Raw genomic sequence first — 72,089 nt, forward strand, 5'->3', positions numbered from 1 at the left:
TAAGAAGGGGCAGCATGGCTGGGCCCCTCAGCATTTGCTGCATCCCCACAAGCTATCATGTGGCAATTATCAGGGGTGACACAAAGAAGCAGAAGTGACAGGTGGAAGAACCAGAGCTCAGTGGAAGAGCATCTTGTTTATTCCCTGGCATCTGCAGGTAGAATGGTGGGGGGAATCCACTACCTGAAACCTTGGAGAGTCACAGACCGTCAGTGACGACTATGCTGAGATTAGTGGACCAATGACTTAACAAAGTGGAATTCCTGTTTCCTGTGCTTCCAGACTTTCTGTTCTCCCATCCTGCAAACAACAAATAAAATGCTACCATCTTCCCAGTCTCATAAAGTTTAGAAAGACAATGAAAATCTCAGTGGTCTAGTATCTGGTTTGCATGCAGAAGGTCCCAGTTCAATTTCTGACATCTCCACTTAAGGCTGGGAGAGAAGCCTGTCTGAAACCCCAGACAGCTTCTGCTGTTGGTGTAAAGGTAAAGGTAAAGTACCCCTGACCATTAGGTTCAAATCGCGGAGGATGCAGGAGAAGTCCACCACGGGACTTTAGGCTCCATCAGGTCTTTATATTTTTTCCATGCAGCAAAGAGTGACTTTCTTATTATATGGTTGGTAAAATTTTTATGAATTTTTGTTTTTCCATATATTAGGTAGGCGTGCCATCCCCAACGGTTGTCAAAACCTTCTAGGTCCAGGAGGTCCGGATCCTGCAACGTGCACCAATCTTTTAGCCAGGTGAAACAGGCTGCCTCGTAGTAAAGTTTTAGGTCAGGTAGGGAAAAGCCTCCTCTCTCTTTTATGTCTATTAAGATCAGGTGTTTAATCCTAGGCTTCTTCCCTTCCCACAGGAATTTGGAAATTTCTCTTTGCCATATCTTGAGACAACCTGCTTCACCCAGTATTGGAATCATTTGAAATAAAAAGATTAATTTTGGAAGCACATTCATCTTTATAATGGAAATCCTACCCAGAAATGTTAATTTTAGTTTACTCCAGGTTACCAAGTTTTTTTCTAATCTCTAACCAGGTTTTGGTGTAATTATCCTGAAATAAGTTTATGTTCTTGGGGGTGATCCAGATACCCAAGTATTTCACTTTTGAAGAGATTTTCAATATTCCAATATTTTTTTCTAAGTCGTCCTTTTCTTCTGTGGTTACATTTTTAACAAGCATTTTTGTTTTTGTTATATTCAGCTTAAAGCTTGCCACTTCTCCAAATTCTTTAATCAATTCCAGCACTCTTTTCAGACTTTCTTTAGGGTTTTCAGTCATAACAAGTAAATCGTCCGCAAAAGCTTTAATTTTATATGTTTTGTTTCCCAGAGTGATGCCTTTAACAAGCTGATCTTTTCTTATTTGATTGTTCAAGACTTCCATCACCAAGATAAATATCAGTGGTGACAGTGGGCAGCCCTGTCTGGTTCCCTTGTTTATTTTGCACTCCTCAGTAATTCTTCCGCTGATGATCAATTTTGCATATTGTTCCAAATAGATGGCATTTATTCCTTTACAAATATTTTCTCCCAGTCCGATTTCTTCCATTAATTTTTTCATAAACTTCCAGGACACATTGTCAAAAGCCTTTTCAGAATCCACCAACATAATAGCTGCTGGTTTATCAATTTTAATGTCCAAATATTCTAATACATTAATCACACATCTAATATTGGATTGCATAAATCGTCTGGGAAGAAATCCGGCTTGGTCTTTATGAATTATCTCTTTCAGCACCATTTTTAATCTATTTGCAAGAATGTCTGCAAATATCTTGTAATCGTTATTTAGCAGTACAATAGGTCTGTAATTGGCCATGTTTGAGGCATCTGTTCCCTGTTTGTGGATAAGAGTAATAAAGCTGTCCTTCCAGGTTTTCAGTAGCTTTCCATTTGCCAGAATATTATTCATTAGGTCTTTCATGGGAAGAAATAATGCTTGTTCTAACTTTTTATAGTAATTAGCTGGGAGACCATCTGGGCCCAGTGTCTTTCCTAATTTTGATCTCTGTATAGCTTGTTGCACCTCCATAGCTGTTATTGGTGAATTCAAGATTTCAGTTTTTTCCTTAGGTATTATTGGTAGTTTATTTTTGCCCAAATAATCAATTATTTTTTCTAGAGTCTCTGGACCTTCTTTATATAGTTTTCCGAAAAAACTAGCAAAGTTTTTACTAATTCCTTTCGGTTCTTGAATCCATTTGTCTTCAATTTTAATTTTATTGATAATTCTATCTTCCTTTTTCTTCTTTAATTGCCAGGCCAGAAGTTTGACAGGTTTATTTGCAAACTCAAAATTTCTATGTCTCAACCATTTTATCTTCCATTCTATCTCTTTATTTATTATCATGGAGAATTGCGTCTGTAAATTTTTTATACTTTGCTTAAATAATAATAATAATAATAATAATAATAATAATAATAATAATAATAATAATAATAATAATAATATCTTTATTGTCATTGCCCCCTTCGGGGACAACGAAATTACTTGACTGCTCCATAAAAACACTAATTAAACAATACAGTATAATACAGCAAGGGAGATTAGATGACTTTCAAAGTCCGAGCTTCCCATTCAGGGCCGAGATCGCTCTGGAGAAGAAGCTGTTCTTAAGACGGCTCGTTCTTGTCTTCATCGTCCTGTATCTCCGTCCCGATGGCAAGAGCTCAAAGAGACAGTGACCAGGATGCGATGGATCTTTTACTATGTCCAGTGCCTTCCTATGGCACCTTGTGGCATAAATCTGCTCTAAGGTGGAGAGTGGGCAGCCAACAATGCTCTCTGCTGCCTTAACAACCCTGCACAACCCCATCCTGTCCTGGGTAGTACAGCTTCTGTACCACACACATAAGCCATAAGTGAGCACGCTCTCAATGGCACAGTGATAGAAGGCAAGCAGCAGTTTCTGTGGAAGATGGTTTTTCCTTAGTATTCTCAAAAAGTACAGTCTCTGCTGCGCCTTCTTCACAAGCCCCCTTGTGTTGACACTCCAGGACAGATCCTCTTGTAATTCAATGCCCAAAAATCTGAACGTTGTTACCCTCTCCACACAGACCCCATCAATCAAAAGTGGCTGGACGTTGCTCTTCTGTCTCCTGAAGTCCACCACAAGCTCCTTTGTCTTCCTTGTATTTATAAGCAAGTTGTTAGCTCTGCACCACTCTGTCAGTTCATCATCTGGTTTTTGGAAAAGGATCCTTTCCTTTTTTCTAATTTCCTCCCAGATCTCCATTTTCTTCTTCTCCTTTATTTTCCTTTGGAATGCGTTTTGTTGGATAAAGAAGCCTCTTATGACGGCTTTACCCGCGTCCCAAACCGTCTCTAGATCTACTCCTTGATTTAAGTTAAACTTAAAATATTCTTCTAAGATTTGCTTGGTCTTCTGTACAGTTTTTTCATCGTTTAGCATACTCTCATTAAGTTGCCACCTTTTAACCTTTTCTTCTTTTCCTTTAAAGTTAACCCAGACTGTGCTGTGGTCTGAAATTGTCGTTGGATGGGTTTCTGCTTTTGTAATATTATTTAATAAATCCTTTGTTGTCCAGATTGCGTTGATTCGTCCCGCCGATTTGTGTGGCTCTGAATAATGTGTAAATTCTTTCTCTGTTGGATTCTTAAACCTCCAAGCGTCAAACAAATTCAAGAGTTCTATTAATTGGAAAAATGTAGTTGGGAGTTTGTTCTGCCTCTTTTCTTTCTTCTTTATTGTTCTGTCCATGTTTGGATTTACTACTCCATTAAAATCTCCTAATAATATAATTCCCCCCTAAATATTCTATGACTTTTTCTTCTAGGAATTGATAGAATCCAGATTTTCTTTCATTTGGTGCATAAATTCCAATAACTATCACTTTTTCATTATTGATCTTAACCTCTATAATCACTGTTCGACCTTTTTCATCATTGTAAAGCAGTTTTGGCTCCAGCTGAGGTTTTACATAGATTACCACCCCTCTCTTTTTTTCTTTACTTGATGCAATAAACTCAAGCCCCAATCTTTTATTTATTAATACTCTTTTATGTTTTTCCGCCACATGGGTTTCTTGCAGACAGATTAGATCATATTTTTGCTGTTGTGTGCTCATCTCACTTTATAGGCCGAGGGAGCTGGCATTTGTCCGCAGACAGCTTCTGGATCATGTGGCCAGCATGACCAAGCCGCTTCTAGCAAACCAGAGCAGCACACAGAAACACCATTTACCTTCCCTGCCGGACCAGTACCTATTTATCTACTTGCACTTTGACGTGCTTTAGAACTGCTAGGTTGGCAGGAGCAGAGACCGAGCAACGGGAGCTCACCCTGTCGTGGGGATTCGAACCGCTGACCTTCTGATTGGCAAGTCCTAGGCTCTGTGGTTTAACCCACAGCGCCACCCGCGTCCCTTTTGCTGTTGGTGTAGGTGATGCCAAATCAAGCGGATCAGTTGTGTGACCTAATGCCAGGCAGTTTCCCATCCTAGGCTCCAGCCTCTGAGAAACAATGGAGTGTTTCAGACTCTGTTGCTATTTCAGTTTCTTAGATGTTTTCTAAGATGTTAAAAATTCTAGAGCTGACTGTTTTTAATTCTTGTGCATCTCTTACATGGTTTCTACATTAGACTGCCAAACACAAAAGAATTAAAAATAAAGGCATGCACCAATCAATCTCAGAGCAACAACACTCGCCCCAATATAAAATGTCTATCATAACCAGCAGCAAACTATTAAAATTCCCAGAAGAAAATTTCTAGAAGTTGGTGCAGGTTTGGTTCACTACAGGAAGCATTCCACAAATTAGAGAGGAGGGGCCACAACTGAAAAGGCTGTCTCTTATGTAAAGACCCTTCAATCTTCTCTGGTCTTGAATTAAAATTCATTAATTTGGATCCAGTCTGAATTGGCTTATTTTAAGCTCTTCCATCCCTACCCTAATCCCCAAATTCTTACATAAACCAGTTGTAGTTAAGCAGCTGACATTTAGCGAATGGGACAGTTGTGTTGGGACATCTTCTTTCTTTCTTTCTTTCTTTCTTTCTTTCTTTCTTTCTTTCTTTCTTTCTTTCTGCAAATATATATGCACCTAGAAAATGTGTACTTGGAAGAAGCCACTCAGTGCCACACCAATAAACATTTTCTTCCGAAAAATCAGAAGGTCTCACTGATTAGCTCCCAAAGTATCTTGTCACAACAGAAGAGAGTCCCCGTAGCATAACTTTAATATTTGTTTTCCATTCAAGGGGACTGGGCTAGATGGTCTCTGAGATTCCTTCCAATTCTTTGATTCTATGACTCAGTTCTTAATAAACACATAATGGGATTCTGTAAACTGTAGTGTGCGTGCATTAGAGCTGTGATGGGCCCTTTCCCCGAGATCTCATTTGTGGGTCCAATCTGTAAATCTAGATTTAACTGGGATTTTACAGATCTCTAGAAACTCCATCAAGTTGCATTGTGGAATGAAAATGGATATAATATCCTTGTTTTTTGAGATGGGACATGGCATTTGGGGACATGGCAGTCCTAATGCGTGGGATTAACTCTGACAAATTTTAGGGTTTTTCACACTGGGACAAACTTTGATAGACAGAGTGGTTGGTTGAGAGAGTTGGTTAAAGTGGGTTGGAATAGAGGTTGGAGAGGTCTGGAGATAGGTAGGGAGACAGATTCAGGTAGAAAGAGTGAATGTGAGAAAGAGTTGGTTTTTTGGGGGGGGACAACTTCCACTCTGAGTTTATTGTGAAGGACAGAGTGTGGTGTCCTGTAGGAAGAATAGACCAGATTTTTACTGGGAGGCAGAGGTTGAGCCAGGACAAGTAGGAGCTGGAAAGGAACAGCCTACTTGGACTCAAATCTAGTCTGGAAGGGAGAGATTCTTCTAAGGAAAAGAAAAAGCTCCCAAACTCAGTGAAGGGAGGGGGTGTGGAGAGCCCTTTGGTCTATTGCTTAAGGTACCTCAGGAGCAGGATTGTTAGAGGGGGTGGATAACGGAAAGAAAGTATCACCATATAAAGGAACCAAACCTATAATGCATAAACAACTGAGGATGAATTAAAGTGTAATTGTACTTTATGCCTGAAGTAACCTAAGTTTAATCTATTTGTGTTAGGTACTATCTTGCCTTAAATAAATCTTTATTGTTTATTTAAAGAAAATCCGTATGAGACTCCAACTTATTAAATATCCTGTCAAAAAGGTCCCCCGCAGGATACTCTGGGCTAGAATTTTAAGAGGAAAGGAAAAGAAACCTTTGGGTAAAGGGTTGTTCAGTGAGGTGGGGGCGATTTATCTAAGTGAGAGCAGGCCAGACGGTGTGAGAAGAAAAAGTGTCATTGTGCTCATCTCACCTGGTAGCCCCTATAGAAGGGATTAACTCTGCCAAATACCGAATAGGTAACTTCAGACATTTTCATCCAAGCCACTTTAAAATGTGTTTAGAACGGATTATGTACTTATTTGTTTTTGACCATCATTCTGAAACAGTTTCAAGAGAAGGACAAAACCAATAGTTGGGTAGGAGAGCGGGGGGGGGGGGTCCACACCTGGCAACCAATACACCCCTTTGGTTTCAGATAGTACATGGGTAGACCAGTCCAAAAAGCTCAGGATGTCAGGAAAAAGCAGCAATGCGAAAGCCAGCTGCAAGTTGCTGGAATGCAAAACAGGATGTTGATGTTTGGAACTGTACTATTGGAACAAAGGGGCAGTCTATTCACTGTACTGAGCACCGGATGTTAGCTCAGAGTGTCATCTGACCTGTACTGGAAGTACAGGCGTGGAGTTTATCTCTCTCTACTGCTGGAGACTGGAGAGTGCAGACCTGTTTCTCTGTACTGCTGGAATGGCAGAAATAAAGACATGTAAATATATTTCTGTCTGTCTCTTTTCCCCTCCCTGAGGGAAGCAGGGAGGAGGGAGGAGAGGTATGTCCCTCTCACACTGATAGGGATCGCCGAAAGAGACCTCGCCTGTATCCTGCCGGGAGACGCAGACGGGGAGGTCAACAGGATCTCAGCCAAGTGCCTGGAGAAAGGCCAGTTACCTCTGACTAAGGCTAAAGATCCGACCCATATTTTCATGACCCTCTAGTGACTATGGTGGCTCATTTACCAGAAGTAATGTATTTAGTGACCAAACTAAGCCTTCTAGAGCACAATATGCACAATGAGGCTTTAAACCTGCCTTCTGCACAAGTTCTAGCCTGTCAACAGCCTGTCCTTAAATTGTGTTGCCCAGAATTGGCACAGTATTGCAGGTGCGGTCTGACCAAGGCAAAATAGATTGGTACTATTACTTCCCTTGATCTGGGCAAACCTGCAAAAGAGGTGACCTCCTGTAAGGTCAATTTGACATCTGCATCTAGGATTTGTGGGTTGCATTTTTGGTGCAATCAATAATTTCAATGAATCTAACCTGTTCTAACCTAGAACAGACTGGTAATAATGGTGAGTTCTGGCAGGAAAATGCATTGTAATATCAGCACAAAGTTTGCTATACATGTTGTAAATAAACATGGAATGCCTCATGGTTTCCATAACTTCAGAAATGGAAAGATTTTTTTTCTAACTTCACAAATTCTCCACAGCAGGGGGTCCACATCTCACAACCACACATGCCCACATCCATTTTCCAGCAACATATCACATATTTATTTGAAACATTATTCTTTCCTTCAAAATATCCACCCCACACAGGTATTTTCTGGTGGCCAAATAACAGCAGATTAATGTCGTTGTTTGGGAAATATTAGTTGCTGGAATCCGCAGACAATTCTCTTCTGCTTACGTCTTTAAGCATTCTGAAGAAAGAAAATGGATTTATTTTGTGAGTCTTTTGTTTGTCTACAAAGACAAGAGAGATAATATTATTTGAGATAGGCTCCCAAAGTAACAAACATTTGCTTCACATAAATGCCACTGACCTGGAATTTATTAATTGTAATCATTTAAGACAGTAGTATTCCATCATTCATATGAAAATTATAACTGAGTAAACCTGACTCCAACTAATACTTAGCATCAAGCTGGAACTTGAAAACACATGTAACAAATTGAGGAAGAAAACAGTAAACTGTAGAACCATGAATCTACCTGAGAGCTGAGCTACAAAAAAAGGGGGCGGGTTAAAACAATGTCTATCCCTCTATAAGTAACAACAAACCCAGAGGGTAATGTTTGAGTGGTAGAACTCCACCACTCAGAAAGACTTCTCTCTGGTTACTGTGTGCCATACGGGGGAATTTTGCAATGACATTCAGAAAATAACATCTAAAAATGGCTCTGATATGGATGCAAGCGACTCTTTAGGTAGCAGGGTCCCAATCCATGAAGGGCTTTCAAGATCATAATGACTACTTTGGAATGTGCCTGGAAATGGACCAAAAGCCAGTGGTCCATTGACTGCCGAGGTCATCTCCTGAGGTCATCACCACTCCTCCATGGGCGACGTGCCACGCCACCAGGAAGCACAACACGTCCCGTGGTGCGGTGTGCCACACCCCCAGGACGTGTGCAATGCCCCCTGGGACATGCGCCAGCCACGCCCCCACCTGCTTTCCGTCCCCGGTGCCGGGGCATGCAGCTTTGCCACTGTGTGGAAGGTGGGGGTTATTGCTTTGAAGAGGGGGGTTATTGCTTCATCATGCATTTTGTGTTCTCATTTTGCATTTGTATGTTGCGAACCACCCTGTGATGTTCGGATGGAAGGTGGTATACAAATTTTTAAAAATGAATGAAATAGATAAAAGTAAACGGCTTAGAGACTATGAATCATTAAGCCCTATATGAAACCTGCTAAATAAATCTATTAAATTTATCCATTGATTAAATGTTATGCAGTTGTTTGAGTTCTGTATTTCCCACTATTATTTTTATTTTTTACATATAGTAGAATTGAGGAAAACCTATGTATGCCGCTTTGACCCATGTGGGTGAAATGTGTTATATGAGCACAAATGAATAAATAAAAATGTTACCATGCACGTTTGAATGTCAGGACAGCAAAATCCTCTCCACTGTAAATTGAAGAGTGGCTTCTAAGAGCATTTCTTCAAATTTTAGCATGGGGGGAAAGAGATATGAAAATTGAGGGACATGTTTGAGCTCCTGGATTGGAAAAAGAAAAAGGAAGTATCTTACGGTAGACAACATAAGATGCCTTCTTCACATATCCCCATGGATGGGACGGGAGGAGAGTCTGGAGTAAGGAAACAATCTGGTGCAGAAATGCACTCCCCCCCATCCTTCACGCAGGACTCAGCACTCTCTATTGCCTCTCCTGTTGTTGTCAAGGCATATCCTAGAGAAAGAGAACATGGTTTGGTTAAGGTATCCCTCCATTCTCCCCCAAAGTTCATGGTTCACTTGTTTCCACTTCTTTGGAATGGCATGGAATATTCTTTGCCCTGGCAGGTGCATTCTGTGACCCATGTGAGCCGTGACATTACAGGAGCAGGGGCATCAGGTGTTCAGTGAAGTTGCATGGCAATTGGCCAAGTATCAGTTCTTTATCCCATTCAGCCTTTGCTGGTGGGGTGGGATCTATTGGCATATTGTGCAGATGCCTGATGATCGTCTTCCAAAGCAACTACTCTATTCCGAACTTAAAAATGGAAAGCGTAATGCTGGTGGTCAACAAAAGAGGTTTATAGACTGTCTCAAGGCAAAACTTTAAAAAAATGTAGTATAAACAGTATAAACACTGACAACTGGGAAACACTGGCCTGCGAGTGCTCCAGTTGGAGAACAGCCTTTCCCAAAGGTGTCATGGGCTTTGAAGACACTCAAACTCAGGAAGCATGGGAGAAACGTGCTAAGAGGAACGCACGCTTGGCAAATCCACACCGTGATCAACTCCCACCTGGAAAACAATGTCCCCACTGTGGAAGAACATGTCGATCCAGAATTGGCCTTCACTGTCACTTACGGACTCATTGTTAAAACCGTGTTTATGGAAGACAATTTTATCAACTACAAGTGATCGCAGAAGAAGAAGAAGAAGAAGAAGAAGAAGAAGAAGAAGAAGAAGAAGAAGAAGAAGAAGAAGAAGAAGAAGATTGGGGTTGGTAAATGCCAAGCCTCTTTCATGGGAGTCACCCAGAGTTGAACCTGGGTGTGGTGCAAGCCAAGCCTCCTGAGTTCAGCTGGATGACCAGGGTGAGGATTCTAAGCAGGCAAAGACACCAACCTGATCTCAGGGCATTCGATGACTAATCCTCCCCTCAGGACTCTTATGTTCTTGATTCCCATTTTCAGCATCATTCTGTCTTTCTTTATGCCTGGAGATTTCTAATTTTGAAGAATGCCTTACCTGGGCAAGCTAACAGCATCCATGAAAGGGCAACAATGATAAGGATGTCTGCTTGCATTGCTGAAGTTTGACCATGAATCTCAAGTCAAGAGGCAGGCAAGAGAGGGAGACCAAGAGTGCTCTTGATTCCCGTGTCCTCCAAAAGGCTGTGTGCTCACTTATTTATAGGTCTCCCAAAGACACTTACACATCAGTGTCTGCTCAGCCCGCCAGGGCTTCGGGATAGAGGCAGCTCTGCGCAAGCCGTGGGAGGGCTCCCGCAGCTTGCGCAGAGCTCCCCGAAGCCCAGGCGTGACTGCTCAGCCAGCCCGGGCTTTGGGATAGGGGCAGCTCTGCACAAGCCGTGGGAGGGCCCCGCGGCTTGAGCAGAGGTACCCGAAGCCCGGGCGCGACTGCTCAGCGCACCCAGGCTTCAGGCTGCAGGCAGCTCTCCGCAAGCTGTGGGAGCTCAGCGGGAACTCCCGCGGGCTCCCAAGGCTTGCGGATAGCTTCCTGAAGCCTGGAGAGCAAGCCTGCATTCACCCCATAGGACGCACACACATTTCCCCTTCATTTTTGGAGGGGAGAAAGTGCATCCTATAGTGCGAAAAATACGTTAATAATGTATAGATCAAGGGAAACAAGAATGAAGAATGAAGTGTTGCGAGTAGGTGCAGAAGGAGAGAAAGAGAGAGGTCTAGAAAGAGAGGAGAGGGAGCATCATAGATCAAGCCATATGGCTTTCATGTTAGCCTTGAAGGAAAAGTCTTTAGCAGAAGTGGAGGAGAAAGCCATGCTAGTTAACGAATCCCAATTTTCACATTATGTCTGAACATTCTGATTTTGATCTATGCCTTACCTGGAGAAGCTAAGAGCATCCCTGAAAGAGCAATGATGTAAAAGATGCTGATCTGCATTGCTGAAGTTTGACTGGGAATGCCAAGTTGGAAACCAAAGAAGGGAGACCAAGAGTGCTCTTGATTTCCTGTGTCATCCAAAAGATTGCACGCTCACGTATTTATAGGTCTGCAAACGGCACTTACATGTCAGCCCTAGGATTTGGTGTCCTAAAAATACTGGATGCGATAGCAGGAAGTCCTGTATTATTACTCCTAAAAGAATAGATATGGTAGCAGGAAGTCCAGTGCTCCTCATGAAGTCACAGTGTACCAAAAAGAAGTAAAGTACATTCAGCTGAAGACATCTTCAGGGTCCACTGGGCTGGAAATATGGTTTATTTTTTTCCATTTTTTCCAATTAAATGGTCTGCATTAGGTTCCCTGTCTCCAACTGTTATACTCCAATGATAAAGTAATGACATAGCAGTACTTGCTAGTTGGAAAATAAGCATTTTAGATCATTTTCTCTTGAAGAGTGTTCTGTTCTGTTTTGTTTTTTAAAGAGTAAGGCCACATTTAATTAAAATGCACCAGGGTTGGAATCCTTAATCCTAAATTTTGCTCCACCTGGGCAAAATTTGCAGATTAACTTGGTATTCTAATAGGTTTAGATGGTTTCCTGGCAGTCCCCAGGTTTCAGGCAGCATTGTTGTCAGATGTGGTAAGAAAATAAGAACATAAAGAGATTCTCGCTACATCAGACCAAAGGGTCATCACACCCAGAATCCTGTTCTGATGGTGGGCAGCCCAATGCCTATGGAAAGTCCACTAGAGGACAGACCACAACCATGTTTTTTCCAAAAATGCAATATTCAGGAGCTCTAATTATTCTTTCCCAATGCACACCAAAGAAGAGTCAAAACATTACCTTTGGAAATTATTATTTTATTATTATTGTAAATTATTATTTTATTATTATTGGAAATTATTATTATTATTATTGAATAAATAAAGCCAACTGGAGGTTCTGCAAGACACCAACTCAACCGTGGTCCAAGCATCCAGAGTTCATACTGATGTATCCGCCAGAACCAGGTGGGGGCATTGTTAGAATTCCAACTGTACAGCATTTTACTAAATGTTATCATATTCCTTAAAAAAGAAAGAAGAAAATCTCTTCAAGAGAAAATGATCTAAAGTGCTCACTGTCCTAATTTGCATGCACTGCTCAGTCATTTGTTTTGGCAATGGACTATAGCGGTTGGAGACCGGGAACAAAATGCAGACAATTTGAGGGGGGAAAGCTTTGAAAACAATAAAAACCATGTTTCCAGCCCACTGAACCACTGAATATGGAATATGTCCTCACCTTAATGTAGCTTACTTCTTTCTGGTACACTGTGACTTCATGAGGAGCACTGGACCCAGACTTCCTGCTATAAAATCCATTCTTTTATGGGGCTGATGTGTAAGTGACTTCTTTACTGTCCATATTTTTAGTTAATAGTTTCATCTTAGTTTTATTGAGTTTAAAACCTGCTAGTTGCCCATATTCTTTTATCTTGTCCAGTGCTTCTGCTGCCCTGGACATTGGTTGTTCTAAAGTCAATACCACATCATCAGCAAAAGCCTTAAACTTATACTCTTTAGAGCCAATCCCAATACCTTTTATTTCTTTTTTTGCTTCTATTTTCTTCAACAAGACCTCCAATATTGTTATAAATTATAATGGCGATAGCAACACCCCTGCCTGGTCCCTTTCGTTATCTCTATTTTTTCCGTAAGATTATTATTAATTATCAATTTGGCATGTTGATCAGAATATATAGCCTTAACTCCATTTAAGAACTTCATTCCCATATCCATAATTTCCAAATTTCTTTTCATAAAATACCAAGACACATTATCAAATGCCTTTTCGGCGTCCAAAAACATTAATACCGCTTGTTTATCCCTCCGGGAATCCAGATATTCAATTATATCGATTATATTTCTAACATTATCCTTCAGCTGTCTACCAGGTAGAAATCGAGTTTGATTCTTTTCAATCTCCTCTCCCAATACTTCTTTAAGCCTATTGGTAAAATACTAGCAAATAATTTATAGCCATTATTTAGGAGCGAGATTGGTCTATAATTTTTAACGGGTTAAATCTGTGTCTTGTTTAGGTATTAACATGATATGGGCCTCTCTCCAAGTCTACAGAATTTTATTTCCCCCTAAGATATTATTCATCACTTCCATTAAAGGGGCTAACAGTTGCACCGAACATTTCTTATAGTATTTGGCTGTCAAGCCATCTGGTCCTGGTGCCTTTCCAATTATTGCTTGTTTTATTGCTGTTATATTGGTATTGAGCTGGGGTTTTTTCTCGTTGGGAATTTCCTGCAGCCTATTCATTTCCAGAAATTCTTCAATTTTTTCCTCATCTTCTTTTTCTTTTTTATATAATTGTTTATAAAACTTTGAAAGTTCTTCCTTATTACACCTGGATTTTCTACTGTTTTCCCTTCCACTATAAGTTTTGTTATCGTATTCTGCTTTTGTCTCTTCCTTAGCTGCCAGGCTAACAGTTTACCTGGTTTATTTGCAAACTCAAAGCTCGTTTGATTTAATAATTTAATTTTCCATTCAATCTCTTGGTTTTTCAGTATCGAGAATTGTATTTGTAGCATTTTTATATTGTGTTTAGCTTGACTGTCTTTAGGATTACTTGCTAGTTTCTTTTCATTGCATATTATTTGTTTTACTATCTCTTCCTTTTTTCTCTCTCTTAATCTTTTTTGAATTGAGTTCTGTTGTATCCAAAATCCTCTTATTACTGCCTTTGAGCCATCCTATACTGTATTTATATCCACTCCTTTATTCAAGTTAAGCTCAAAATAATCCTTCAATGTCTTTTGTGCCTTTTCCAATATTACTTGATTATCCAATATTCCTTCATTCTCCACCTAAATATAGTTTCTTCTCTTCCTTTAATTTCCATTGTTAATGCATTGTGGTCTGAAACAGTTTTAGGAAGAATTTCTGTTTTTGTTACTCTCGTTGCCAACTCTCTAGAAATCCAGATGTAATCAAGCCGTCCAGCACTCTGATTTGATTCTGAGAAGTAACTGAATTGTTTCTCTAGTGGATGTTTTAATCTCCAAATGTCTATCAAGTCATTATTTTCCACCAGTGTAAAAAACGTTTTGGGCAGTTTCCCTTGATTTGTTACCTTTTCCCTTTCCATTCTATCCACCTCTAGGGAAACTACCCCATTAAAATCTCCCATTAATATTATTCTTTGGTCCATAAATGCAAACAATTTCTCCTCTAATTCTTTATAAAAACCCACTTTTTATCATTTGGTGCGTAAATTCCCACTTTGATCAATTTTTCGCCTTGTGCTACCATTTCAACTGCTATTATCCTTCCTTTTTCATCTTTGAAAATCTGGCTGGATTCATATTTTTTCCTTTATGTACATAGCCAACCCTCTTTTCTTACTGTCATCTGCTGAGATATACTCTTTCCCTAATATTTTATTTTTCAGAATTATTTCGGGGTTTTTTGCAACATGTGTTTCTTGTATACACATTATGTCCAGATTCTCTTTTAATAATATGTGTTCAATTTTATACCGCTTCACTTTATTATTTAAACCATTCACATTCCATGATATCATTTTCAAACCCATTGTTATCAGCAATTAAATACCAAGTCTTTATTCCTTAAAATTCTTTCTCTTCTTCTTCCAGTGGTGTGTCTTCTTCCTTCTTCCCCAACTCTTTACCATATCTTCTCATGAATTTCCCTATCTCCTGAGTAGATTTAATCTTATATCCTTGTAAAAAAAGGAAATCCCCTCCGGAAATTCCCACTTGTACCAAATTTCATTCTTTCTCAGGATTAGGGTAATGTCTTTATATTCTTCTCTATGTTTCAGAAATCTTTTGGCTGTTTCCTTATAAATTATAATGATTTTTTCATTTATACACAGCTTCCTTTCTCTGTTTGTTCTTAAAATCAAATCTTTCATTTCTCTTGAATTCAAAAAGACAAGGCAATCACCTGGAAGTTTTTTTTACCTCTTTCTATCTTGTATTTAATCCTGAAAGCCTTATCAATTGTCTTTCCAACTTCTTCATCCAGTCCAAGCCAATTTGCTATTCCCATTATTAATCTTTCCTTTATGTTCTCTCCTTCCTGTTCTATTATGCCTCTGAAGCAGACAACTTGCAGGCATGTGCATGTGACATTGCAGGTCCGTGTTGTGGTGGGCAGCGACAGTGGCCCCTCTTCTTCCTCCTCTCTGCAGCCAGCAAGGCACCCTTTTCTGTGGGGAGGGGCTCAGACTTGGAGGCACTCTGCATCTGAGCCCCCGCTGAAGAGGTTGCCTCATTCAGTGGCTGCAGAGGGTGGAGCTGAACTGCTTCTATCTCGGAGGCAGCACAGCTGCCACCTGACAGCTTTTCTCACTGACTTTGTGCATGCTCATGCACCCACTACCCCCTTGAGTTGGCTCCTATGAGAAAGAGATAGTAGTCAGCTCAACTGCAAAGCAGGTAAAACTTTTGCTACCATCTTCCTGCATTGCTTTGCTACTGCTCACCCATGAAGCTTCCTGACCATCCCTAGGGGACTCTGGACTCACCCAATACGATGTGCAAGCACTGATCTTTGCACCAGGCTACTGGATGGGGTGGAGAGGTTACAGGTGAAAAAATGTCGGTTTGATGGGAATAATTTTTGGACTGGGGAGGTTGATATTTTTGCTTATTTTTACTTATTTGTTAATTAATGGGTGTTATTATTGCTTTCTTTTTTTGAATATGTTTTCATAATATGAAATATATGATGAAATATATTATGATATATGAAATATTAAAGTATTATATGATTCCCCAAACTTTTCCCCGCTAGGGCAGTATGTATTGTATATATTTTCTGATGTTGTAAATCGCTTGGAGACCTTCGGGTGACAGGTGACTACCAAGTTTAATAAATGAAATGAAAATGAAATAATCAGAGAGGATTATTAATCCTGTATTTTAAATTGTGACAAACACAATGACATTGCAGTGATGAGTGGGTACAGAAAAAGGGCCTGCTGGATGAAGCCAATGGCCCCTCTAGTCCAGTTTCCTGTTATGGAAGTTTGATCATGCTGAAGGGCTTTTGTGTTAAGAATTCATAAAACATTTGTTATTAGCTTGCAACACTTTCCAGCTTCCTTTGTTAGTACAAGGAAGCATACGTGGCACCAGCATTGGAATAGTGATCTGTCGGGAGTTTGTGAAGCCTAAGATAGAAAAAAGATGGAGTACTGAGAAGCTTAGAATCTCATATGCATTCACTCCAGCCATGGTGAAGGCATGGAGAAGATGTAAGCAGCAGTTTGTCATGTTCCTGGAAGCCGCTGAGGCTGTGGAGAAGGCTAAAGAAGAGTAAGTAGATCCTTTGCCCTTTCAGGTGCATCCTGTGATGATGAAGTGTAGCAAATAATAGGAACGGGGCACCAGGTGTTGAATGAAAATAAGGCCCAATCTTTATTGCAAGCAGGAGGGAAGGCAGAGTTGGCGTGGCAATAAGGGCAGGATCAGAGCCTCAGCTGGCATACACCCTGCCCTGGACACAGAATCATCTTGCACCTCCATAGACAGCTGGGTGTCCAAAATAACCCCAAGGGAGGGGATTAATTTTTGCCAGGCTTTTCTGGTTCACTTCTGAACCTAGCAGCAAAAGTCTCATAGCATACATCATTCTTCAAATAAACAAGGTGTACCAAGGCTAAATACTGTACAGGGCTAAGGAGAGATAATGGTTAGGGTTGCCATACATCTGGACATATATGGAATATCTAGACATTTCCAGAATACTGCAGTTGGAAGCAGTGTCTGGATGAAAATCGCAAAAATGTCTTGGAAAATCCAGATGCATGCCAGCCTATGGCAACCAGTGTCAGCAGTGTCATTCTGGTGATTTTAGGTGGGGGGGGGTTAATAAAAAAGCTCAAAAACTTTCACTGTTAGAAATATGGCAACCCTAATCATGGTTTCCATAACTTCAGAAATGGAAATATTTTTTTCTAACTTCGCAAATTGTCGATAGCAGGAGATTTCACAAGCACACATGCCCACATCCATTTTCCAGCAAAATATCATGTATTTATTTGAAACATTATTCTTTCCTTCCCTTCAAAATATCCACCCCACGCAGGTATTTTCTGGTTTGCCAAATAGCAGCAGACCAATGTCATTGTTTGGGAAATATTAGTTGCTGTAATCCGCAGACAATTCTCTTCTGTTTACTCTTCAACCATTCTGAAGAAAGAAAATGGATTTATTTTGTGAGTCTTTTTATCTGTTGAGAGAGACAGGAGACATAATATTCTTTGAGATAAACTCCCTATGGGGAAAAACACACCCTTGCATTTCACAAAAATGCCACTGACCTGGAAATTATTAATTTTAATCATTTAAGGCAGTAGTATTCCATCATTCATATTATACATGAGTAAACCTGACTGGATATTCAACTAATACTCAGCATCAAACTTGAATTTCAAAACACATGTAACAAATTGAGGAACAAAACAAAACTGTAGAACCATGAATCCACCTGAGAGCTGAGCTACAAAATCAAAATGGAGAAACAGAACAATGTCTATCTAGTACTCAACATACCCAAGGGTAATGCTTGATAGGTGGGACTCCACCACTCCGAAAGTCTTCTCTTTGGTTGCTAAGTGCTGCACCTCACTTGGCATGAACATTTAGAGAAGAACATCTAAAAAGGAGGCACTCAGCCATGAGTTTTGTAAATGTCAACAGTATTTATCATTTCAGATGCTTGGCAGGCATATCCTAGAGAAAGAGAACATGGTTTGATTAAGGCATCCCTCTATTTTGGCCCAATGTTCACTTGTTTCCACTTCTTTGGAATGGCGTGGCACATACTTTGTCCTGGTAGGTGCATTCTGGGACTTGCGTGAGCAGTGACATTACAGGAGAAGGGGCAACAGGAGTACAATGAAGTTGCATGGCAATCAGGCAAGTAGCAGTTCCTCATCCCACTCAGCCCCTGCTGGTGGGGTGGGATCTATTGGGGTTGGGAAATGCCAAGCCCCTTCCATTGGAGTTGACCAGAGTTGAACCCTGGTGTGGTGCAAGCCAAGCCTCCAGGGTTCCACGGGATGACCAGGGTGAGCATTCCAACCAGGCAGAGACCCCAACCTGAGCTTAGAGCTCCCAATAGCTTATCCTCCTCTCAAGACTCTTATGGGGGCCCCCTTAGCTATGCTCATCCTGCCCAATGCCATTTCCACCTCGATACAAATGAACTTACAAGGAGCTTGCAAATGTAAGCCATAATTTCACTGAGGGAAAGGCAGAAAGCCCACAACCCAGGGCCAATCAAAGAAGAGAGAGAAATTTCTTTTCTGGTCCTGTCAACCAGTGATGCAAGTAGTTCAGTCATGGCTCTAAACTGAGGGTGGGTTGGTGGGAAGCTCAGAAGACAAAATGGCCCTCAGCCTACTGGGAGAAGCCTTTTATAGCCTCTGCTCCCAGCCACCCCTCTCTCAAGACCCACAAGAGACATTTCCTTCTCTGGGCACTTCCTCCCTCCCTCCTTCACCATTCTCTGAGCCGCACACTGTCGGGGAAGGTCATCCCATGAAGAATATACCTGGAACAAGGCTTAACCTTCCAACAACAACAACAAGGCAACTCAGTCCAAACTACAAGAAAGAAGATTCCACCTAAAAATTAGGAAGAACTTCCTGACAGTAAGAGCTGTTCGACAGTGGAATTTGCTGCCAAGGAGTGTGGTGGAGTCTCCTTCTTTGGAGGTCTTTAAGCAGAGGCTTGACAACCATATGTCAGGAGTGCTCTGATGGTGTTTCCTGCTTGGCAGGGGGTTGGACTCGATGGCCCTTGTGGTCTCTTCCAACTCTATAATTCTATGATTCTATGATTCAGTACATCTTGTACATTCAAATGTTCAAATGCAGAATTTTTAAGACAGATGACAATTACTATCTCTGCACTGAGGCTTTGGGAAGGCACTGTGAGTAAAGTGAGCTCCTGAGACAGATAGGACTGGAGAGAAAATAATGTGGGACACAAATCTAATGCAAACTGCCTGATTTTGCACTTCCTGAGTCAGTGATTGAATGCAACACGGAAATCCTAGGCAGTTCACATGTCTCCAATTCTTGCAATTCCGTTTTCCAGTAGAAGTGGGGGGCATCAAATTGTGAACTACTGAAACTCACCTGGGAACCTCAAGGTGAAGGATGAATAACAAATCCTCATCAACATAGTTAGGGGGAAACAAACACAAGAATGCAGATCTTAGGAAATAGCTATGCATGGAACTTTTTTTAAAAAAATCAGAATTTGGGTAACCAGAACATAAGATTGAAAAATGGAGAGAAACCAAACAGTGATAGATTAATTCATCCCAAAGATGATGCCAAAGAATTCTTCTGCTTCCACTTCCTCTGCCCTAAAGATGGACTGTTCTTTAATTCCTTTATTCTTTCTTTCCTCCCCTCTTACAGAATTTATCCTATGCATCTTGTTTTGATACATGTTGGCCAACACAAGCCACTTTGCATTTCATATGATATTAAAAGCTGGGTGTCGATCAATGTGAGAGGAGCATATAATAGGTTACTGCCTCTCAGGTTCAAATGCATCTGCAATCACCCTTATAAACCCATGGAAGACTACAAGATAAAGAGATGGACTGAGAAGGATAGGCTGATAGGGCAGATAGAGCAGTCTGAGGAGCATTGGCGTCTCAATTTTCAACAGCACCCTTTCTGTTATCAAAATTGGGCACCCCAGCCTTGCGCATTCTATTCTAAATCATAGTTGTGGAATCATTGTGACGTCCCCATGGGTCAGTGTCCAGTGCAACTAAAATGCAACTCCATAGGAGGACAGCAACATTATCAATGGATCAAGTGAAAGAAGAATGAAGGAGAGTAGTGTTGGGACAAGTGTCAGATGGGAGAGGTATAAAAAAGAGGATGAGAGAGAGCAGTATAGATCAGAGCATATGGTTTTCATTTGAATCTTGAAGGAAATGTCTTCAGAATTGGTGGAGAAGGCCATGCTAGTTCCTGATCCCCAGTTTCTTTATGCCTGGACATGCCTGATTTTGCTGAATGCCTTATCTGGAGAAGCTAAGAACAGCCACGATAGGACAACAAGGCTGAGGATTTCTGCTTGCATTGCTGATGTTTGGCTGGGAATCTCAAGCCAAGAAGCAAGAGAGGGAGATCAAGAGTGCTCTTGACCTCCCATGTCCTCCAAAAGACTGTGTGCTCACATATATATAGGTCTTCAGGAGAGACTTACACATCAGCCCCATAACATAATATTTCTAAAGGAATGGATTTTATAGCAGGAAGTCTGGGTCCAGTGCTCCTCATGAAGTCACAGTGTACCACAAAGAAGTAAACTACATTAAGGTGAGGACATATTCCATATTCAGTGGTTCGGTGGGCTGGAAACATGGTTTTTATTGTTTTCAAAGCTTTCACCCCTCAGATTGTCTGCATTTTGTTCCCTGTCTCCAACTGCTTTAGTTCATTGCCACAACAACTGAGCAGTGCTTGCAAATTAGGACAGTGAGTACTTTAGGCCTTTTTGTCTTGAAATGACAAGTGGCAATCTACTTAACCCCAATTATATTTTATTAAGTTTCAGCATTTTTAACATATATAGTCAAAACACAATTTCATCTTTTCTCTTATTTTTGTCAACTTCCCACATCTTCTTCAATGGAGTTGTTGTTTCTCTCCTTCTGCTGCACCCTATCAAATCATAACCACAATATTATAATCTAATTACTTCCTTTTGCTCAAATCCTGTTTACAAGTTCCCTAAATTATAATATATATTAAAATAGCCCCGAAGAGGCATCCATTCTTCAACAAAACACTCATCATTAGATTCTCTTAATTTTATTGTTCATTTTGCCAGTTGTGCATACTCCATTATCTTACTTGTCCATTCTGTTTTGGATAGAACTTCTTCTTCCTTCCATTTCTGCACATATAAGATACCGGCTGTTGCTGTTTCATACATAAACAACATTTTAGGGGATTACCTCAAGCGGCACTCTCGTAAGGGTAGCAGATTTGCCTCTGGGTGCTGCCCTCAACATCCAGCCTACTGTGTCCTTGGTCACAAAAGTGACACCTCAGTATCCTTGGGACCATTTCTTCATGAATGAAGGAAATCTTTACCACTCCCCCTCTCCCCATTCCTTCTCCAGTTTCTCCTCTTTGGTTTCTGGCTTTCCTGATTTCTGTCCTCTTCCCTTCCACCCCATTTTCATTCTCTGGTTAGTCCTCCTTGCTTCCCGCATTCCTGCGTTCCCTCTCCTCCCAAGAGAAGTGCAAAAAGAAGAATCAAGGTGGGAAGTGTTGGGAGAAGTGTGAGGCGGGGATAGAAATAAAGAAATCTAGAAAAGGGAGAGGAAAGATAGCAAGGTATATCAAGGCAAATGGTTTTCATCTTAATCTTGAAGGAAAGGTCTTCAACAGAATTGGAGGAGAAGGCGATGCTGGTTAATGAACCCCAATTTTCGCATTATGTCTGAACATTCTGATTTTGATGTATACCTTACCTGGAGAAGCTAAGAGCGTCCCTGAAAGGGCAATGATGTAAAAGATGCCCATCTGCATTGCTTAAATTTGACTGGGAATTTCAAGTCAGAAACCAAGGAAGGGAGACCAGTAGTGCTCTTGATTTCCTGTATGCTGACATATTTATAGGTCTGCAAATGGAACTTAAACATCAGCCCTAGGATTTAATACTCCTAAAGTAATGGATGCGATAGCAGGAAGTCTTGATTCAGTTCTCCTCATGAAGTCTTGGTACACCAAAAAGAAATAAAATACACTAACTTGTACATTCAGAGTTCAGCCAGCTGGAAACATCATTTTTATTGTTTTCAATTTTTTAAAATTAAATTACCCGTATTTTATTTCCTCTTTCCGGCTGCTATCATTCATGGCTAAAATCAATGAACTGAACTGAACATTGCATACAAATCAGTACAGTGGACAGTTTGTTTTTAAGAAAAGAGTTGTGTTTGACCCTGTCAGGTTCATCGGGGTGAACATTGGCCAACAGGGCCACAGCGCTCATGTCAAGTTCATGTACCCAAGGAGCATACAGTGAGGAGGAAGGCGTTTCCTCAGACCTTGCTGCGTGATCATAGTGTGCAGCTTGCAGCTGGTTCAGGAGCTGGGAGAGTTGCATCGTCAATGCACCTCACCAACTAAACCTCATTGGTTTAGGTTAATTTCATTGAATTATTCTGATTGCAGATTCTATAGCTGTTGCATTTCAATAAATATCACCTGTTACCCATCTATCTTGTCTCAAGTTTTCTTCAGTGTGTTGGCAATGAACTTTCTGGAGCTCAAGCATCAACTGCAGGACTGTATTTTAGGACATCCATGGCCCTTTGTGTCAAGAAAACAAGATATACCAAATGGAAATACTGTAAATCCATTAACCCAAAGATAGATTAATGGTTTACTGGATAGGGAAATGTGCTTTCATTTCAGCATTTCAGCATTTCAGCTTTCTGTTGCAGCATAGAGGTTCACAGAAGCTTCACATTAGCCACCAACTCTCGAATCAGGATGCCCAGATACCCTTTTTATTATTAATTTATTATTTATACCCCACCCATCTAGCTGAGTTTCCCCAGCCACTCTGGGAAATTAATTAATTTAATTAATTAATATTTAATTAAATATTAAAATCTTCCCTAAAGAGGGCTGCCTTCAGATGTCTTCTAAAAGTCAGATAGTTGTTTATTTCCTTGACATCTAATGGGAGGGCATTCCACAGGGCAGGTGCTACTACCGAGAAGGCCCTCTGCCTGGTTCCCTGTAACCTCACTTCTCACAATGAGGGAACTGCCAAAAGGCCCTCAGCACTGGATCTCAGTGTCTGGGCTGAACGATGGGGGTGGAGACGCTCCTTCAGGTATACAGGACCAAGGGGAATTGGGATCTCTACAGGTTATCATGAATTTGTCACTCACAAAAGAATGTGAAATAGGTGGCCTCCTCTAAGGTGAGTTCTACACCTCAATTAAGGAAGTTCCAATGCATCTGGGATTTGTGCATTGCAGTTATAGTAGGATAAAATAATTGCAAGGAACCCAAAAGGTTGCGTAGACCAGCCACCGGCCAAGATAGGAAATCTACTAATATAACATCTGTGATAGGAATCCATCAGCCTCTGCCCCACTAATGAAGGACAGCTTAACAGCTTTGGTAACAGTCTGTTGTTTTGTAAACTAGGTAATCCTATCAGAAGGTTCTTCCTAATATCTTGGTGAAACCTATTAATATTGATTGAAAGGGTTCCTGTGATCTGATAGCCAAATGACATTAAAATCAGATTGGCAGCATTTGCAATGTTTGGCAGAAAAGTGTGATTTAATTTCAGCCCAATTTTTTATATACAGTGGTACCTCAGGTTAAGTACCGCCTTTTTTGCCCCATAGGGTGCACCTAGTTTTTCTTAGGGGGGGGGAATAAAGAAAAAAAACATTTCCACCCCCCAGGCGCGGGGCTGGGGCGGGGGAAGCCTGAGCTTCCCCCGACCCCAGCCCCCAGAACAGGCTGCTATCCGCAAGCCATGGGAGCCTGGTGGGACTTCCTGTCGGGCTCCCACGGCTTGCGGAGAGCTACCCGAAGCCTGGGGCGTGACTGCTCAGTGCGCCCTGGGCTTCGGGATGCAGGCAGCTCTCCGCAATTCGTGGGAGGGCTCCCACGGCTTGCGGAGAGCTACACGAAGCCTGGGGCACAACTGCTCAACGCGCCCTGGGCTTCGGGGTGCAGACAGCTCTCTGCAAGCCGTGGGAGCCCTCCCACGAGCTACCTGAAGCCCGGGGTGCATCTGCTCAGCGTGCCCCAGGCTTCGGGTTGCAGGCAGCTCTCCCCAAGCTGTGGGAGCCCGGCGGGAACTCCTGCGGGCTCCCAAGGGTTGCGGACAGCTTCCTGAAGCCTGGAGAGCGAGAGGGGTCGGTGCGCACCTACCCCTCTCGCTCTCCAGGCTTCAGCAAAAGCCTGCATTTGCCCCATAGGACGCACACACATTTCCCCTTCATTTTTGGAGGGGAAAAAGTGCGTCCTATAGGGCGAAAAATACGGTACTTAATTTGTTCCGGAGGTCCTTTCTTAACCTGAAACTTTTCTTAACCTGAAGCACCACTTTAGCTAATGGGGCCTCCTGCTGCCGCTGCGCTGCCGGAGACCGATTTCTGTTCTTATCCTGAAGCAAAGTTCTTAACCTGAAGCACTATTTCTGGGTTAGCGGAGTGTGTAACCTGAAGCGTATTTAACCTGAAGCATATGTAACCCGAGGTACCACTGTATGTGTAAAATAAAAATGGTATAATTGATGCTTTCCTTAACTTTACAAGTAGAGTGGTACCTCGGGTTACATAAGAACAGACCTCCGGAACGAATTAAGTACTAAAGATTTTTGCAGCTTTACAAGTTGTCCACCATCCTGTTGGAAGGTGAGTAATGGAAGAAAACCATGGTACATTATTCTTAAAGAGTTTTGCTCCATATTTGGTGAGCCATGTCTCACAAGGACACAAGACCCCACTCATTACCCAGGAACATGTTAAATATTTATTATTATTATTATTATATTATCATACTACAGTCCCCCCCAAAAAAAAATCATTCCATTGAAGTATTGTTTGGAGGCCAATAACAGATTTATTGAGTTGCCTGGGTTTTGTCAGTTGCTGAAAGAAGCAGACGTTTCTCTCCACTTTAACTAACCCTGAAAAAAGAAAAGAGATTTCTTTCATAATTTCCAGGTTTTTGTTTTCACAAAGACATTACACATAATGTTCCGGGGGTGTGGGAATAAGCAAAGCAGCTCTATTCCAGCATTCAAGTGAAAATTTACAAAGGAATGAATTTGACTGAACATCCAATGAATATTGTACATGAAATGTGAGCTTCAAAACATACAAAATAAAATTAAAAACAATAGAGCGTGAAACCATCTGAGATCTGAGCTTAAAAAATGAAACAGGAAAATAGAAGAAAGTCCTCCTAGTGTCGATAAGATAAGAATGTGTAGCCAGTGGAATGGGGGGGGGTGTCACAGGGGCAGTTGCTCTAGGCACAAAAATTGTTAGGCACACAACATTTCAACATCCAGTGCTGCTTCAGTTATAGCTGTCCACTTCCATCACTCGGCTCTGTTGAAAACAGCTTCTCCACATGAACCAGGAAGCAACCTTTCCAGACAAACCCTCCGCATGCCCCTGGGCACTGGCAACCCACACTACACCACTGTGTGAAGTCACCCTAGGGAAGTGAACTCAAAGGGAGAACATTGTTCTTGCTTCTATTGTGTTTTTTGTATTTTTATCTTGTAATTTTATATTCTGATTTTCACTTGAAGAATATAAAATGTAATAATAATAATAATAATAATAATAATAATAATAATAATACTGCTTAAATATTATGAATGATTAAGCAGTATAAAAATCCTGTTAAATCAATCAAATGAACCAATTGATTGAAAATTCTGCAGTTGATTTGATTTTGTATTTCCCATTGATTTTTTATAAAAATTATAAAAAATAAATAAATAGAGGTGAGGGAGAACGATGCACACCCTCCCGAGCTGTGTGGAAGAAACATGGGATATAAGCACAAACAAATGAACAAGTAAAAATTTCACCAAATATATTGGAAAGAAGGGACAGTAAATGCCTTCCCACTCCAAGTTGAAGAGTGGGCTGGGAGCACTTTAGATAATAACATTGGGAATAGGGATATAAAATCTGAGTGCATAAGTTGAGTTTCATGAATTTGAAAAAGGAGGGGGGAGAACTTACATTGCACAGCAAAATCTGGCTATATCACATTTTATGTTCTGACGGTGGGGGGCAGGGCATTTATCCTTGGTAGTGCAGACTGCACCCTTGCCTTTGCAAGCTTTTTCATTCTTTGGTGGATCTTTTCCACAGGTATATCCTAGAGAGAGAAGTTTGTTTGATGAAGGCATTCCTATATTCTGACATATCTGGTCCCATCATCATTAGTCAATGGCTACCAATTCTTTGAAACAGAATGGAATACCCTTTAACCTAAATATAGTGTTATTAGTTTGAGGGAAGAGGAAGTAGGCTGCATGCAATATATTTCCATCCTCTAAATCCAGCATGTGATAAAATATAAAACAGGCTAGTCTCTCTCTCTCATTCTCTCTCTATCTCTTTTTAAAAAATTATCCTTTATTTTGACATCTGCTTCTCATGTTCAAAGTCCCCTTTAAACAAAAGGAAGACAGCATACCAAAGTCATGGGAGACTCCAAGAAGGATAGCAGTATTATGAACTCATCAAGTGAAAGAAGAATGGAAGACATGTGGGAGGGAAAAAGAGAGATCTAGAAAAGTAGAGTGAGAGAGAACAAAGTAAAGTCTTCAGCAGAATTTTTGGAGAAGACCACTTTCCATTTTTTGCCCCCCCCCCATAAGTCTATATTTCTTTAGGACTTGATATTTCTGATTTTGATGTATACCTTACCTGGAAAAGCTAACAGCATCCATGAAACAGCAATGATGTAAACAATGCCAAACTGCATTGTTGAAGACTAGGAATCTCAAGTCAGATACCAAGAGACGGAGACCAAGAGTGAGGTCAAGATTCCCTGTGCTTCTACTTAGAAACAAACAAACCCAAACAGAATAACTACTTGTTTTAAGACAAAGAGGCACAAAATGTTCAATGAACTAATCTGCATGCACTGTTCAGTTCAGTTCATTAGTTTTAGTCATGGACCATAGCAGCCAGAAAATGGAAAGAAAATACAGGCAATTAATTTTTTAAAAGTAGACATTGAAAACAAGAAAATCATGTTTCCATCTGGCTGGACTCTGAATGTACAATGGTGTACCAAGACTTCATAAGGCGCACTGGACCAAGACTTCCTGCTATCACAACCTTTACTTTGGTAATCTTCAATCCTAGGGCTGACGTGTAAGTGCCATTTGGGTTTTCAAGGGGAAGAGAAAGGAAGGAAGATAATCACAGAATGCTCTCCAAGTTTTCTGTAATATCAAAGACCTAATGTTCACCAGTGTGTGCTGTTCTGAGGTGCACTGCTACACAAACTCTTCAGATTAAAGTTCCTGTTAGAAGGTGAGTAATGGAAGGAAACCGATGGTGCCTTATTCTTAAGCAGTTTTGCTCCCACCCTCGAGTGGGGGATAAATTGGGCACATACCAAATCCCCTAGGAAGAATTGGAGGAGCAGAAAACTTTGTTTTCAACAGACCTAGGTTGGCTCTAGAAACAGCAAAAGAAGTGTTTCAGGGAAAAGCATTGTAAAGCTTATAATGGGAAATCAATTTGCCGAATGTTCAAACTCTCCATCGCAGTGTTATAACGTATTTAATGCACTTAAAAAAAAAACAACCCACACCTAATGTAGCTGGGTCCCTAATCTCCTTCTGAATAACTATTGGAAAGAAGACACAGATCAGGTGTAACACAGACCGGGTGGATTTCTATCGCTACAGATACAATTTCTGACAGGGACTCTTGATAACAACAAGCATAGTTAACTAAAAATAAGATTTAATGCAAAAACAAACAGAGTTCTCTGAAGTGGCTATTGCAGTCATCCATTCATAAATCAAAGATGTCCCTTCTAAGTTCTATAAAAGGATGTCACATAGAGGAGGGAGAAAGGTTGTTTTCTGCTGCTCCAGAGAAGCGGACACGGAGCAATGGATCCAAACTACAAGAAAGAAGATTCCACCTAAACATTAGGAAGAACTTCCTGACAGTAAGAGCTGTTCGGCAGTGGAATTTGCTGCCAAGGAGTGTGGTGGAGTCTCCTTCTTTGGAGGTCTTTAAGCAGAGGCTTGACAACCATATGTCAGGAGTGCTCTGATGGTGTTTCCTGCTTGGCAGGGGGTTGGACTCGATGGCCCTTGTGGTCTCTTCCAACTCTATGATTCTATGATTCTATTCTATGATTCTATGATTCTAAGTCGGGTGTTTCCAGCGCCACCAGAAACAGGTGAACTTCCTCTTGTGACGTATTCTGTCTTGAGGACCCTCCCCCATACGCTGAGACCTTAGAGAAAGGGGGTGAGCTCCCTCCCCTTCCTTATTCTCTGGAAATGTTCTTCCATAGTCATTTCCTCCCTCTGAGCTGATTTCACTTCTAGTCTCTGTATTTTGTACTTCACTAGCCCACTGACAGGCTGCCAGCACTTTTGTTATCAGCTGGCTTTCCTAAGGTCTGGGGAGTTGTCTCTGGGCTATAAACCTCCTGTTGTGCAGTTAACTCCCTCTCTTTCTTTCTGCCTGCTTTCTTTATCTGACTGTAAATCTTTCATTGAAGCTGGTTCATTCATGACAATCCCAGTCTTGAGAATGGTCCACACCCCTATTACCCATCAATCAATGGGCAGAAGGACGAGTCATGAAACTTGCAAAACCCCAATTTTTATTAAAAGGAAAAGACTGTATGACCACATCAACAATCTGAATGTCAGGAGTGTGTGTGACATGTCACTCAGGCCTTTATACATGTGAGTTATTCCTCTGGAAGTAAATTACCCTCTAGCTCTATTATATGTAGCTACAGACTTGAAGAATGGGTGACCTCCTCAAAGGTCAGTTCTTCGCCTCCATGCAGGCAGTTCCCATTCAACTGGGATTTGTGGGTAGAATGAACAGCGGAATCAGAGAATTGCAAAAAACGTGAAAGCTCATGTAGACCAGAGACCTGCCATGGCAGGAAATCAACATCTGTGATAGGTCTCTTCCTCAAAGTAACTAATCATGGTTCTTCCTAATACCTTGGTGAAATGTGTTGTTATTGTTGCAGGCCAAATGGCATTAAAACCAAACTGGCAGTAATGGTGAGTCTTGGCAGAAAAGTGTTATTTAACCTGAGCACAATTTGTGGTATACATGAAGAGAACAAACATGGACCACCTGAACTTTACAAAAAAAGAGAGATTTCTGTAGCTTCACAAATTGTCCACAAGGGGTATCCACGTCTCAGAAAGGCATAAACCAACACACATTTTCCAGCAACATATCAAATATTTATTCATAATAGTACACAAATTTTCTCAAAATCCCCCCATCATGGAAGTATTTCCGCAGGCCAAATTAGCAGCACGTCAATCTCATCCTTTGGGTTATATCCTTTGCTGAAAGAAGCAGGTGTTTCTTTCCATTTTAATCTTAAGGAGTTCTGAATAAAGGAAAGAGATTTCTTTAATGATTCACAGGTTTATGTGTTAACAGAGAGAGCACACAGACACACAAACATTTCTATAGGCTGAACCAGAGTGGGGGGAGAAACCCAAAGCCAGTGTCTGAATGTGGCCTTCCAGGCCTCCCCATCTGACCCTTGACAGCCCGAGCTACACATTCTCTCTCAAAGTCACACAAAATACTGGTTCTACTTTGCCTGCCAGGAATGTGTCATTGAAATAATCCCTTCCTCTTGCTTGGAAGGTGTATGGGATAATTATCGCAGAAGATTATTGTACTTTGAGGAGATAGTGATCTGGCATGGTCAGCTTTTCTGCCTCTGGTCCCTTCCTGACTCTGGCTTCTGTGTTTTATTGCTTTCAATATCCCTTGTGAAAAGGTATTTTGATGTGTTGGTGACACTGGTCAGCAAAGCCTTTGATGTATAGCCTGGCATTTTTGTCTTTGGATGTAGAATCGCTCATAGTTGAGCCTGTATTATCCTAACAGGGCACAGCATCTATAAAATACCGTATTTTCTGCTCTATAAGACTCACTTTTTCCCTCCTAAAAAGTAAGGGGAAATGTGTGTGCGTCTTATGGAGTGAATGCAGGCTGCGCAGGTATCCCAGAAGCCAGAACAGCAAGAGGGATTGCTGATTTCACTGCGCAACGATCCCTCTTGCTGTTCTGGCTTCTGAGATTCAGAATATTTTTTTTCTTGTTTTCCTCCTCCAAAAACTAGGTGCGTCTTCTGGTCTGGTGCGTCTTATAGAGCGGAAAATACGGTGCCTAGTTTCTTAGCATGCCAGTTGGGAGCTCTGCATAGGCTGGAGGTAACTTTGCCACTTCGCCACAGGGCTTCCGAGTGGCTGATTGCAGTGCGTGCTTGGTAATGTATATACTGCTTACTGTTTGGAATAAAATCTGTAATCTTCTCAACCACTTGCGTTTGTATTGATTCTGAATCTAATCTTAAAAGAACCATCTTGCATTTGGCAAGACAGAAGGAAGACAGGGAGATGTATACACACATACAAAAGTCAGAATTATTCTTGTTGCCACACCCACATTTGTCTCTAACTCCATCCACCAATGGGATGGGGCCCTTGGAAGGATGCTCAAAAGGAAATATGGCTCTTGGTTTTTAAAAACATCTCACTAAACATGGCCTCAATGTACTGCAGAACCTCCATGTGTCCCTATTTTCCCAGGACAGTCCCAGATTCACAGAAGCTTTCCCAGTTTCAGATTTGATTCAGCAATGTCCCACTTTTTCTGAGGACATCCCTATTTTCATTGGAGACATGTTGGGTGGCATTGTAGGATGTCTCTATTTTCATTGGAGGGTATGGGGTTATGTGACCCACAAGTCAAGGAGATAAGTAACTATACAACCTTGAGAAGATACCAGAAGTCAGCCCTTTATAAAGAAGTCTAAATTTCGAGACTAATTTCTTTAAGCATTTTATTTTATCAATACTTTAAGAAACATGTTCCATTTGAGTTCCATGGAAGAACTAGGAAGAGAACTTACTGTGCACAGCATGGCACGCCTGTAAGACAAGTTGCTTCACTCACGACCTTCTCGCATTTAGACTTGCATTTCCCACCAACCTCGAAGCATGTAGGAGTACCCCCTGCATGGACAAATCCTAGATAGAGAGATTTTATTTTATTTTATGAAGGCATTTCCACATTCTGACATTCCTGACCCCATCATCACCCACCATTGCAGCTGCTTCTTTGAGCTGCAGTGGACTACCTTTAACCATCTCATAAGAATACCAGAGATCAACATGTATTGACATTTTGAATTTTCAGATGATTTCAATTCAGTTTTCATAAGGTAGGTGTTACGATGTCTGCCCTGAGCTTTCCATTTCGGGAGTGACACTGGAACGTAATGGATTACATGTTTCCTCCAGTGAACAGGGCCAAACCTCTGGAGAGGCAGTTGCCACAAGTTGCAATCTGGAAGGGGTAGCAGATTTGCCTCTGGCTGCTGCCCTCACCTTCCTGCCTCCTTGGCCACAGCAGTGACACCTTCTCATCCCTGGGACAGTTTCTTCAGGAATGCAGGAAAGCTTTCCTTCTCCCACTCTTCCCACCCATTCCTTCTCCAGTTCCTCCTCTATCCTTTCTGACTCTCCAGATTTTCTGGTCTGAAATCCTCACTTGGCTTGGGTGCTTGGCTTGCAGTATTCAAGGTTTCAATGCTGCGTGACTTGCAGGGAAGGGGCTTAGTACTTCCCAACAGCTTGTACCCCATCAGTAAGTGCTGATGAAGTGGAATGAAGAGCTGAACATTGCCCTACTGCCATGTCAACCCTGCCTTGCCTACTGCAGTCAATAAAGTTTTGGCCTGATTTAAACCAATGTCTGGTGTCTGGTGTTTGTTATTTCAGGGCGGTCACAGAATCATCTTCCAGGGCAAACCCTTTTCCTGCTTGACCTTGCTTGTTCTTCAATATTTTCCCGCAATGAACTTTATTTGGACATATCAGACTTTGCACTTCATATGGCAGTAAAAGGCAAATATTTATGAATGTCAGACAATCTTTTATATTAGAAATCCTAATCTCATGTTCAAAGCACATTTACACACAGCCTCATAAATCTGGAAAATGCAGCATAGCAAAGAGATGGTGTGAACTGGATTGGATGATGGAGGAGAGTCTGAGAAGGGCGACAGTATAGATCAAGGGAAACAAGAATGAAAGAGGGAAGTGTTGAGAGTAGGTGCAGAAGGAAAGAAAGAGAGAGGTTTAGAAAGAGAGAGGAGAGGGAGCATGATAGATCAAGCCATATGGCTTTCATATTAGCCTTGAAGGAAAAGTCTTTAGCAGAAGTGAAGGAGAAAACCATGCTAGTTAACGAATCCCAATTTTTACATTATGTCTGAACATTCTGATTTTGATCTATGCCTTACCTGGAGAAGCTAAGAGCATCGCTGAAAGAGCAATGATGTAAAAGATGCTGACCTGCATTGCTGAAGTTTGACTGGGAATGCCAAGCTGGCAAGCAAAGAAGGGAGACCAAGAGTGCTCTCGATTTCCTATGTCATCCAAAAGACTGCATGCTCACGTATTTATAGGTCTGCAAACGGCACTTACACGGATGCGATAGCAGGAAGTCCAGTACTCCTCATAAAGTCCTGCTGCACCAAAAAGAAGTAAAATACACTAACTTGTACATTGATAGTCCAGTCAGCTCAAGACAGTAATTTTATTGTTTTCTGTGTTTTTATTAAATTTCCTGTATTTTTCTTCCTGTTTCCTGCTGCTATAGTTCATGGCTAAAACTAATGAACTGAACAGGATGTACAAATTAGTATTGTGAGCACTTTGAGTCTCTTTGTCTTAAAACAAGGTTTCCTTATTGTTGTTATTTTAAAGAATAAGGCCACATTTAGAATTCACGGAGAAACTCCAACTGGGCAAAATATCTGGATTAGTTTGGTGTGCACTTTCAGTTGATAAGGCAGTCCTCAGGTTTTCTGGCACCACTGCTCCCATGACTGGCAAGAAGATGTGGCCAAAAGGAGAGCCTTGTTGGATCAGACCTAAGGTTCATCCAAGATCCTGTTCTGACAGTGGCCAGGCAGATGCCCATGGGAAGCCCACCAATAAGACATAACCACAGGAGTGTGCCTCACCCACAAGTGGTATTCAGAGGCTCTGTGTTATCAAGGCTGGGACTGGACTCCTGACCTTAAGTCTCTGAGAAGACAGAGAAGTTGTAATATGTTCTGCTGTGGTTTTTCTCTCTTGCTGTAGTATTTGAGATCCCATCAGGCTTCAACCATGTGGACTGGCATTTTTCACTTTGCCCTTTCGAAAATAAAATAAAAGCTTTATTAATAACTGAAATTTGTCAGGGATAATCTTCATGTGCGTTTAGGTGGTGGGGAATGTTGTTTCACCATTGGTGAAATGGTTAAAACTTCCCTAAACCGGGTGGTCCTCAGATGTCCTCTAGAAGTAAGATAGTTGTTTATTTCATACAATCATAGAATCATAGAGTTGGAATAGACCACAAGGGCCATCGAGTCCAACCCCCTGCCAAACAGGTAACACCATCAGAGCACTCCTGACATGGTTGTCAAGCCTCTGCTTAAAGACCTCCAAAGAAGGAGACTCCACCACACTCCTTGGCAGCAAATTCCACTGTCGAACAGCTCTTACTGTCAGGAAGTTCTTCCTAATGTTTAGGTGGAATCTTCTTTCTTGTAGTTTGGATCCATTGCTCCGTGTCCGCTTCTCTGGAGCAGCAGAAAACAACCTTTCTCCCTCCTCTATATGACATCCTTTTATATATTTGAACATGGCTATCATATCACCCCTTAACCTCCTCTTCTCCAGGCTAAACATGCCCAGCTCCCTTAACCGTTCCTCATAAGGCATCGTTTCCAGGCCTTTGACCATTTTGGTTGCCCTCCTCTGGACACGTTCCAGTTTGTCAGTGTCCTTCTTAAACTGTGGTGCCCAGAACTGGACACAGTACTCCAGGTGAGGTCTGACCAGAGCAGAATACAGTGGCACTATTACTTCCCTTGATCTAGATGCTATACTCCTATTGATGCAGCCTAGAATTGCATTGGCTTTTTTAGGTGCCGCGTCACACTGTTGGCTCATGTCAAGTTTGTGGTCAACCAAGACTCCTAGATCCTTTTCACATGTACTGCTCTCAAGCCAGGTGTCCCCCATCTTGTATTTGTGCCTCTCATTTTTTTTGCCCAAGTGCAATACTTTACATTTCTCCCTGTTAAAGTTCATCTTGTTTGTTTTGGCCCACTTCTCTAATCTGTCAAGGTGGTTTTGAAGTGTGATCCTGTCCTCTGGGGTGTTAGCCACCCCTCCCAGTTTGGTGTCATCTGCAAATTTGATCAGGATGCCCTTGAGTCCATCATCCAAGTCGTTGATAAAGATGTTGAATAAGACCGGGCCCAAGACAGAACCCTGTGGCACCCCACTAGTCACTCTTCTCCAGGATGAAGAAAAACCATTGATGAACCCTTTGGGTTCGGTCAGTCAGCCAGTTACAAATCCACTGAGTGGTAGCATAGTCAAGACCGCATTTTACCAGCTTCTTTACAAGGATATCATGGGGCACCTTGTCGAATGCCTTGCTGAAATCAAGGTAGGCTACATCCACTGCGTTCCCTTCATCTACCAGGCTTGTAATTCTGTCAAAAAACGAGATCAGGTTAGTCTGACATGACTTATTTTTCAGAAATCCATGCTGACTATTGGTGATCACAGCATTCCTTTCTAGGTGCTCACAGACTGTTTGCTTAATGATCTGCTCCAGAATCTTCCCTGGTATTGATGTCAGACTGAATGGGTGGTAATTATTTGGGTCCTCTCTTTTCCCCTTTTTGAAAATAGGGACAACATTTGCCCTCCTCCAGTCTGCCGGGACTTCGCCTGTTCTCCAGGAATTCTCAAAGATGACTGCCAGTGGTTCTGAGATCACATCTGCCAGTTCTTTTAATACTCTTGGATGCAGTTCATCTGGCCCTGGAGACTTGAATACATCTAAACTAGCCAAGTATTCTTGTCCTATCTCCTTAGTTATTCTGGGCTGTGTTTCCTCTGCTGAATCATTTGCTCCAAATTCTTCAGGTCAGGCATTGTTTTCTTTATCGGAGAGGACTGAGGAAAAGAAGGCATTGAGGAGTTCAGCCCTTTCTGTGTCCCCTGTTTGCATTTCACCATCTTCTCCTCTGAGTGACCCCACTTTTCTTTGTTCTTCCTTTTGCTACGGACATACCCATAAAAGACTTTTTTGTTGCTTTTATTTTTTTTTATAATCATATTTATTAAAATTTCCAATAGTAACAGAATAAGAAAAATAGAAAAGATAAAGAAAAGAAAGAAAAAGAAAGACAAATTTGAACCCTTATTTTCATAGCCTTCTTTCTAGGACTCCCTCCTTCCCCTCCCGACTGTATTCCCCTTTCCCTAAGTTGGTTCCACAAGCTCTCATTCCCAATTTAAACCTAATATGTTTAACATTAGCCAATTTAAATTTATACAATCTTGCCATCACTCCTCATCTTTAACAAAAATAGAAAAAAGATTTTTCCCCCAAGATCTGCCCCAATTTCCTTCCACGAATTCCCCCTTTTTTCTTTTAAAACATGTTAGATCAAAATACCAAAGTTATATAAAGAAATAGAAGATAAAAGATATAAGAAGATTCAAAAAGTTGGTTACATAGCCTTTGGATTCCAAAACTCCCCCTCCCCTCCCCGGTTTGAATTCCCCATGTCCATCAGTCTATATGTTATCAGCCTGGAGATCTCAAGTCCATAGCCAGATTTTTCCCCGTTCCACCTTGCCGGTTTTCTTTTAATTTGTTTATTTTAATGATGTTTAACTTCAAAAATCCAGTCAAATAGAGGCCTTTAGTTTCCTTAGTCTTTGTTGCTCCTCCCATTGTTCTTTCCGTGTCGTAGTTGGTCCTTTGTTCTTTTTATTCCTTACTTTCTCAGGTTTCTTGTCTTGTTCAGCTGCTAAAACGTTCTTATTCCGAGATCTGGTATCTCTACAGAGGTTTGTTATTCAGGAACAAAAACTTACGTCCAGTCCCTTCCTTTCTTCAATAGAGAATTCTATTGTCTCCTTTTAATGTAAACACCTCTGTAGACAAAATACTATTTCAGTTTTGCCGCTTTCCCAGAGAATAAGCCTGTGCTCAGCCCAGAGTAATTTTCCACATACGACCACTTGTAATGTCCCGAAACCCCTCTAGGGGGATTGCAGTAACTTTGTATCCTCTAATCCAAAAGTCAAGTTGTTGTTTCTTTTCCCCCCGACAATTTATATCCATATAATGTCAATTTGTAACAAAATTAGCCAGCAAACTACTTGTAACAAAGTCCTCTTTATATTCTCAAGCTTTGACAGCTACTTTGACAGCTGTCAAAGTCTCCGTCTCTCTTCGCCAGGCTCTGCAAATCGCCCCGGTTCCCAGGGGGGGTTGCCTTTACCCTCTCACCCTCCACTCTTCTCCTCCAGCACAATTCTTGTAATTTCGCATCGTGGAATTTATGATTTTTATCAGCGGTAAACTTCTGAATCGATCTTGGTTACCCAGTCCTTGTTTTAGAATGTTTACAATGAGGGGGGGGGGATTGACTTACTTTTTAGATCGCCCCCGCTCGTGTTGAATCCGAAAAAAATTTCTTTTTTTCTCCTTTTGTACCCGGTTTCCCAATTACTCACGGGTTGTTGTTGATAGTCCGAATTTCAAATGGAAGAAGCCAGCGCTCTCCGTCGAATGGCATGCGGCTGCGCTCGGCAGGGGAAGCGATAGACCCAAAGCACCACGCTACTCCCCAGCACCCGATCCGAAGCCTTTAAAAAGGCTCCTTCACGAGTCGGGAGGGCGCTAGCAGTGCCAGCCGGGTCCCCATGTCCACGGGCTCCGTGCCCGTGGTTTTTGAGGGTCCCCGCGTCGCCGGCACGGTAGGACCCAGCCCCTGCCGAGCAGACTCCCTCCGGAGCTCGGAGGGAGTCCGCCATTCGGCGATGGCGCCAACCCGGAAGTCCCCCAATTTCACATTAAAGGGAAAGGCTGGGTGAGGAACCCCATTTACAACCTGAATGTTGGGCTCCTAGCCACCTGGATTATGTTACAGGAAGTAAGTGAGCTAGTATCTTTGTTATATGTACAGTGGTGCCTCGCAAGACGAAATTAATTCGTTCCGCAAGTCTCTTCGTCTTGCGGTTTTTTCGTCTTGCGATGCACGGTTTCCCATAGGAATGCATTGAAAATCAATTAATGCATTCCTAGGGAAACCGCCTTCAGACCAGCCTTCTTCTGAAGGCTGGGGGGGGGGACAAGGGCTTTTCTTCCCACCCCCAGCATTTTAAAAAACCCTGGGACAGCGGAGGACTTCTCCGCTGTCCGGGGCGATTTAAAAGCCCCTGGGAAGGCAGGCAGGGGGGACAAAGACTTTCGCCCCCTGCCCGCCTTCAGAAGGTGTTCCTGCCCCCCGCCCCACTTCGGAACAGCTTTCCGAAGTGTGGCGGCTGGGGCAGGCGTCCCCGCCCCCCTCCCCACTTCGGAAGAGCTTTCCGAAGTGGGGCGGCTGGGGCCGGTGTCCCCGCCCCCCCTCCCCACTTCGGAACAGCTTTCCGAAGTGGGGCGGCTGGGGCAGGTGTCCCCGCCCCCCGCCCCACTTCGGAACAGCTTTCCGAAGTGGGGCGGCTGGGGCGGTGTCCCCGCCCCCCTCCCCACTTCGGAACAGCTTTCCGAAGTGGGGCGGCTGGGGCAGGTGTCCCCGCCCCCCGCCCCACTTCGGAACAGCTTTCCGAAGTGGGGCGGCTGGGGCGGTGTCCCCGCCCCCCTCCCCACTTCGGAACAGCTTTCCGAAGTGGGGCGGCTGGGGCAGGTGTCCCCGCCCCCCGCCCCACTTCGGAACAGCTTTCCGAAGTGGGGCGGCTGGGGCAGGTGTCCCCGCCCCCCTCCCCACTTCGGAACAGCTTTCCGAAGTGGGGCGGCTGGGGCAGGTGTCCCCACCCCCCCTCCCCACTTCGGAACAGCTTTCCGAAGTGGGGCGGCTGGGGCAGGTGCCCCGCCCCCCGCGCCACTTCGGAACAGCTTTCCGAAGTGGGGGGCTGGGGCAGGTGTCCCCGCCCCCCTCCCCACTTCGGAACAGCTTTCCGAAGTGGGGCGGCTGGGGCAGGTGTCCCCGCCCCCCCCCGCCCCACTTCGGAACAGCTTTCCGAAGTGGGGCGGCTGGGGCAGGTGTCCCCGCCCCCCCGCCCCACTTCGGAACAGCTTTCCGAAGTGGGGCGGCTGGGGCAGGTGTCCCCGCCCCCCTCCCCACTTCGGAACAGCTTTCCGAAGTGGGGCGGCTGGGGCAGGTGTCCCCTCCCCCCCTCCCCACTTTGGAACAGCTTTCCGAAGTGGGGCGGCTGGAGCAGGTGTCCCCGCCCCCCTCCCCACTTTGGAACAGCTTTCCGAAGTGGGGCGGCTGGGGCAGGTGTCCCCGCCCCCCTCCCCACTTCGGAACAGCTTTCCGAAGTGGGGTGGCTGGTGCAGGTGTCCCCGCCCCCCTCCCCACTTCGGAACAGCTTTCCGAAGTGGGGCGGCTGGGGCAGGTGTCCCCGCCCCCCCTCCCCACTTCGGAACAGCTTTCCGAAGTGGGGCGGCTGGGGCAGGTGTCCCCGACCCCCCCTTCGGAACAGCGTTTTAAAATGCTGGGGGTGGGGAGCGAAGCGCTGCCGACCCCCAGCATTTTAAAACCTTCCCGGGACACGGGGAGATTTTAAAATGCTGGGGTTCGGCAGCGCTTCGCTCCCGACCCCCAGCATTTTAAAACCTCCCCGGGACACGGGGAGATTTTAAAATTCTGGGGGTCGGCAGCACTTCGCTCCCGAACCCCAGCATTTTAAAACCTTCCCTGGACACGGGGAGATTTTAAAATGCTGGGGGTCGGCAGCGCTTCGCTCCTGACCCCCAGCATTTTAAAACCTTCCCGGGACACGGGGAGATTTTAAAATGCTGGGGGTCGGCAGCGCTTCGCTCCCGACCCCCAGCATTTTAAAACCTTCCCGGGACACGGGGAGATTTTAAAATGCTGGGGGTCGGCAGCGCTTCGCTCCCGACCCCCAGCATTTTAAAACCTCCCCGGGACACGGGGAGATTTTAAAATGCTGGGGGTCGGCAGCGCTTCGCTCCCGACCCCCAGGATTTTAAAACCTTCCCGGGACAGGGGGAGATTTTAAAATGCTGGGGGTCGGCAGCTAACGCTTCGCTCCCGACCCCCAGCATTTTAAAATCTCCCCGGGACAGAGACTTCTCTGCTGTCCCTTGGAGATTTTAAAATGCTGGGGGTCGGCAGCGAACGCTTCGCTCCCGCCCGCCAGCATTTTAAGATCGCCCGGGGCAGGCGGGGGGGGGAAGGCAGGCGGGGGGAGCAAAGACTTTTGCCCCCCGCCGGCCTTCAGAAGAGGTCCTCTTCTGAAGGCCGGCTGTGGGCGAAAGTCTTTGCTCCCGACCGCCAGCATTTCCCTATGGGCTTTCGTCTTGCGATGCAAGCCCATAGGGAAATTCGTCTTGCGAAGCGCCTCCAAAACAGAAAACCCTTTCGTCTTGCGGGTTTTCCGTCTTGCGAGGCATTCGTCTTGCGGGGTACCACTGTACTTACAAGCCAGCTAAATAGATGACCTCTTCTAAGGGGAGTTCTGCACCTCCTTTCAGGCAGTTCCCATCCATCCAGGATTCCTGGGTAGCATCTCCAGCAGAATCGGGGAATTCTAAGGAACCTCAAAGGCCCAAAGGCAAGAAATCCACTCATATACCATCCATAATAGGTATCGGTTCAGCCTCTTCACCATACCCACTAATCAAGGATTGCCTATGATCAACAGGGACAGTCTGTTGCCCTAGTAGTAGATAGGTAGCCGTGTTGGTCTGCCATAGTCAAAATAAAAAAATTCCTTCCAGTAGCACCTTAAAGACCAACTAAGTTAGTTCTTGGTATGAGCTTTCGTGTGCATGCACACTTCTTCAGATACACTGAAACAGAAGTTGCCAGATCCTTCTATATAGTGAGAAGGTGGGGAGGGGTGTTACTCAGAAGGGTGGTGGGAATGGGAGATAGGCAGATAGCTGGGAGAGCCTGATGACGACTCTTAACGACTGTAATAGGTCTTACAGGAGAAGGCAAGGGGTGAGGAGGGGTGAGGCTGATCAAACATCTGATCAGCGTTCTCTACTCTAAACAGAAGCTAATAAAGGAGGAACTCCTTGTATTAGACAACTCTATCAGGAACCACCAAGCTTGGCAAGAGTTCCAAAAGGAAAAACAAAACATTTACCACTCTCAACTGGAGCTACTGAAAAAACAGAAAAACAAGAAACTCTCTAACCTTTCCAACCTACAGGCTACTAATCAAAACAAGATCAACAATATTGTCAATCTCTCACAACAAGCACTGAGCCCAGCCGAGGAATCAGTCCTTTCACGTGGACTGTCATTCTGCCCTGCCAAATCCCCACACATGATTCAGTTCTACGGGGACTTGGAAGCATTTTTCCGCCGTTTACGCCTGAAGGAGTATTTTCAACACACACAACAACAAGACAAATCAGAACAAACAACAACTTCACAACACAACACCTCTCAACCCACTGGAGAACAACAACCACCCTCCCAACAGAACACCGACCACCAACTACCACCGAAAAAGTGTTACACAAAAAGGGACTCCACATGGACCCCTCCTGATGGACGCAATACCACACTGGACTTGTACATTGACTGCTTCCGCCACAGAATCCAAACAGATGTGACCAGAAAACACCATCGCTTACAACAAAATCTAAACCATGCTGAAAGGAGAGCCATAGATAATCTCAGAAACAACCCAGACATTATAATTAAAGAAGCAGACAAAGGTGGAGCTGTCGTCATCATGAACAAAACTGACTACATTCAGGAGGCTCACAGACAACTTTCCAATACCGCCTTTTACACAAAATTGGACTCAGACCCCACACAAGAATACAAGAAAGAACTAAACAAGATTGTTAAGGAGCTACCCCCACACATCCAAGAACAGATCCTCACCAACACACCAACAGAACCTCGACCAGGAACTTTCTATCTTCTACCTAAAATACACAAACCAGGAAATCCAGGACGCCCCATCATTTCAGGTATTGGCACTGTTACAGTGGGTGTCTCCGGTTATATGGACTCTGTTCTGAAACCATATGCCATCAGTGCTCCCAGCTATGTACGTGACACCACAGATTTTCTGAGGAAAATACAATCTTTAAATAATCTTCCCAACAATACTATACTAGCTACTATGGATGTGGAATCTCTGTACACCAACATCCCACACAACGATGGTTTACAAGCTATAAGGAATACCATTTCAGATAAAACCACAGCGGACCTTGCCACCAAACTCTGCCAATTTGTCCTTACCCACAACAACTTCAAATTCGGTGATGACCTGTTCCTTCAGATCAGCGGCACAGCAATGGGCACCCGCATGGCCCCACAGTATGCCAACATCTTCATGGCAGATTTAGAACAACGTTTCCTGAACTCCTACCCACTCAAACCTCTCTTGTACCTGCGATACATTGACGATATTTTTATCATCTGGACACATGGTCAACAGACCCTGGACACCTTTCACCAGTAATTTAATGATTTTCACCCCACAATCAACCTTACAATGAATCAATCTATGCAAGAAATACATTTTTTGGACACTACTATAAAAATACAGGATGGGCGCATAGACACCACCTTATACCGCAAACCAACTGACCGACAAACATATCTACATGCCTCCAGCTACCATCCCAAACATACCAAACAGTCCATTGTATACAGCCAGGCACTACGTTACAGCCGCATCTGTTCCAACTCTACAGACAGAGACTCTCACCTAAGAGATCTACAGCAAACCTTCTCAGAACTAAAATACCCAGCAGATGAAGTTAAACAACAGATCAACAGAGCCAGACTGATACCCAGAGAGAACTTGCTGCAAGACAGACCCAAAAAAGAAAATAACAGAACACCTCTAGTCATCACATACAGCTCCCAAGTTAAAACAGTACAACGCATCATCAGAGATCTACAACCTCTCCTGGACAATGACAGTTCTCTTTCTCAAGCTCTGGGAGGAAGACCTTTCATTGCCTACAGACAGCCACCCAATCTTAAACAACTCCTAACCCACAATAATACTACAACCAGACTTAACACAGACACTGGCACCAGAGCCTGCAATAAACCCAGATGCCAACTTTGCTGCCACATACACCCGGACAACACCATTACTGGCCCCAACAACATCACACATACCATCTCGGGACTATTTAATTGCTCATCGTCTAACATTGTGTATGCCATCAAATGCCAACAGTGTCCTTCAGCTCTCTATATTGGACAAACAGGCCAAACCTTACGCCAAAGAATAAACGGACATAAATCTGACATCAAGAATCACAAAACAGAGAAACCAGTAGGAGAACACTTCAATCTCCCAGGACATTCTATACAAGATCTCAAAGTAGCTGTTTTACTACAAAGGAATTTCAGAAACAGACTGGAAAGAGAAGCTGCTGAATTACAACTCATTACCAAACTTAAAACAATGGAAAAACCTGGGCTGAACAAAGACATTGGATTCTTATCTCACTATACATGACTAAACCATTTCTCACCTCCTCACCCCTTGCCTTCTCCTGTAAGACCTATTACAGTCGTTAAGAGTCGTCATCAGGCTCTCCCAGCTATCTGCCTATCTCCCATTCCCACCACCCTTCTGAGTAACACCCCTCCCCACCTTCTCACTATATAGAAGGATCTGGCAACTTCTGTTTCAGTGTATCTGAAGAAGTGTGCATGCACACGAAAGCTCATACCAAGAACTAACTTAGTTGGTCTTTAAGGTGCTACTGGAAGGAATTTTTTTAGTCTGTTGCCCTGTCAATGAAGGCATCCCATTGAGACGTTTTTCATAATGCTTCAGAGAAATGTGTTAATATTGATGAAGTGGTGGCTTTCAGTCATGTGATAGCCAAATGGTATTTAAACCACTTTGGTAGCAATGGGGAGTCTTTGCAGAAAACATGTTCAGAATTTTTGATATACCCATAGAGAACCAACATGGAGGACCTGATGGTTTTCTTAACTTTACAAATAAAAAGCTTTCTGGAAGTTTGCAAATCCTCCGCAAGAGTGGATTCACATCTCACAAGAACACAAGCCCACAAGCCCACACACATTTTCCAGCAACATATTACATTTTATTCAAAATAGTATACAGGTTTGTTGTTGTTGATGTTTCAAAAAATTCAATTCCACTGAAGTATTTTCTGGAAGCCAAACAACAGCAGATCAATCTATTCATCTGGGTAATATTAGTTGCTGAAATAAGCAAATGTTACTCTCCACCTTAACCTTAATGATATCTGCAGAAAGAAAAACATATATTCTGTGATTACTGGGTTTATGTGTTAACACAGAGACAGTACACACACACACACACACACACACACACACACACACACACAAACATATGGGGGGACACTCCATAAGCAACAAACTTTCATGTCACAAAAATGCCAATGACCTGCAGTTTATTAATTTTGACAATTTCTCAAATGAAAATTTACAAATGAGCAAATTTGACTGAACATTCAACTAATATGCTTCACTAAATCTGACTTTTATAATGCACGGGGGGGGGGGGGATGAAAAACAAAACAGCACATCCACCACTGGATTGGGGTCCTCAGGCTGAATATTTCCCTCACCCCTGACCTCGATACAGTGTGTGTGCTGCAAAAGATGTAGTTTAGTGTTACATGCAAGGTGCCTTGGAATAATTTCCATTCCAAGGATTGTGATATAAATAAGTCTTCTTCTTTTTTTTTACTTCTTCTTTTTCAGAACACTGAATCATATGTTTGTGGTCTTGGGCTTTAAGACCCATCAACCCCCATAGTGCATGCACACGAAAGCTCCTACTAATAACAAACTTAGTTGGTCTCTAAGGTGCTACTGGATGGAATGTTTTTATTTTGTTTCCCCATCAGAGCAAATAGGGATGCTGGGACTTGTAGTCCATAATGTATGGAGGGCACCAGGTTGGAGACGGATGCACTTTTGCCCGATTTTGTTCCATGAACAATTGGGGTGTGTGTGTGTGAAAATTCATTTAAAACCTCCACAACTCCTTTTTTAAAAAATCCTCCCCAAAGAAAAACCTTAATAATTTTTCTGTCCCCCAAACTGCAGGTCCTAGAGAAGGGGGAACATTGTTTGATTAAGGGATTCATTCATTCTTACTTGATAATTATAGATTGCAACCTGCTGCTGCTCCTTTGGAATGGAACGGATTACCCTCTAACCCTCTAATAATAATACTGAAGTTCAGCTTTCATTGTCCTCTGGTTTGCCTTGTGTACTTTCTGGTGACAATGCATTGCTTGCGAAAAGACATACATGGAGGGAAATGATGAACAGAAATTTGTATGTTAAGTGAAAATGCACACAAATGTATGTTCACAGCTTTGTGTGGAATCATTTATTTTATTTTTTTAAATCAGAGACTGGTGCAGAAATGCGAGCAGGAGAAATCAGAGAAACCAAACACCTACAGATTAATTCATCACAAGGGAAGGGGGTCATATATTATTCTGCTAATGCTTCCTCTCTTCCAAAGATTCGCCAGCCCATGCCACTTTGCATTTTGTATGGTGTTCAAAGTTAGATGTCTATCAGTGTTAGAGGAACAAGAAACCTATTATTTTAGAAATCCACCTCTCAAACTCATCTACACACACCCTTATAAGCGAGAGCAGGCAGCATGGTAAAGAGATGGCTTGAGCAAGACTGGATGATGGGCAGGTAGAAGAGTCCAAGGAGGACAGCAGCAATTGCTCATCTGAAACAAGAATGAAGGAGTGAGAGGAGAGGTGTGTGAAGAAAGAATGAGAGAGATCTAGAAAAGGAGGAGGAGAGAGCAAGGTAGAGGAGGGCATGTAGTCTTCATCTTAATCTTGAGGGGAAAGTCTTCAGCAGAATTGGAGGAGAAGGCTATCTTCGTTATTGAATCCCAATTTTCACATCATCTCTGAACATTCTGATTTTGATGTACGGCTTACCTGGAGAAGCTAAGAGCATCCCTGAAAGGGCAATGATGTAAAAGATGCTGATCTGCATTGCTGAAGTTTGACTGGGAATTTCAAGTCAGAAACCAAGGAAGGGAGACCAAGAGTGCTATCAATTCCCTGTGTCATCAAAAAGAATGCATACTCACGTATTTATAGGTCTGTAAATGGCACTTGCAAGTCAGCCCTAGGATGTGCTGTACTAAAAGTACTGGATGTGGTAGCAGGAAAATTTTGGTCCACTGCTCCTCTTGAAGTCTTGGAGCTGTGATAGGAATTTTGTGGTCTTAGATATATGGTAATGTTCACAACCGCACATACACGGATCAGCACAGGAAGGCCAACCTGGAACCATTTTGATTCCTAAACTGACCAAATGTTTTCTCTGAAAGGTCAAAATGGAAAAGCCTCCCCATTGTCTTTCCCTTCACAAATCCTGTCTTAAGGGTATGTCTGTTTGCATGAGGGTGTGAGCCTGTGACCTGGCCCAGGAACTATTTATCACTACAAAAGACTGGCCAGGCTCCACAGGCAATCCAATCAAGTAACCTGCCAGACAGGAAATAAACAAGGGTAAGAGAAAAACAATGTTGAAATTTCTGTGGGGGTGGTCTTGATCTACAGGATGGGAATTTCAAAAGTCTTTATAAGCCCTTGCACAGCATTTTTGGGGGTCCTCCTCCTTTCCTGCATGTGAGGGGAGCACCCTGTTGCAACATATCAATAAAGATCAAACTTACTAGCTGCTTTGCTTCTCAATAGTCTCTGGTTGGCCTCTGTATTTCTCTCCTGCCAATAGGGAACGTATGTAAGGACTCTATATGGGCTCTTGGATACCCCATAAGGGAAAAGGGCATATTTTTATTTACAACAGATGGCGACCACGCACGAAGGGACTTTTGGTTACCCGGATTCTGGAAGTGAGGAAGGACTGGTGGTCCAGCGCGCACCGGGCAGTTTGCCAGGAGGAATAACCAGTCCTCCATCGATCCCAGGGTCTGGAAATAACTGGATGTTCAGCGGGGTTAACCAGAGGAAGCAATGCTTGATCAGGCCGGCCTTAAACAACCTGTTAAAAGATCCCGGGATCACCAGGACAGCACTTGCGAAGTGAGTATAAGTAGGAAAAAACGGGTAGTGGGGTGGGATTCTGCAAACCACAGCAAACCTATACTTCTCAAATCCTGACTTCTTTCTTCACTTTAACTCGTGAAAAAATTGCCTTCTCCTCCTTTCTGTCCTCTCGATCTCAACACCAGCCCTAGCCCTTCGGAGTATGCCCAAGCAAAAGGTTGTGTGTGATTTCTTCCACTTAATTCTATATGCCAACCTATTCCTTCGGAGTTTTGCCCAGAAAGGTTGTGCAATTTCTTCTGCACTGAAAACTATGATTCCCAAAACTATTAACTCCCAGCGCAGCCGCACCTCTGCCATGGCGATCTGTGTTAGAAATGACCTGTGAACAGAGAACGCAAGGGCGCTGAATTCCTTTCCATCTTTCATATTCCAGAGTCTCAATCTGGCATTGCAAGTGTGTAAGCGTTCAGTAGGGACTCTGAGTTAGATTGTAAGAGGCAGGGAGGTTGCTGTGGGTTCCAAACAGATATTGAGTGGGAGAGGTTTCCCCTTCGGAGTTTTGTCCAGGTATTCCCAGGTTCCCCTTCGGAGTTTTGTCCAGTTATCCCCAGCTCCCCTTCGGAGTTTTGTCCAGGTATCCCCAAGTTCCCCTTCGGAGTTTTGTCCAGGTATCCCCAGGTTTCCCCTTCGGAGTTTTGTCCAGGTATCCCCAGGTTTCCGCCCTCGGAGTTTTGTCCAGGTTTCCCCTTTTCCGGACCCTTCGGAGTTTTGCCCAGGTCCAAACCCCTTTTAATTGAAAATGGGTACACCTCAATCAAAAGAAAAATAGTCCTCAGACCCCTGGCATGAAAGAAGCCCAATTGGTGCTTACGTCCCACCTGGACTCTGACAGCCCCCTTCAATTTGTGTTTAAGAAACGTTTTTCCTGTGTTTAAATTGTACTTAGGTAACATTCAGCAGCTGCTTATCTTAAATGCGCCATCTAAAATAAAAATGCAAGCTTGCTTCAAAATTTTAAATCTAAGGAAGCCATGTTGAGCCTTATCAATCTTAAACAAGACAAAATTGAGAATGAAGTGTGCAAATGTTTGTTATTTGAGAAAGGCTCTAAAAGAGAGTTTTCTAAAAGGACTGACAAAACCCAGGACCAGGAGGAAGGGACGCTGGATGAAGATTGGATTGTTTTTATTTCTCTTTTTACTATCAGGATTGTTTTATAAAATTGATGAATGTTAGAAAAATGTTGGAACGAAATTACTTGGCTCTAGTAAAAATGTTTAAAGAATTAGGTAAGAATATTATGGTTGTGAGAAAGCTTGGTTCTCCCCCCTGCCAGCCCCACAAGCTCGCGGGATAGCGGGGAGGCGGAGCGCCGCCACCCCGCTATTCCCCGACCTGATCTGGAGGCTGGCGGGGGGCGGAAAACCAAGCTTGCTTCTCCCCCCTGCCAGCCCCACAAGCTCGGGGGATAGCGGGGAGGCCGAGCAATGCCACCCCGCTATTCCCCGACCAGATCTGGAGGCTGGCGGGGGAGGGGAGAAGCAAGCTTGCTTCTCCCCCTGCCAGCCCCACAAGCTCGCGGGATAGCGGGGAGGCGGAACGCCGCCACCCCGCTATTCCCCGACCTGATCTGGAGGCTGATGGTGGGGAGAAGCAAGCTTGCTTCTCCCCCCTGCCAGCCCCACAAGCTTGCGGGATAGCGGGGAGGCGGAGCGCCGCCACCCCGCTATTCCCCGACCTGATCTGGAGACTGGCGGGGGGGAGAACCAAGCTTGCTTCTCCCCCCTGCCAGCCCCACAAGCTCGGGGGATAGCGGGGAGGCGGAGCGCCGCCACCCCGCTATTCCCCGACCTGATCTGGAGGCTGACGGGGGGGGAGAACCAAGCTTGCTTCTCCCCCCTGCCAGCCCCACAAGCTCGCGGGATAGCGGGGAGGCCGAGCACCGCCACCCCGCTATTCCCCGACCAGATCTGGAGGCTGGCGAGGGAGGGGAGAAGCAAGCTTGCTTCTCCCCCCGCCAGCCCCACAAACTCGGAGGACAGCAGGGCAAGCTGTCCCTGAAGGCAGAAGAGGGTGACGGAGCTCTCCGTCTCCCTCTTCTAGCTTGGGGATGGCTGTGCAAACCTGGGGGGGAAATAAAATTTTTTCCCTTGATTCCCCCCCAAAAAAAACAACAACACTAGGTGCGTCCTATGGGCCGGTGCGTCCTATAGGGCAAAAAATATGGTACATTGGCAGTCATTGTTGCTTTTAACAATAAACCAAATGAGGCAGGTAAACCAATACCAGGTTGCCTTGTCATTGAATATACAGTATCAGCTCCATCTCCATTATCTAGAGCAGCAACAGGGGTCCAACACTCAGAGAGGATAATTAGAGCCTCTGAATACCACTTGTGGGTGTGGCACACTACGGTGGTTATGTCTTGTTGGTGGGCTTCCCATGTGCATCTGCTTGGCCACTGTCAGAACAGGATCTTGGATGAACCTTTGGTCTGATCCAACAAGGGTCTCCTTTTGAGAGCCAATGTGGTATAGTGGTTAAGAGCGGAAGACTCGTAATCTGGTGAACCAGGTTCACGTCTCCGCTTCTCCACATGCAGCTGCTGGGTGACCTTGAGCCAGTCACACTTCTCTGAAGTCTCTCAGCCCCACTCACCTCACAGAGTGTTTGTTGTGGGGGAGGAAGGGAAAGGAGAATGTTGGCCAATTTGAGACTCCTTTGGGTAGTGATAAAGCGGGATATCAAATCCAAACTCTTCTTCGTCTCCTTTTGGTCACATCATCTTGCCAGTCATGGGAGCAGTGGTGCCAGAAAACCTGAGGACTGCCTCATCAACCGAAAGTGCATGCCAAACTAATCCAGATATTTTGCCCAGTTCCTCCCGAATACTAAATGTGGCCTTATTCTTTAAAACAACAGCAACAAGGAAACCTTGTTTTAAGACAAAGAGACTCAAAGTGCTCACCATACTAATTTGTACATACTGTTCAGTTCATTTTATTACTTTTAGCCATGAACTATAGCAGCAGGAAACAGGAAGAAGAATACAATTTAATGAAAACACTAAAATGATTGAGCTGTATTTTTCATCTTTTTGGTGCTCCAAGACTTCATGAGGAGTATTGGACTTCCTGCTAACACATCAGTGCTTTTAGGATACCAAATCCTAGGGCTGACGTGTAAGTGCAGTTTGCAGACCTATAAATACGTGAGCATGCAGTCTTTTGGATGGCATAGGAAATCGAGAGCACTCTTGGTCTCCCTTCTTTGGTTTCCAACTTGGCATTCCCAGTCAAACTTCAGCAATGCAGATCAGCATCTTTTACATCATTGCCCTTTCAGGGATGCTCTTAGCTTCTCCAGGTAAGCCATACATCAAAATCAGAATATTCAGACATAATGTAAAAATTGGGATTCGTTAACTAGCATGGCTTTCTCCTTCACTTCTGCTAAAGACTTTTCCTTCAAGGCTAATATGAAAGCCATATGGCTTGATCTATCATGCTCCCTCTCCTCTCTCTTTCTAAACATCTCTCTTTCTCTCCTTCTGCATCTACTTTCAACACTTCCCTCCTTCATTCTTGTTTCCCTTGATCTATTGATCATGCTGTTGCCCTTCTCAGACTCTGCCCCATCATCCAATGCTGTTCACACCATTTCTTTGCTATGCTGCCTTTTCCAGATTTATGAGGGTGTGTGTAAATGTGCTTTGAACTCGAGATAAGTATTTTCAATATAAAGGATTGTTTGATATTGATATTGAACAAAATATTGAACAAACAAGGGGAATCAGGGAAAAGGTTTGCCCTGGAAGGTGATTGTGTGACCTGTGAGAGCCCTGAAATAACAGAGACAAGACACCAGACATTGGTTTAAAATCAAGCCAAAACTTTATTGACTGCTGTAGGCAAGGCAGGGTTGACATAGCTGTAGGGCAAGGTTCAGTTCTTCATTCCACTTAGCACTTACTGATATGGTACAAGCTCTTGGGAAGTACTAATCCCCTTCCTGGGTGTCACCCAGCATTGAAACCTTGAATACTGCAAGCCAAGCAGCCAAGCCAAATGAGGATTTCAGACCAGAAAACCGGGAGAGTCAGAAAGGATAGAGGAGGAACTGGAGAAGGAATGGGAAGAGTGGGAGAAGGAAAGCTTTCCTGCATTCCTGAAGAAACTGTCCCAGGGATGAGGAGGTGTCACTGCCGTGGCCAAGGAGGCAGGAAGGTGAGGGCAGCAGCCAGAGGCAAACCTGCTATCCCTTCCAGATTGCCCCTTGAGGCAACTGCTTCTCCAGAGGATTGGCCCTGTTCACTGGAGGAAACATTTAATCCATTACGTTTCAATGTCATTCCCAAAGTGCAGACATAGTAACACCTTATGAATGCTGAATTTAAATCATCTGAAAATTCAGAACCCTATGAGAGGGTTAAAAGGTTGTCCACTGAAGGTCAAAGAAGCAGTTGCAATGGCGGGTGATAATGGCGTCAGGAATGGCAGAATATGGAAATGCCATCATACAATAAAATAAAAATTCTCTATCTAGGATTTGTCCATGCAGGGGAACCTCGTCAATGTGAGGCTATTGGTGGGACTTGTGGGACTAAATGTGAGAGGATCGTGCGGAGCGCAGTTTGTCCTGGAGAGACCATATGCTGTGTACCGTAAGTTTCCTTCCTGGTTTTTCAAATCCATGGAACTCAAATGGAACATGTATTGATAAAATAAAATGCTTAAAGCAAATTAACCTCGAAATTTAAAACGATCTGATTTTTTTCCCTCTCTCTCTCATGTTTAAATTTATGCCCATTGATTAATTATTCATCTTTATTGCGGTCCATAACAGAGATTCAGAATACAGATTCACACAGAAAACCCCCTGGGAAAGGAAGACCAAGACAATATTTGTTTAGTCTTAAGTATGATGGTCTTTGATATGTATGACTACCAAAAGAAACTTTGCCACGGCCACTGTGATATCATTAGACTTGAAGTCCAGAAGATATTTTGTATAGTAGGCTTCAGATTTACCCGGCCGATTTGCCAGTAGGCATTTAACATTGATTATCTGCTCCCAGTTAGTGGGCAACATTTATTTCATATCCTTTTTCAATTGCATTTTTTTAATACAAAACTTTGTAAAGGTTAGAAGGGACTGCTCAACGTATGTGTTATGTTATTTTTACACTCACTTTCATTAATATACATTTTCTCTTCAACTTGATGTCTCACTAAGAGTTTTCTAATATGGTTGCAACAAAACTTAAAATACCACCATATACTTCCCATTTCCCCAAGCAGTAAGAATCATGTATGATTGGGGCCATTTTTAAAGCATTTGCTTTATTTACAATTAATGAAGTGCAAACCATCCGAAACCTTGTGCCCTTTAGATGTTTCAGATTACAAGTTCCCATATCCCTGTCCATACTGATTGGGGCTCACAGGTATTGTAGTCCAAGACAACTTAGATATGAGTCAATGTTCAGACACCTTTAGAAAAAGAATAAGAAAATGAGCTTTTTTATGATTACCTGGAGGAGTTGGGGTGGCTGGGTGAATGCGAATAAGTGGAAAACTTAGTTTAATGCTATTAATTATATTTCATAGCCCCTAACATCAACATTAAACTATGTTTTTAGCAACACACACACAATGCACATGCCCTCAAACATTTCTCTGATGGAAATGGAAATGTCCTATTCCATCATAATAATAATTATATTGTTTATACCCCGCTCATCTGACTTGGTTGCCCTTGCCACTCTGGGCAGCTTCCATCATAAATAAAAATGTAATAAAACGTAAAACATTTTAAAACTACTCTATACTGGGCTGCCTTCAGATGTCTTCTAAAGGATGTATAGTTACTTATGTCCTTGACTCGTGGGTCACATAACTCCATACCTTCCAATGAAAATAGGGACATCATACCACGCCCTCCAACATGTCTCCAATAAAAATAGGGATGTCCTCAGTGGGACATAGCGGGATCAAATCTGAAACTGTGAATTTGGGACTGTCCCTAGAAATGAGGGACACATGGAGGGTCTGCAGTACATTGAGGCCATGTGTGGTGAGATGTTTTTAAAAAACCAAGATCCATCTTTCCTTTTGAGCATCCATCCAAGGGCCCCATCCCATTGGTGCGTGGAACCAGAGACAAATGTGGGTGTGGCAACGAGAATAATTCTGACTTTTGTATGCATGCATGCATGCATCTCCCTATCTTCCTTCCAAGCAAGAGGAAGGGATTAGTTCAAGGACACGTTCCTGGCAGGCAAAGCAGATCCAGTATTTTGTGTTACTTTGAGAGAGAAGGTGTAGATCAAGCTGCCAAGGGTCAGATGGAGAGGTCTGGAAGGCCACATTCAGACCCTGGTGTTGATTTTCTCCCCTTTCTCCCCCACCCCCACCCCAGTTGAGCCTACAGAAATGTGTCTGTGTGTGTACTCTCTCTATTAACACTTAAACCTGTGAATCACTAAAGAAATCTCTTTCCTTTATTCAGAAATCCTTCCGATTAAAATGGAAAGAAACACCGGATATAACCCAAAGAATGAGATTGACGTGCTGCTGATTTGGCCTGCGGAAATACTTCCATGATGTGGGAATTTTGAGAAAATTTGTGTACTATTATGAATAAATATTTGATATGTTGCTGGAAAATGTGTGTTGGTTTATGCCTTTCTGAGACATGGATACCCATTGTGGACAATTTGCAAAGCTACAGAATTTTTTTATTTCTAAAGTTCAGGTTGTCCATGCCTGTTCTTTAGAATCATAGAATCATAGAGTTGGAATAGACCACAAGGGCCATCGAGTCCAACCCCCTGCCAAGCAGGAAACACAATCAAAGCACTCCTGACATATGGTTGTCAAGCCTCTGCTAAAGACCTCCAAAGAAGGAGACTCCACCACACTCCTTGGCAGCAAATTCCACTGTCAAACAGCTCTTACTGTCAGGAAGTTCTTCCTAATGTTTAGGTAGAATCTTCTTTCTTGTAGTTTGGATCCATTGCTCCGTGTCCGCTTCTCTGGAGCAGCAGAAAACAACCTTTCTCCCTCCTCTATATGACATCCTTTTATATATTTGAACATGGCTATCATATCACCCCTTAACCTCCTCTTCTCCAGGCTAAACATGCCCAGCTCCCTTAACCGTTCCTCATAAGGCATCGTTTCCAGGCCTTTGACCATTTTGGTTGCCCTCCTCTGGACACGTTCCACTTTGTCAGTGTCCTTCTTGAACTGTGGTGCCCAGAACTGTACACAGTACTCCAGGTGAGGTCTGACCAGAGCAGAATACAGTGGCACTATTACTTCCCTTGATCTAGATGCTATACTCCTATTGATGCAGCCCAGAATTGCATTGGCTTTTTTAGCTGCCGCATCACACTGTTGGCTCATGTCAAGTTTGTGGTCAACCAAGACTCCTAGATCCTTTTCACATGTACTGCTCTCAAGCCAGGTGTCCCCCATCTTGTATTTGTGCCTCTCATTTTTTTTGCCCAAGTGCAATACTTTACATTTCTCCCTGTTAAAGTTCATCTTGTATGTTTTGGCCCACTTCTCCAATCTGTCAAGGTCCTTTTGAAGTGTGATCCTGTCCTCTGGGGTGTTAGCCACCCCTCCCAGTTTGATGTCATCTGCAAATTTGATCAGGATGCCCTTGAGTCCATCATCCAAGTCGTTGATAAAGATGTTGAATAAGACTGGGCCCAAGACAGAACCCTGTGGCACCCCACTAGTCACTCTTCTCCAGGATGAAGAAGAACCATTGATGAACCCTTTGGGTTCGGTCAGTCAGCCAGTTACAAATCCACTGAGTGGTAGCATAGTCAAGACCGCATTTTACCAGATTATTTACAAGGATATCATGGGGCACCTTGTCGAATGCCTTGCTGAAATCAAGGTAGGCTACATCCACTGCACTCCCTTCATCTACCAGGCTTGTAATTATGTCAAAAAACGAGATCAGGTTAGTCTGACATGACTTATTTTTCAGAAATCCATGCTGACTATTGGTGATCACAGCATTCCTTTCTAGGTGCTCACAGACTGTTTGCTTAATGATCTGCTCCAGAATCTTCCCTGGTATTGATGTCAGACTGACTGGGCAATAATTATTTGGGTCCTCTCTTTCCCCCTTTATGAAAATAGGGACAACATTTGCCCTCCTCCAGTGTGTCGGGACTTCGCCTGTTCTCCAGGAATTCTCAAAGATGACTGCCAGTGGTTCTGAGATCACATCTGCCAGTTCTTTTAATACTCTTGGAAGCAGTTCATCTGGCCCTGGAGACTTGAATACATCTAAACTAGCCAAGTATTCTTGTACTTGTCAGTATCTCAGTTCACAGTCAGAAGTAACTGGCCTCCCCGGGCAAACTGAGTGAGATACTTTGTTTACCTTCTGTCTGCGTCTTCCCGGCAGACAAGGTCATAAACCGGCGATTCTCCTCGTTAGATGTGAAGAGAACACACCCTCTGCTTCTCTCTGCTTCTCTCCCTCCCTGCATTCTCCCCAGGGAGGGGAAATGAGACAGACAGGAGTCCTATTTACATGTTTTATTCCTGTCATTCAGCAGTACATAGAAACGCGCCTGCTCCCTTCAGACTCCATCAGAAGAGTCACTGCTCCACCCCTGTGCATCCAGGACAGATCAGATGACACTCTGAGCTAACATCCGGTGCTCAGTACAGAGAATAAACTCCTCCTTTTTCCCAACAGTACATCTGCAAACCACAACATCCTGTTTTGCATTCCAGCCATCTGGAGCTGGCTTTTGCCTTGGTGCTTTTTCCCAACTATCTCCTTAGTTATTCTGGGCTGTGTTTCCTCTGCTGAATCCTTTGCTCCAAATTCTTCAGGTCGGGCATTGTTTTCTTTATCGGAGAAGACTGAGGCAAAGAAGGCATTGAGGAGTTCAGCCCTTTCTGTGTCCCCTGTTTGCATTTCACCATCTTCTCCTCTGAGTGACCCCACTGTTTCTTTGTTCTTCCTTTTGCTACGGGCATACCTATAAAAGCCTTTTTTGTTGCTTTTAACCTCTATAGCAAGCCTGAGTTCATTCTGTGCTTTAGCTTTTCTGATTTTGTGTCTACATGTGCTGGCTATTTGTTTGAATTCCTCTTTGGTGGTTTCCCCCCTTTTCCATTTTTTGTACACATCCTTTTTTAATCTTAACTCAGTTAAAAGTTCTTTAGATAGCCACCCTGGCTTCTTTAGGCACCTTCCATGTTTCCGTCTCATTGGTATTGCCTGACGTTGTGCTTTTACTATCTCCCTCTTAACAAACTCCCAGCCATCATGAACTCCCTTTCCTTTTAGTATTACTGTCCATGGGATCTCACCCAGCACTTCCCTAAGTTTTATGAAGTCGGCTTTCTTAAAGTCAAGAAATTGAGTCCTAGTATGCTTGGCTGCTCCTTTCTGCTGTATAGTAAACTTCAGAAGAGCATGATCACTTGCGCCCAATGATCCTTCCACTTCTACCCCACTAACCAGGTCATCAACATTGGTTAGGACCAGATCTAAAATGGCTGTTCCTCTTGTTGCTTCTCCCACTTTCTGGACAATGAAGTTGTCTGCAAGGCCAGTGAGGAATCTGTTTGACCTTGTGCTCTTGGCTGAGTTTGACATCCAACAAATATCCAGGTAATTGAAGTCCCCCATTACTACTATCTCCCTTCCTTTTGCATGCTTGGCCATCTGTTCCAGGAAGGCATCATCTATGTCCTCCGTTTGGCTTGGGGATCTATAGTAGACTCCCACAATGAGGTCTCTGTTATTCTTCTCTCCCTTAATTTTGACCCAAATGCTCTCACTTTGGCTTTGAGGTTCTAAATCTTGGATCTCTTCACAGGTATACACATCCCTGACATATAACGCCACTCCTGCTCCTTTCTTGTCTGGTCTGTTTCTCTGAAATAGATTGTATCCCTCCATTATTACATTCCAATCGTGGGACTTATCCCACCAGGTTTCAGTGATGCCTATTATGTCATATTTAGTTTGCTGTACCAAGAGCTCAAGCTCATCTTGTTTATTTCCCATGCTTTGCGCATTAGTGTACAGACATTGAAGTCCATTAATCATTCCCCTGTGTCTCTTATTTAAGGATTTTTTCCTCCCACCACTAGGTCTGCGTGCTGTTTGCTCCATTTGGTCTATGACATTTGGATGATCATCTTCATCAATTGATAGACTCCTACCTTCAGGAGCACTGTCTCCCTCCCCCACATTAGTCAGTTTAAAGCCCTCCTGATGAGGTTTCTGAGATTTTTGGCAAAAACATTCCTCCCAACCGTTGTGAGGTGCAGCCCATCGCTTGCCAGAAGTCCATCTTCAAGAAACTGCAGTCCGTGATCTAAGAATCCAAACCGTTCCTGTTTACACCATTTGCGAAGCCAGCTGTTCACTTCCACTATTTTTCCCTCTCTCCCTGGGCCACGTCGTTCAACTGGGAGGACAGATGAGATGACAATTTGTGCATTTAATTGCTTCAATTTCCTGCCCAGAGCCTTGTAGTCTCTTTTGATCTTCTGGAGGCTATTGCTTGCAGTGTCATTGGTTCCCACATAAACCAAGAGGAAGGGGTATTTGTCATGTATACCACATGTATACCACAAATTGTACTCAGGTTAAATAACACTTTTCTGCCAAGACTCACCATTACTGCCAGTTTGGTTTTAATGTCATTTGGCCTGCAACAATAGCAACACATTTCGCCAAGGTATAAGGAAGAACCTCCCGATGGGATGACCTGGTTGACAGTGCAAAAGACTGAAGATGTTAGGTTGACCATGATTCATTACTTTGAGGAAGAGACTGAATGAAGGGCTACGTATCACAGATGGTATATTAGTTGATTTCCTGCCTTGACAGGTTGCTGCTCTGCATGAGCTTTCACGTTCTTTGCAATTCTCTGAATCTACTGTTCATTCTACCCATGAATCCCAGGTGAATGGGAACTGCCTGGAATAACGAAATAACGACTGCAAGGAATCATAAAACCCACTGACAAATACCCCTTCCTCTTGGTTCATGTGGGAACCAATGACACTGCAAGCAATAGCCTCCAGAAGATCAAAAGAGACTTCCGGTGGAGCGCGTCTTCCGGGCGAGAAGGGATTCGGCCAGCAGCACGAACCCAGTCCGGTAAACGGGGGGTAAGGGGGGTGCTAGAGGGCGAGAGCACCCCAGAAACACGCCCGGAGGGTGTCCGGAGCTACAGGGAGCCAGCAGAGACCGACTCGCGCCGCTGTTAGGTAACCTTGAGAGGTGAGGAAACAGCGGTGTCGAACAGCAGGTCCTAGGCAGCCATTCCCTCCCCCCCGAACAGCGGACAGCCCAGTCCTCGCCGGAGATTAGCGCCCCGCTCCAAGAGCAAGAAACCCGGGAATGAGTTTAAAGTTTTGACTCAAAATTTTAAAAGAAGGGAAAGAAGCTAGAAAATAAAACCCGGGGAGAGAAAAAGCGAAAATTTAGAGGTTCAGCCACTACCAGGGATCGGCAGAACCGCAAAGAAATAGCAGAGCAGAGACAAATATACGGAGCTGCTACCAGTGTTTATTTTGTTTCCCTGAAGGACTCTTAAATATAAACAGCCGACCCTCCCTAAAAGGAGGTGTTTGAACAGGGAACAGAGGAGAAAGTTATCATTCTAATAACCACTTATTGAAACGGAGGGACGCCGAAACGCCATCTTTACCGCAAGATACCTTGCGGAAAAGCGGAAAAGCGGAAGTGAAGTGCCAGCGGCGCCATTTGCACGACCAGAATACACAGAATACATATAATAACAACTTACAACTTGACAATTCGGATGTATCTGTTCTATGGATATACCTGGTCTTAAGAACTTTGTGGATGTGTTCCTATCTGTCTACTCGATAACTGAAGACGATTGAACGAAAGCTCCCTGCTTCGGACTGCAGGATTACATGATTTGCCGGTGCGACGTGCTCTACCTTCGGAGTCCGGCAGTAGCAGAGAGAGCCATCTAGTGGTCAGAGCGCTTATTGTGTTTAGAACTTTTCATTTGAATGCCAATTGTTCCATCTGCTTTCTCTGCCCTTACGATCCCTCGCCCTCCCCCCCCTTGCCTCCGGCTTTTCCCTCCCCCTTACCCGGCCCCCTTCCCCTACCCCCAAATGATCTCCCCTCTCCATGGTTTTTTGCAGACAAAAGGCACAGGGTTTTTTTTTTTTTGCGGGGGAATTTTTTTCCTTTTTTTAATCTGTTAACTTTTATCTGCTAATTGCAAAATCGATCCCCCCGACAAAAATTTTTAAGAAACTACTGTGGAGACCGGAGAAAATATACATCGATACATCTCATCTCATTGTAAATACAAGATCCCCAATTTCTTGAACTTCCTGAGCGCCAGTATACTGAACTCTCTTGTACCCTGAGGCTTTAGGACTATAAGGTTGCAACACGGCGGAAGGAAAAAAGACGACCTTCTGGTAATTCAAAGACTGAAAGGGACTGTTAACTGAACTGTTTTCTGTGTAACCTAAAGACTGCCAAACTGAGAGCTAGGACTAACTGATCAGACGGGCAATTGTTTTAGGAGTGCTGCAAGTATATTGTTTTCTCTCTTTTTAAGTTTAGACTACTTTTCAAGTATAAGAATGTCAAACACTGGGAAAAGATCGGAAGGGGGAACGCCAGTGGATAGGAAGGGATCAAAGCAAGAAGGGGACTTTAGAGCAGAAATATTGAAAATGTTCGCGGAGATAAAAGAGAGTGAAAAAAATGTTGAGCGCAAACTAGAACAAGTAGATCACAGAATTGGGGAAGTAGATAAGAAATTAGATGAAACAGTCAGTGAACTGAAAAGTCAAATGAAAGAGGTATTTAGGAGGACGCAGACAGTGGAGGAAGGTCTGAAAAAAACAAAAGTAGAATTGAAGGAAGTAAGACGTGAGGAAGAAAGAATCAAAGCCGAGATACTGGGTTTAAACAAAAGTCAAGAGGATTTAAAAGATTGGATTGCTATGAACGAACTAAGACAGAGGGAGGCTAATCTTAGGATGAGAGGCATACCTGAAGCACAAGGGGAAAATATACAGGAGAAAATAATAGCAGAATTAGCCCTCTGGTTGGAATTACCAACAGAAGAAGTGGATAAGGCAATACAATCAGCCTTCAGATTTAAAGCCAAATTCCCAAAGAACAAAAAATATATAGGAGATTGTTTAATTACGTTCAAAGACAAGGAAATAAAAAATAAGATTCTACACAAGAGCAGAGAGAAAAGATTAAATATTGGAGGAAACAATATAATAATTTTCAAAGATATTCCGGTCAGGCTTCTAAAACGTAGAGACTCCTACAAAGAATTAGTACAGATACTTAAAAGAAACAACATTGAGTACAAGTGGGAGTTTCCGGAAGGCGTCTCCTTCACATATAGGAGTAAAAGGCAAAAACTGACAAATCCGGGAGAAACAGATAAATTCTTAAGGAAATACAAAGAATTGAAACCGAAAAGAGAGGTGGGGGAGGGGGGAGCAGGGCCGGGGGGGATCTGGGGGGGGAGGCGGGGGGTTCGGGGGGGGAGGGGGGGGAGGGAGGAGGGTCTGAAGAGGAAGCCTAAAAAGAATCAATAGTCACTTCCTTTCTTCTTTTCTCTTTTCTTTTCTTTTTTTTTACTCTCCCTTAATTAAATCGCAATGGTGTTAAAGATATTTAGTTGGAATGTTAATGGGATGAATGATAAAGGGAAAAGGAATCGAATCGAACATATTCTGAAGAAGGAAGGATTAGATATTATATGTCTCCAAGAGACACACATAGCGAGGAAACACAAAAGAACCCTGACTAATCCAAGATTGGGGAATGAGTTCATATCCTCAGATCAGAGTAAAAAGAGAGGAATGGTTATTTATATAAAGAAACAAATTGAAGCGAAACTACTTTTCAAAGATGAAGAAGGAAGGATATTAGCAGTACAAATAAATTGGCAGGGAGAAAAGATTATAATAGCTGGAATATATGCGCCTAACACAAATAAGTCAGAATTTTACGGAAGGCTGGAAGAAAAGCTATTTGACTACGCAGACCAAAAAATTATACTATTAGGTGATATGAATGGCGTGGTGTCACTAGAATTGGATAGATTGAGGGATACAAAAGGGAAAGAAGGGAAGCTACCCAGAACCTTTTTCTCTTTGGTCCAGAATTGTAATTTGGTTGATATTTGGAGATTTAAATATCCTCTAGAAAAGCAATACACCTTCCATTCAGAACCTAACGATTCATCATCAAGATTAGACCAGATATGGGTTTCGAAAGAGCTAGTCCCAAGATCTCTACGGGTGGAGATCCAGGTCAGAACCATTTCAGACCATAATCCAATAAAAATGGAATTGAAAGAGCAGGAAAGTAGATCATTTAGATGGAAACTGAAGGACTATCTGCTAGATGACCAAGAAGTAGTAGAAAAGGCTCAAAAAAGATTAGAAGAATATTTTGAAGATAATAGGGGCAATAACACAAAGCCTAAGGTGGTATGGGATGCAGGAAAGGGCCCCGGGCCCAGATGGGTTTACTAGTAGATATTACAAAGAGATGGAACCGACTTTGCTATACCCCCTACAAGAAGTAATGAATAATATTTTGAGGGAAAGAGAAATACCGGATACGTGGAAGGAGGCACTGATCACACTAATTCCAAAGCAAGATTCAGAATTAGATCAAATCAAAAACTACAGGCCGATTTCCTTACTAAATGTAGATTACAAGATTTTTGCGGGAGTCCTGGCAAGAAGATTTAAAGATATTTTGCTAAATAGCATCCATAGAGACCAAGCCGGCTTTCTGCCGGGTAGGCAAATGAAGGACAACTTAAGGAATATTATAAACATCATAGAATATTTAACAGAAAGATGCGATAAACAAGGTATACTGTTATTTGTGGACGCTGAAAAAGCGTTTGATAACGTGAATTGGGAATTCCTATTGAAACAATTGGATCACATGGAAGTGGGTACTGAATTCTCCAACGGCATAAAAGCAATATATACGGAACAAAAAGCAAGATTAATAATAAACAATGTAGAGACGGAAGAAATAACAGTAACTAAGGGAACAAGACAGGGATGCCCATTGTCCCCACTGCTATTCATAACGATTTTAGAGGTGCTACTAAAAACTATCAGGGATAATAAAGAAATTAAAGGTATTAGGGTCGGTAAGCATGAGCACAAAACTAAAGCTTTTGCAGACGACCTGGTCGTAACATTGGAAGATCCATTAGACTCAACAAAAAAGGTACTTAGAGAATTCGACCAATTCGGGGAGGTGGCAGGCTTTAAATTAAATAAAAGGAAAACAAAAATAATAGCTAAAAATATGCAGGCAATCGAAACTGAGGAATTACAAAGTGTAACAGGAATAGAGGTAACTAAGAAGGTGAAATACCTAGGGATATGGGTAACTCCAAAAAATATAGATCTCTTTAAAAACAACTACGAAACGGTATGGAAAGGAGTTAAGAAGGATATAGAAACCTGGGGTCGGTTAAGACTGTCATTTTGGGGTAGAATAGCCACAATTAAAATGTCGGTATTCCCAAGAGTTTTATTCCTCTTCCAAAACATCCCAATTATTAAAGGTACTAAGATATTTAAGGCCTGGCACAAAGACATCTCTAGATTTATTTGGCAGGGGAAGAAGCCGAGAGTAAAGTTTAAAATTTTGACGGATACGAAAGAAAGAGGAGGCTTCGCTCTCCCTGACTTGAAGATATATTACGAGGCATCTAGCTTATGCTGGATAAAGACATGGATAAAGCTAGAAGACGGGGAAGTGTTAGACTTAGAGGGTCACGATAATCGCTATGGGTGGCATGCTTACCTGTGGCATGGGCGGAAGAAGGGTCACAAAGGATTTGGGAACCATATATTCAGGGGCCCTTTGTTAGAGGTTTGGGAGAGATATAAGGAGATGTTAGAACCCAGAACACCCCAATGGTTATCGCCGTTAGAGGTAATGGCCATCAAAAAGACTAATATGGGAACTAAATGGGCAACCTACGAACAATTGCTTATGAAGGAGGAAGGAAAATGGAAAATGAGGCCATACGATCAAGTTAAATCTCAAGTATATGATTGGCTACACTACCATCAAATAAATGATATGTTTAGGAAAGATGTAAAAGATAAAGGTTATGCCGACAAAAACTCTAGATTCCAAACTGAGATCCTGGGGAGCAACATAAAAATACTATCCAAACTGTATAAGTACTTACTGGACTGGAACTTAGCTGATGAAGAGGTTAAGGTGGTAATGACTCACTGGGCTAGAGATCTTGGCCGTAATATCTATTACGAAGAGTGGGAAAAACTCTGGAAACAACATTTAAAATTTACGGCCTGTGTGTCACTTAAGGAGAACCTAATGAAAATGTTCTATCGCTGGTACCTGACTCCGGTTAAGTTAGCTAAAATGTATGGATCCTGCAACAAATGCTGGAAATGTAAAGTAAGGGAAGGCACCTTCTACCATATGTGGTGGGAATGCCCAAAGGTTACAGGGTTTTGGGAGAGTATATATGATGAAATGAAAAAAATGTTAAGATACACCTTTAACAAAAGACCAGAGGCGTTCCTGCTAGGTTTGGTAGGAAAGGAAATAAAGAAGAAAGATTATAAATTGTTCCAGTACGCAACAACGGCAGCAAGGGTCTTAATAGCAAAAAACTGGAAGCAGGAAAGTATTCCAACAACGGAAGAATGGAGAAGCAAATTGTTGGAATATGTGGAGATGGATAGGATGACATGCAAAATTAGATATACAAAAGATCAGAGGTTTGTTGAAAATTGGGAAAGTCTTACGAAATATCTGGAAAACTTAACTGATGATCAGATAACACTAGTAGGTTTCCAAGAAGCTCTGTAAGAGGTAAAGGGTAAAGCCGAAAGAAAATGGATGGATGAGAGTGACTTTGGCTTTACAAATATGGAAATGCGGACGTATTGACAATGTTACTTTGGACGATTCGTGGAATGACTGAAGGAAGTCAACTTACTTTCTATAAGTGTACAGATATGAGTTTTGATTAAGTTTGTTATGTATTTTGATTTTTGAAAATTAATAAAAAATTATGCGTGAAAAAAAAAAAAGAGACGGAAACATGGAAGGTGCCTAAAGAAGCCAGGGTGGCTATCTAAAGAACTTTTAACTGAATTAAGATTAAAAAAGGATGTGTACAAAAAATGGAAAAGGGGGGAAACCACCAAAGAGGAATTCAAACAAATAGCCAGCACGTGTAGACACAAAGTCAGAAAAGCTAAAGCACAGAATGAACTCAGGCTTGCTAGAGAGGTTAAAAGCAACAAAAAAGGCTTTTATGGGTATGTTCGTAGCAAAAGGAAGAACAAAGAAACAGTGGGGTCACTCAGAGGAGAAGATGGTGAAATGCAAACAGGGGACACAGAAAGGGCTGAACTCCTCAATGCCTTCTTTGCCTCAGTCTTCTCCGATAAAGAAAACAATGCCCGACCTGAAGAATTTGGAGCAAATGATTCAGCAAAGGAAACACAGCCCAGAATAACTCAGGAGACAGTACAAGAATATTTGGCTAGTTTAGATGTATTCAAGTCTCCAGGGCCAGATGAACTGCATCCAAGAGTATTAAAAGAACTGGCAGATGTGATCTCAGAACCACTGGCAGTCATCTTCGAGAAATCCTGGAGAACAGGCGAAGTCCCGGCAGACTGGAGGAGGGCAAATGTTGTCCCTATTTTCAAAAAGGGGAAAAGAGAGGACCCAAATAATTACCGCCCAGTCAGTCTGACATCAATAGCAGGGAAGATTCTGGAGCAGATCATTAAGCAAACAGTCTGTGAGCACCTAGAAAGGAATGCTGTGATCACCAATAGTCAGCATGGATTTCTGAAAAATAAGTCATGTCAGACTAACCTGATCTCATTTTTTGACAGAATTACAAGCCTGGTAGATGAAGGGAACACAGTGGATATAGCCTACCTTGATTTCAGTAAGGCATTTGACAAGGTGCCCCATGATATTCTTGTAAAGAAGCTGGTAAAATGCGGTCTTGACTCTGCTACCACTCAGTGGATTTGTAACTGGCTGACAGACCGAACCCAAAGGGTGCTCATCAATGGTTCCTCTTCATCCTGGAGAAGAGTGACTAGTGGGGTGCCACAGGGTTCTGTCTTGGGCCCGGTCTTATTTAACATCTTTATCAACGACTTGGATGATGGACTCAAGGGCATCCTGATCAAATTTGCAGATGACACCAAACTGGGAGGGGTGGCTAACACCCCAGAGGACAGGATCACACTTCAAAACGACCTTGACAGATTAGAGAACTGGGCAAAAACAAACAAAATGAATTTTAACAGGGAGAAATGTAAAGTATTGCACTTGGGCAAAAAAAATGAGAGGCACAAATACAAGATGGGTGACACCTGGCTTGAGAGCAGTACATGTGAAAAGGATCTAGGAGTCTTGGTTGACCACAAACTTGACATGAGCCAACAGTGTGACGCGGCAGCTAAAAAAGCCAATGCAATTCTGGGCTGCATCAATAGGAGTATAGCATCTAGATCAAGGGAAGTAATAGTGCCACTGTATTCTGCTCTGGTCAGACCACACCTGGAGTACTGTGTCCAGTTCTGGGCACCACAATTCAAGAAGGACACTGACAAACTGGAACGTGTCCAGAGGAGGGCAACCAAAATGGTCAAAGGCCTGGAAACGATGCCTTATGAGGAACGGCTAAGGGAGCTGGGCATGTTTAGCCTGGAGAAGAGGAGGTTAAGGGGTGATATGATAGCCATGTTCAAATATATAAAAGGATGTCACATAGAGGAGGGAGAAAGGTTGTTTTCTGCTGCTCCAGAGAAGCGGACACGGAGCAATGGATCCAAACTACAAGAAAGAAGATTCCACCTAAACATTAGGAAGAACTTCCTGACAGTAAGAGCTGTTCGACAGTGGAATTTGCTGCCAAGGAGTGTGGTGGAGTCTCCTTCTTTGGAGGTCTTTAAGCAGAGGCTTGACAACCATATGTCAGGAGTGCTCTGATGGTGTTTCCTGCTTGGCAGGGGGTTGGACTCGATGGCCCTTGTGGTCTCTTCCAACTCTATGATTCTATGATTCTATGATTCTATGAGGTGTAGAACTGACCTTTGAGGAGGTCATCCATTCATCAAGTTTGTAGCTACATATAACACAGATAGAAACTAATTGACTGACGTCCAGTACAGTAATCCACATGCATTAAGTCAATGTACTCTATCTATATGCTTGTTGAGAGTGTGAACAAGCATTTAGATCAGCCTTTCTCAACCTTGGGTCCCCAGATGTTTTTGGCCCACAACTCCCATCATCCCTGACCATTGGTCCTGTGATCTAGGGATCATGGGAGTTGTAGGCCAAAAACATCTGGGGACCCAAGGTTGAGAACCACTGATTTAGATAGAGGTGATCCCATTAACATAGTGTACTTGGACTTTCAAGTTGCTTTTCACAGAGGAACCCACCAAATACGCTGAGTAAGCTTCACACTCAAGAAATATGAGGAGGTGTCCTCTCGTGGATCAGGAATTGGTTAGGCTGCAGGAAGCAAAGAGTAAGAATAAATGGACAGTTCTCTGAATTAAGAGAAGTAAAAAGTGCAGTCTCCAGTGGTTGGTACTGAGACTCATGATTTTAAATTGTTCATAAACAATGCAGAGTTAGGAATGAGCAGGAAGATAGCCAAGTTTGCTCATGATATTAAATTGTTCAGGGTCATTAAAACAAAAAAGTGATTCCAAAGCATTCCAAAACAACTTCTTCAAACTGAGTGAATGCGTGCTAAAATGTCAAATGCATGTTGGGGTAAACAAAAAAACCCCCCCTTAATATCATACATATTCTCACAGGATCTGAAATGGCATTAACAGTCCAGGAACAAGACATTAGAGTCATAGTAGATAGCTTGATGAAGATGTCAAACCAGTCTGCAGTGGCCGTGAAAAACACAAATTACATTCTAGAGACTAGTAGGCATCATTAGGAAATGGAAATTAAAATAAAACTGCCAATATAGCAATGTCATTATACAAATATATGGTGTGGACTCATTTTGAGTATTGTGTAAAGTCCCGGTCACCTCACCTCAAAAAGGATATTGTATAGTTGGAAATGATTCAGAGGAGGGCATCCAAAATGATTACCATATTTTTCGCTCCATAGGGAGCACCGGACCATAGGGCACACCTAATTTTTAGGGGGCGGGAATAAAAAAAAATTATTCCCCCCCAGCCCCAAAGAGCAAAGAAGCCAAGGCAGCGAGTGGGATCCATCCCGCTGGCTGTCTTGGCTTCCTCTTTAGCCATGCGCAACTTCTCCAGCTGGGAGAGGCTGCGCACAGTTTTAGCTGCGGGGCTGGGGCAGGGGAAGCCCGAGCTTCCCCCGACTCCAGCCCCCAGAACAGGTCCGGGAGCGGCGTCAAGGTTGAGGGCTGGGGGCACGCTCCATAGGACACACACACATTTCCTATAGAGAGAAAAATATGGTAAGTGGTTGGAGTGACTTCTCTATGAAGAAAGGGTTGCAGTATTTCACACTTTAAGGTTTAGAGAAAATACAAGTAAGAAGTAAAATGATAGAAGTTAGTAAAATTATGCATGGTATGGAAAAGGCTGATAGAGAAACCCCCTTCTTCATAACACTAGGACTTGTGGACTTCCAATGAAGCTGATTGCTGGAAGATTCAGGACAGATTTGTGATTCGAGGACCCACCACCCGCTTGGGGATAAGAAAGACACATGGACACAGTATTTAGGTTAATGGGCTAGAAAAGGCCACAATTTTATTGATTACAGCATGTGAGAGGTATTGGCTTAGGCACTGGAGAAACCTCAAAGTTCGACTCCGCCCCTCAGGGAGGGGTGAGTCTAAAAGGGGGTTAACCACCAGTAGGGGAAGCCTGTTGATGCAAATACAACTGTAAGCTCTCCCCTGATGTCACCGAGGGTCGTGCCATGGCCCCCCACCACAGCAGGGCATCGGAGAGGATCCATGGCCACCGGATTCCTTTAATGGAATACCCATAAGGAAGGGGTAGGCGATGCCACACCCTGCCCTTCCATACAACAACCACAGATTCCAATGCCTAAACGCCAATACCAGAAAGTTGTGAAGAGTTGCTACAAGGTAGGCGAAAAAAACAAGAGGCCGGTGCCAATTTGCCAATTGGGAAAAAGCTCCTACTAGGCCCCTCAGACAACCAAGGCGACCAAGCGAAGGTCCATAGCAAGGTCATTCAGAAAGGATGAACTAAAGGGAGGGTGGGTGGGTGACCTGATGGAAACGGCAGCACAATGAGGGGAAGAGCTGCCACGGCCGCATTTAGGCAGCCAAACCCCGCCCCCGAGCTTCCTACTGATTGGAAGACTGACCGGGGAGCGGGCGCGTCAGCAGGGATGATGGGCAGGGGGCTGGCACACCCTCTGCAAAGCATGGGAAAGGCTCCCGGTCACAATCCCTCCCCTATAGGAGGAGGAGACACTTTATAAAAGGACACACAGTGTATAGACAGAAGTACTGTTTCTGGGGGACAGGAGGCGGGCAGGTGTGGGGGATTCCCTGGTCCTGAATGGGGTAACCGTGCCCCTGAAGGACCAGGTGCGCAGCCTGGGAGTCATTTTGGACTCACAGCTGTCCATGGAGGCACAGGTTAAATCCGTGTCCAGGGCAGCTGTGTATCAGCTCCATCTGGTACGTAGGCTGAGACCCTATCTGCCCGCGGACTGCCTCGCCAGAGTGGTGCATGCTCTGGTTATCTCCCGCTTGGACTACTGCAATGCGCTCTATGTGGGGCTACCTTTGAAGGTGACCCGGAAACTACAACTAATCCAGAATGCAGCAGCCAGACTGGTGACTGGGAGCGGCCGCCGAGACCATATAACACCGGTCTTGAAAGACTTACATTGGCTCCCAGTACGTTTCCGAGCACAATTCAAAGTGTTGGTGCTGACCTTTAAAGCCCTAAACGGCCTCGGTCCAGTATACCTGAAGGAGCGTCTCCACCTCCATCGTTCTACCCGGACACTGAGGTCCAGCACCGAGGGCCTTCTGGCGGTTCCCTCATTGCGAGAAGCCAAGTTACAGGGAACCAGGCAGAGGGCCTTCTCGGTAGTGGCGCCCTCCCTGTGGAATGCCCTCCCACCAGATGTCAAAGAGAACAACAACTACCAGACTTTTAGAAGACATCTGAAGGCAGCCCTGTTTAGGGAAGCTTTTAATGTTTGATGTACCATAGTATTTTAATATTCTTTTGGAAGCCGCCCAGAGTGGCTGGGGAAACCCAGCCAGATGGGCGGGGTATAAATAATAAATTATTATTATTATTATTATTATTATTATTATTATTATTATTATTATTATTATTAGATAAACTACGAAACGTGCTCTCACAGAGGGTGGTGGTGATGGCTACCAACTTAGATGACTTTATAAGAGGATTGGACAAAATCATGGAGTAGGGGGCTATCAGTGGCTACAAGCCATGATAGCTACTCTGTGCCTCTAACAGCTGGATGCAACAATGTACCTGAACACCAATGGCTGGAAACCACAGGAAGGGAGAGGGCTCCTGTGCTGGAATCCTGCTTGCATATTTCTCACAGGCATCTGCGTTCAGCCTCTGTGAGAACAGAATGCTGGACTAGATGGGCCATTGGCCTGATCCAGGAAGCTCTTATTACATTCTGATGTTAGGGTGTGAACTGTTACTTTAGGTCTCATATGAGATAGGAGATGTACCAGGGTCATGGAAAGTTCAGGAAGGATACCTTTCATATTAAACTTATGCCAGCTTCACTGTTTTGAAAGTCCAGACTAGTAACCCTTGTTACAATAGGGGTACATAAAGACCTTCATGGCGTCCAAATTTTCCCCTCCCTCCACTGAAACTAGCTTAAAAGGAGAATTCTTTTGTAGCCAATAGAATAGTTTGCAGTCCATCTTTCAATGCGATGTATCCCTTGACATTTTGTCCAACTTGCAAATGTGCCCACAGGTCAAAAGAGTTTGGTGATCTCTGGTCTGTGAGGTAGGCTTACCAGCTTCATGTGCTGACCACACAGGTCCACAATTGTAACTTTAAACAAATATTGCTGTTCTGAGAGTTACTCTTTCTAGCCTTATTTCCAAACCAGTGAACCCTGAGTACAGTCTTGGGAGAATACAACATTAATGTACCGTATTGTAGTTCCTCTTTTGGGCACATCATGCATTTTAAAGGAATAATGCAATAAGCATTGGTGCCAAAATTCATGTTGCATCATGTGTATATATGAAACCTAAGCATAGAAACCCTATAAATGGAAGAGTCTTCAGCTTTTCAGATGACACTCTAACTTGACTGTACACTGAAGCGTTGACCATGCAAAACTGCTCTCTTTTCATAGCTGCCCTTTCACTGATGCTCCTGGTATCTTCAGGTAAGTCATACATCAAAATTACAATTAGACATAAGTTATGGAACTAAAGAATAAGAGGACTAGTGGGATAAAGGGAAACACAGGGACCAATTAAACCCAGCACCTTGTTTTTCACTGTGCTCAATTAGAAACCAGGAAGCAGGTCATTAAACTTTGCAAATAGTGTTCAGTTGCAGGGGGTGTTTTTGGAAAGGGGGAATAAAATAAACAATGAATTCTTTAGGGTCTTTTGCGTTCATTCCATATGGTCGCAATTTGCCTAAGAATTTAATTTTTAACTGCTATTGATTTTCTTTTCTTTTTCTTGATAATATTTTTTATTAGTTTTCAATTACAATCCAATAATAACCTCATTATAACAATACCATTTTATAATAAAATTGTTAATACCAATCATTCAAATACTGAATTATATAATTTTGAAAAGGTGGCCCCCCGCATGCTAGAATTGATGGTTTAGGGATTTTCTTTATTTCTGCATTCCAAAATCTTATTAATTTAAATTACATTCTGGTCATTATCAATAATCCCTTATACAACAACTGCAATATTAATAACTTCTATTTGTGTTGACACATTAAATGATTTACAAAATTATAAGTAAGGCACTCAAACTATATGCTTGTTCTTCCTGTGTGTGGCAATTATTCTGTCTGTGGTGTTTCTTCCTGTTCTTGTAAAATGTTATGTCTATTTCCCCCCTGTTGTTGCTGTTATCTGTCATGCCTTGGGCAGAGCTGATATCTCATTGTTGTTCCAGAAATTTCTCCCCCACACTGTCCTGTGCTTCGATGTCTTCCAACTTTAGACCTGGTGTTCACCTCTATGGATGTGGGTGATCTGACTCTAATAATAATAATAATAATAATAATAATAATAATAATAATAATAATAATAATAATAATTTATTATTTATACCCCGCCCATCTGGCTGGGCCTCCCCAGCCACTCTAAGTAAAAGTGAAACAAAAGAAGTGCCATGGTGAGATCACTTCCTGGTTGTTTGTATTGCAATAAAAAAATTAATTGCATGTATTTTCTTTCCACTTTCTGGCTGCTGTGGTTCATTGCTAAAACTAATGAACTGAACTGAGGAGTGCATGCAGATTAGTACATTGAGCACTTTGTGCCTCTTTGTCTTAAAACAGGTTGCTATTTGGTTTTTGTTATTTTAAAGAACGAGGCCACATTTAGTAACACAGCACTGCAAAAAACTCCCACTGGGCAAAATCTCTGGCTTAGATTGCTATGCACTTTGGGATAATGGGCAGGTCAGTTTCCTGGCAGTCCTCAGTGTCAAGAGCCCAGGCTGCCGTCATGATAACATGGCACACAAGTCGTATTTGGGTTGAAGATTTAATATAGACATTGAAAAGAATTAAAATCATGTTTCCATCTGGCTGGACTCTGAATGTACAAGCTACTGTATTTTACTTCTTTTTGATGCTCCAAGACTTTGTTCAAATTTCTTCATTTGTAAATTTTCATTTGAGAAATTGTCGAAATTAATAAACTACAGGTCATTGGCATTTTTGTGACATGAAAGTTTGTTGCTTATGGAGTGTCCCCCGAATATGTGTGTGTGTGTCTGTGTACTGTCTTTTTGTGTTAACACGTAAAACTAGTAATCACAGAATATAATTTTTTCTCTCTCTGCAGATTTGCTTCAGGGTAAGGTGGAGAGTAACTTTTGCTTATTTCAGCAACTGATATTACCCAAATTAATAGATTGGTCTGCTCTTGTTTGGCATCCAGAAAATACTTCAGTGGAATTGATTTTTTTGAAACATCATCAACAACAACCCCGTATACTATTTTGAATAAAATGTAATATGTTGCTGGAAAATGTGTGTGGGTTTGTGTTCTTGTGAGATGTGAATCCACTGTTGGGGAGGATTTGCAAACTTCCAGAAAGCTTTTCTTCAGTGAACAGGGCCAAACCTCTGGAGAGGCAGTTGCCACAAGTTGCAATCTGGAAGGGGTAGCAGATTTGCCTCTGGCTGCTGCCCTCACCTTCATACCTCCTTGGCCACAGCAGTGACACCTCCTCATCCCTGGGACAGTTTCTTCAGGAATGCAGGAAAGCTTTCCTTCTCCCACTCTTCCCATTCCTTCTCCAGTTCCTCCTCTATCCTTTCTGAATCTCCAGATTTTCTGGTCTGAAATCCTCACTTGGCTTGGGTGCTTGGCTTGCAGTATTCAAGGTTTCAATGCTGCGTGACTTCCAGGGAAGGGGCTTAGTACTTCCCAACAGCTTGTACCACATCAGTAAGTGCTGATGAAGTGGAATGAAGAGCTGAACATTGCCCTACTGTCATGTCAACCCTGCCTTGCCTACTACTGCCGTCAATAAAGTTTTTACCTGATTTAAACAAATGTCTGGTGTCTTGTCTTTGTTATTTCAGGGCGGTCACAGAATCACCTTCCAGGGCAAACCCTTTTCCTGCTTGACCTTGCTTGTTCTTCAATATTT

General features: G+C 43.1%; 2 long non-coding RNA genes across 2 annotated transcripts; one reads left to right on the forward strand and one right to left on the reverse strand.

Annotated features, from left to right (window-relative positions):
* Positions 1-29,222: 29,222 nt before the first annotated feature.
* Positions 29,223-45,159, reverse strand: LOC308584245. Its single transcript, XR_014006696.1, has 3 exons — positions 45,059-45,159; positions 30,936-31,053; positions 29,223-29,396 (listed from the first exon to the last, which is right to left on the reverse strand). It is a non-coding gene; the product is annotated as an uncharacterized lncRNA (long non-coding RNA).
* A 4,207-nt stretch (positions 45,160-49,366) lies between these two features.
* On the forward strand, positions 49,367-52,771 carry LOC308584246. Its single transcript, XR_014006697.1, has 3 exons — positions 49,367-49,507; positions 50,687-50,804; positions 52,652-52,771. It is a non-coding gene; the product is annotated as an uncharacterized lncRNA (long non-coding RNA).
* Positions 52,772-72,089: the final 19,318 nt, after the last annotated feature.

The sequence above is a fragment of the Podarcis bocagei genome (genome assembly GCF_964188305.1).
Source record: "Podarcis bocagei genome assembly, chromosome: 3".
Taxonomy (NCBI): domain Eukaryota; kingdom Metazoa; phylum Chordata; class Lepidosauria; order Squamata; family Lacertidae; genus Podarcis; species Podarcis bocagei.